The 72,089-nt window shown below is 41.6% G+C and overlaps 1 protein-coding gene across 5 annotated transcripts; it reads left to right on the plus strand.

The window, feature by feature from the left end:
- Nucleotides 1-2,513: 2,513 nt before the first annotated feature.
- FHL5 (four and a half LIM domains 5) lies at nucleotides 2,514-53,868 on the plus strand. Of its 5 annotated transcripts, XM_061623382.1 has the most exons (9): nucleotides 2,515-2,681; nucleotides 3,921-3,955; nucleotides 19,739-19,885; nucleotides 20,600-20,683; nucleotides 21,340-21,509; nucleotides 34,208-34,382; nucleotides 37,040-37,209; nucleotides 39,893-40,079; nucleotides 50,135-53,868. In XM_061623382.1, the coding sequence occupies exons 5-9, from the start codon at nucleotides 21,351-21,353 to the stop codon at nucleotides 50,284-50,286; spliced, it is 843 nt and encodes a 280-aa protein (XP_061479366.1). In that variant the 5' UTR covers nucleotides 2,515-2,681; nucleotides 3,921-3,955; nucleotides 19,739-19,885; nucleotides 20,600-20,683; nucleotides 21,340-21,350; the 3' UTR covers nucleotides 50,287-53,868. The 5 variants fall into 5 exon arrangements, with proteins under 5 accessions (XP_061479365.1, XP_061479366.1, XP_061479364.1 ...); XM_061623380.1 differs by lacking the exon at nucleotides 19,739-19,885; XM_061623381.1 differs by lacking the exons at nucleotides 3,921-3,955; nucleotides 19,739-19,885 and having other exon boundaries at nucleotides 2,514-2,681; nucleotides 20,600-20,710.
- The last annotated feature ends 18,221 nt before the right edge of the window (nucleotides 53,869-72,089 follow it).

Here is a 72,089-nt window from a genome sequence, read left to right on the forward strand (position 1 = left end):
GCAGTGAATATGGGAACAATAAAATTGAAGATGATAAATTGCAATGTTTATTCTCTGCTCATCAAATGAATTTTTAATGCACAGAAAAATGCAAGGATCTAAATAAGAGTGAACAGTTAGTACTCTCCAAAATATCTCCACAACTTGTCTACAACCAAAAGTGACTATACGTCAGCCAAATGTGTACAGGAGCCTGTAGTCCATCTGAAGCTAGTCCTGTGTTACAATGTTGCTGCTACTACATGAACTCACTGAATAACTGTATTCACTCTCATCCTTTTAATTGATACTATAATTATACTACGCTAACCATGATCCATTCTGAAATGCCTTTCTGCTTCAGAAACTGGAGAGCAACAGAGAACTGAAAATCACAATAGTTTAAAAACTAAGCAAGCTGTGAATAAGTCTGAAGTCTTAGGTATGCCCTGTGTTACCACAGCCTTACCAATACTCAACTTGCATAGAATTCTAAACTGTTTGGGCTTGGAGGTGGCAGTGGGTTAACCAACAGCTGCTATAGGCAAACCTTTCCCTACAGTTTTTAAAACTACCACATTCTGAGTCTTTACATTCCTCCCAGGCATCCTTTGGGAGAAATGGTAGGTTAGAAATTTAATAAGTAAAATGTATCAGTCTCTACCTCTCACATCATATTTTGACAGCTAGGAACTTCAGTAATGTACTGAGTTCATTAGGTATGACAAACTGATTTTGCCAGTTCTATGCCTTGTGTCGCAGCCAAACAGCAGTACTATGTGGATGATCAGGAAATGGGTTAAAGAAGCAATTTTTTAAAAAAAATTCTGACTTTTAAAGAACTGCATTCAAAACATTTGGTCTGTTGTTGAATTACATTTATTGTTTTCTTCCATAAGATCACTGATACAGCCATGATACATTTTGTAATTAAGTTACAGTGAAAGTTGAGCAAATAGAACATTTTAATAAAGCCAACTGAGGTTTTCATTGTTGATCATGTGTTAACTTCTTAGAAACAAAAATCTACTTCAAGACATTCAGAATTTTTTTAAGGGGACGGCACAAACATTTAACACTGGTTTCAAATGAATTTAAATCTTGACCATGGGCATTTATTAGATCCCTCTTAGTCCAGGGATAAGAGACCTGTTGCCCCTGGATGCTGCAGAACTACAGCTCGTATCATCCCTGACAATTGGCAATGCTGCCTGAGGCTAATGGGAGTCCAGCAACAACTGAAGGGTCACAGATTCCCCACTACTGTCCCTTATTAAACCTCAATTTCCAGCATTGGTGGAACATATAAAAGCTAGTGATGAAGCTGGGTTTTTGTTAACTTGGACTGGCCACAGCAATAAAAATTTGCATGCCCACAGGAGTGTATAGAGAGAAGAGGGAGTACTTGGCAGGGAGGAAGAGCAGATTATAATCCATGATATATGGTTGCTTTGGAGATTCAAGACCATTAGAAATCCACTGCAGATAGATAAGGTGAAGCAGATGATCAGGAACAGAATGTTGACAATCTTGTGCATATATGTCCATGTTAGTACCTGTTGCAATTCACACAGGCATGACCTAGCTGTGAGCTTGGCTACATCAAAAACGCATGAGGCGGCCATCACTTGGTGAGCTAACATGTCAGGGATAGACAGCTTCAGACCCAGGGCCAAATGCAGCCGTCCAGGCTTCTTTATCTGGTCCTGAAAACTCTCCCAGGCCACAGCAGCCCTATTTTGCACTCTCCTTGAGTGTTTTTGCCTAGCTAAAATTCTATTATCTGATCATGCTTCTTGTTTTCCTGGATGGAGGATAAAGAGGTTGTGTAGAAACAAGCCTACTATACAAAGGTAAAACTAACATTTGCTTCTAGCTCCACCCACAACTGGCCCATGGTTGGTTGCCCAGATGGAAAAGCAGTCCTTGGGCTGAAAAAGGACCAGCTCCTGTGATGTGTGGACCTGCCCATCTAGAGGGACAGAAGCAAATATCTTAACACCAATGCTCTGTAACAGATGGAACCTATCAGATACCAATTTAGAAGGTTAAAACTTGACAGTTCTCACTTCAGAGACAAGTTCAAACCTTGGACCACATTATTGACTTTTACCATGACCTTCCTGGGCTGGTGAAAAATGCTTCACATACCATATGGGCAGAGACTGCAGATGGCCACCTTTCCACATGATTACAGCCATCATCACACAGTAAACTCTTAGTGAGTCAGCCCATTGGTCTGTCTAGCTCAGTATTGTCTACACTGACTGGCAGTGTCACCCCAGTGTTTCAGACAGGGTTCTCATGCAGCCCAACCTGGAAATGCCAGGGAGACCTGATGCTGTTCAACTAAGCTACGGCCCTTCCCAAGTGTTGTGTGCCACTTGCGAGTTCTGTTATTTTCAGTTCTTTGAAACCTCTCTCTTTTGAAATATAAGACCTTTCAAGGCCCTCCTATGAGATTGTGTTTAACTCCCAACACAGACTGGATATGACAAAATAGCAAGAGAGCCAGCTGTCGGAGGTCTAAAGGAAACAAAGTGACCTTGGCTGCCTTCTGCAGAGCCAAGGAATCTCACAGGATACAAAACAGATCTGGCAGGCTATGCTTGTTTCTTTTGGATCCTTGTTTCTGTGAAGATCACCAAACTACATCTTCGTTTTAATGCCCAAGTATCACGAGAAGCAACTGGAAGAAAAATGTGAGTACTTGAGTAACTCTTTAATATATTAAATTGGTATTTAAAATGTTGTGAATCTCCCCACCCACAGCTGCCAATATGATGGAGCATAATGGATAATTTCAAATCTTTCTTCTTCCTGCTGTTCAGTTTGTACTATATGAGAGATTTGCTATATGGCCAAAGAGTGGATATATAAAATGTATATATTAGAGTTCGAAGAACTTACTGATATGAAGATTTACCAAGAAAGATTATGTGGATAGTTAGTAGCTCTAACAAGCTGCTGGTCTATCATTAGATATTAAGTTATATGTCTTCAATGTTGTGAGATTTGGGTTAGTTGCAAATTATGAATCATTTATACCTATTACTATACAACATGTTGCTTATATGTGTGTGCGCGTGTGTGTGTGTGTATATATATATATATATATATATACACACACACATACAAATTTCCATATACAGTTATGTGCTACCAATATGAAGGCACTTGCTTCCATTTTTCTGCAAAATTAAGTAAATTCAGACAAACTCATTTGCTACAATTGTGTACTGTAATGGTCTCCTAATGGTATAATTCTTGGAAACAATTTTTGGTTAAAGTCATTTTATTTACGGCCAACCTGCCATATTTTCCAGCCTATCTTTTCACTCAACATATCTGATGCACAATGAATACGTACCTTATATGTAAGCCCTTCTTTGATTCTCTGGGGCTTAGTGCATAAGTGTGCATAAGGATGTACCTTAAGTAGGTTATTGTCATTGAAAACACATAATAAAATCTAAACAATTTTGGAAGAAACTTCCATTGAAATGGAATAGTGTTTACTTCTATACAAATGTGTTTAAAACTAGGGTGTAAATTAGATTTATAATACAGGGCTAGTTGGGATTATCTTTTTTCTCAACCAACTCTTAATTTTTGATGTCTTGTTTCTTGACAAAGTTGAAAATTCTGCATTTGTTCAACTCTTTTCTGTTGTATGTTTCCTCACTTTGCTGGTCATAGGGGCCTTTAAATCAATACTGGTCACGGTTAATATTTCAATCCTTTTAATCTAGCCTTGAGTAGGAAGCTATCGTAGCTATGGAATGAGTAAACACTGATGAGCCTGCAACACAAAATCAGTGGCCATTCTCCAAAGCCCCATGTTGTATATTTTTTGTCATTTACATAATCAAGCTGCACATTCATTTTACATGGTCATATAATTTTTCATGTGTTGCAATTGAACCCTGTCTTTCCTCAAGGAGAATGGAGCAGCTAAACCACTTGGTGAAGAAAGGTAAGCTGACAGCGAGTGCCCAAGGCCAATCAGGAGAACTGAGCTGACCAAAAGGCAGAGTAAAGTCTTGCCTTCTGCATCATATTTCGGAAAGCCATAGAGTCTGTTTCTTTTCCTGCCACCCCTTTTCTCCTGTTCTCATGCCAGATGAATAATCTAGAACATAATACTTAACCAAGGTAGAGCAGGGTAAGCAAACCCTTAGGCAGGAGCAGGGTTACACAGCTTTTCCCTCTGGGTTCACACAGTGATGAGGCTAGGGGCCCCTCCAGATGACCTGTGTATTAAGCATTCGCCCTGATTTGCATTTGCAAAGCTTTAGCAGAGGTTAGATTGTATCTACTCTTTATTCATTTATTCAAACAAATTCATTCCAATTTGTTTGTGAGACAGTTATATGGCAATGAACATCCATCCCACATTTACCCTGATTTGCTTTGGGGGATATTTATCACGGCTTATCATTAGTCACCCCACACTTTTCAGTGCCGTTCCCTGTCCCTTTCCAAGTTGCAAAAAGTCACAGGCTGCATACACACTATACATTTAATGGGCATTACTTTCTCCAAAGAACCCTGAGAACTGTAGTTTACCCTTACAGAGCCACAATTCCCAATACCCCTCACGAACTACAGTTCCCAGGATTCTATAGGGAAAGTAACATGCTTTAAATGTATAGTGTGTGTGTGTACACAGCCCAAATATTTTCTAAAGTGGATTTGTTGCACTGGGACCAAGTTCTGGTAGGCACTTGAATCCCCCCCCACAAAATAGTGAAAGTCTGGGTGCACTCAAGGGCCTTCCTTCTCTGCTGGCCATTATGCTGGAGAGCTGAACTTGGTGTCTCATATCTGAAACCCCACTGTCAAGAAACTACTGATTGCCAGTAGTGGTATCTTACTGACCAAAGTCCTGGTTCCATGCAGAGAAAAAAGTTCACAGTTTGTGCTTGCATGACTGTGTTTCTGCCCTTGGAGCAGGAAGTCTGCCACAGGAAGCCTCCCCAGTGGCAGGGGCAAGCTGAGCCACCATTGCTTTTCCTAACCACCTTATTCCCCCAACACTCCCCCACCCCAAATCTGTCCCACAGCTATGCCATAGTAAATTCCCTCCCATTAGAGTCAATGGGAGGAGGGGAAAGGTTTTTGGTTTTTTAAAAATACTTTCCAACCTGGTTGCAATGAGCCAGCAAGGTAATGAATGTGGCGCTTTCTTCACCATGTATATACTCAGCCACTGTTTCTCTCTCTCTCTCTCTCTCTCTCTCTCTCTCACGGACACATATATAGAAGCAAGCTGCCTTATCCTGAGTCAGATCATGGGTCTATCTAGCTCAGGAGTGTCCACACTGACTGGCAGCTACTCTCCAGTTTTCCCCCCCAGCCCTACCTGGTGATCCTGAGGATTGAACCTAGGACCTTCTGCATGCAAAGCAGGTTTCTCCTAACTAAGCTACGGCCCTTCCCCAAAGTCCCTATTGCATCTGCAAACTTAGGGAAACTTTCCAGTAACTGAAAGGCTATTTTATATGTTGCATTTCCCATATTTGTTTTGCATGTATAATTGTTTTAGAAAATAGGCTAAAACCATCAGTTACAATGATGTTGCATTGGCACTGATGCCCCTCAATATTTTTTCTTCAGTTTTCCTTTTTTAAAAAAACATATTATCCTCACATACTTTCGCTGAGTGAGGAAACAATTTTCTCACATCTGGTTTGTTCCCATCTGATGTTTGGTCTCATAATTTTTTCTCATTTTGCATGCTTACTTGACATTTCTCAAGATATTTTTGAGAGCTGGCTAGAACAAATTTATCCATAAATCTGTTATGACATTGCTAACAATGTTGTCATTTTGTTTCATTTTGCTGCCGTACAAGTCACTATGATTAAGGCTGCATAATCTATAGAAATCTAAAGAAAACATTGACTTTGTAATATCAATCTAAGGAAAGAGGAATCAATTTGTTTGAAGTTAGCTCTGATGATTGGTGACCTGTGCAATTCTCAAAGCTTCCCAATGGGGGAGGGGGGAAGCAACAAGTTTTTTTAAAAAAGCTTGTTTGCTTTAAGTTTGTTCTCCCCATATTAACCCCAAAAGAATCTGTGCCGGATGGAATCATAGTCTATAAAAGTGAAAATAGTTTTATTCTTCACCCCAAATAATTTTTACTTTGCATTAGTGGAAAGTTAGCAACACTGAATAATTCAGCCAGCTTGATCCCAAGTGCTCTGTGCGTGCACGTGTTGTGATGAGCACAGCGTACTTGTGCATCCAAGCTTTCCCATTCACTGAAGTGGGGAGGAGCAGTTCTATGAATACACCCATTTACCAGCAGGGATCGGCCACCTACACTAAAACTGGAAATGGACTGCCTTCAAGTGGATTCCGACTTACGGCGACCCTATGAATAGGGTTTTCATGGTAAGCAGTATTCAGAGGGGGTTTACCATTGCCTCTGTCTGAGGCTGAGGCAGTGACTGGCCCAAAGTCACCCAGTGAGCTTCATGGCTATGTGGGGATTTGAACCCTGGTCTGCCAGGTTGCAGTCCAACACCTTAACCACTACACCACACTGGCTCTCACCTACACTAAAGTGACTGGGAAAACCCTTGTAGGTAAGGGAGCTCCAGGGGTGTAGTTGTAGTTGTCCAGGGTTTACAGGGGACTTAGACCTATTACTTTTTTGGGGAACCAGGTCCCAGCAGGGTTCATATGTCTCCAGCATCCTACACGCCGATCAGCAGGAAACGGGAGTGTGTTGACCACTGAGAAGAATCTTCTAACATGATTCCTTGTCCATTCCTGCTGATTATAGCCAATCTGAATGAAAGGAGGTGAGTGTCCTGTACAGGAGACAGGAGACTTTCCAGCACTAATACAGTTGAGGACAACACCAAGGCTGTATCCAGGGCCAGTCCAAAGTCAAGAATTCAAACAGAGTCCACAACAACAAAAAGGTTACGCAAGAAGCAAGGTCAGAGTAGTCCAAGGTCAGGAGCCAAGAGGTCTGTGGGCAACGCAGGACAAGAGCAAGGCAAGAGGCAGGTTTGGAGTAGTTGGGTCTGGAGTCATGAGGCAATCACAGATAGGTCACGTACCGAGATACTTTATAGGCATTGTTCCAGCAGCTCTTCCGGCCTAGGTCTGGGGGGTTTATGCTGGAACCACTCCCCAAACCACTCAGCTGACTCCTATTAATCACCTGCAGCCAGTCCTTTACTCCCAAGGAGTCAGGGCTTGCAACTGAGCATCCTCTGAATGGGCCAGGTCTCCAGCTGGTGTTTGATGTGACTCCACTCCTTTGGGCTTGGGACCTGTTCAGCCTTGATGTCAGAGACTGAACTTGCCCTGGGTACAGCTGGCCCTTCCTCAGCCTCATCACAGGACTCTGGCTCCTCACCCTCTGATGCAGCCTCAGCCAGGGCTGGATCCAAGACTGAAGCCTCCTGGTTTTCCTCTGATGAGGACTCCTCTAAGGAGCACTGCCCTGGCTGGGACCTGACAGTGACTCACCTACTGAGAAGATTCCTCTCAGTAGCTAACACACTCCCCTTTCATGCTGGTTGGCTCCTAGAGATGTCTGTTGTGCGAGAAGGCATTAACAAGGATTTCATTCTCAACCCAGCAGCAAAAAAGGGGGAGATGTGTGGTTTTGTTCCAGCCCAAATCCAGGAGTAAGGAAGGAGGAGAAAAATAGAGAAAAGATGCATCTGGAGGGGGAGAAGTGGTGTAGCCAACACCAGAGGTTTGGATCAGGAAATTCCATGTTTAAGTTTCCTCCTAAAACTCATAAGCTCTGCTCAAATGCAGTTACTCTGAGTCTTAGCATAGCAGCCAAGAAGAGTAACTCAGCAAAGGAAGTTCCTTACCTTATAGCATCATGATGATGTGATGATGGAAGAGAAGAAGGGGTGACACAGGGAGATAGCAGAAGAGGGTGGAAAATCTTTTTCTATCTTCTAGAAAGTGGCAAAGTTCAAAAGGTTGCAAATTCCTATGAAAAACGAGTGTCTGGCCTGCTTAGAGAGTGTGAATATCTTCATTTTGGAAAAACAGCCTTTGTCTTAACCCAGCAGCAAAAAAGCCCCAGAGAAAGAGGGAGAAGCCTGTGCACCCAGCAGTTTTTTATGTGTGGGTTTTCTTTATTGCTTTAGGTGTTTCTGAGTCAGTTATCCAGGCTCCAATGAGTGTATATTAGTGCCGCCCTAGGATCCTCCTGGGAGGAAGGACGGGATATAAATCTAATAAATAAATAAATTAGTTCCTACTTAAAAAATCCAAGACAGATTGTGGAGAGTGAGAATTATGTAATTGCAGAAGAAGAGACGGAGAATCCTGATGATAGCATCCCATCTACATCATCAAGCAGTTTGGTAGCAGCAGGAGATAAATGTATAGACACTGAATTGAGTAATTCAAGCAATATCTCTGACAGTGATAAAGAAGCAGAAAGCACTCTTCAACTCTGGCCAGATTATTCTATAATCTTAGAAGATTGTATAATCTTAGAAAGGGGGCATGACTGTGACTATCATGAAGGAACCCTGCACTTCTGAATTTGCCACTACACTATTGAGGAGTTCTATATGCTCCAGATCCCCTTTGGCAAAATTCCAACAATATGCAGACTTTTATTGGGTGATCCTTCAAGATTCTTCTGTTGAAACTAAACTTGCAGGAGGGACAGACAATAAGGTGGAAAGACAAGGACCAGTGTTACATCCTCTCTGTGTCTCTACATTTTTGCTGTACAGTTGTACTAAAATTCCTGAAGGAGTGCACAGATCTCTGACTCTTAAAATTAAAAAGGTGGCAGAGCAGCTTTTAAACTGACTGAGGGGGGAAACCCGACAGGAGCTGAGAAAGGTCCGGTTCGGAATAAACCTCCCCCCTGGAATAAAGACCAAAGAAATGATGAAATTTTAAAAGGGGTAGGCCTAGAAGTAGGCATTGTGAGAGCAGGGGCACAGGATATCAATTCAGAAGGGCAAAATTACCACAGGCCAAACCACAAGTGCCAAAGACACTTGAAGAGAGACACTGCTTACAAGTGCCTGTACGCTAATGCTAGGAGCCTCCGAACCAAGATGGGAGAACTGGAGTGCTTGGTCTTAGAGAAGAGCATTGATATAGTGAGCATAACGGAGACCTGGTGGAATGGAGAAAACCAGTGGGATACGGTTATCCCTGGATATAAACTATATCGGAAGGACAGAGAAGGACGTATTGGTGGCGGAGTCGCTCTATACGTGAAAGAAGGCATTGAATCCAGCAAGCTCAAAACCCCAAAAGAGGAGGACTCCTCCACAGAATCGTTGTGGGTGGTGATACCATGCCCCAGGAGGGATTTAATACTGGGAACGATCTATCGTCCCCCTGATCAAAATGCTCAGGGAGACCTTGAGATGAGATATGAAATTGAGGAAGCATCCAGACTAGGAAATGTGGTAGTAATGGGTGACTTCAACTACCCAGACATAGACTGGCTGCATATGTGTTCCAGTCATGACAAAGAAGCAAAATTTCTAGATATTCTAAATGACTATTCCCTAGACCAGTTGGCCATGGAACCGACCAGAGGGACGGCAACCCTGGACTTAATCCTCAGTGGGGACCGGGACCTGGTGCAAGATGTAAGTGTTGTTGAACCGATTGGGAGCAGTGACCACAGTGCTATTAAATTAAACATACATGTAAATGGCCAATTGCCAAGAAAATCCAACACGGTCACATTTGACTTCAAAAGAGGAAACTTCACAAAAATGAGGGGATTGGTAAAAAGAAAGCTGAAAAACAAAGTCCAGAGGGTCACATCACTTGAAAATGCTTGGAAGTTGTTTAAAAACAATACATTAGAAGCTCAACTGGAGTGTATACCGCAGATCAGAAAAGGTACCGCCAGGGCCAAGAAGATGCCAGCATGGTTAACGAGCAAAGTCAAGGAAGCTCTTAGAGGCAAAAAGTCTTCCTTCAGAAAATGGAAGTCTTGTCCGAATGAAGAAAATAAAAAAGAACACAAACTCTGGCAAAAGAAATGCAAGAAGACAATAAGGGATGCTAAAGAAGAATTTGAGGAGCACATTGCTAAGAACATAAAAACCAACAACAAAAAATTCTATAAATAAATTCAAAGCAGGAGACCATCTAGGGAGGCGATTGGACCCTTGGATGATAAGGGAGTCAAAGGTGTACTAAAGAATGATAAGGAGATTGCAGAGAAGCTAAATGAATTCTTTGCATCTGTCTTCACAGTGGAAGATATAGGGCAGATCCCTGAACCTGAACTAACATTTGCAGGAAGGGATTCTGAGGAACTGAGACAAATAGTGGTAACGAGAGAGGATGTTCTAGGCTTAATGGACAATATAAAAACTGACAAATCACCGGGCCCAGATGGCATCCACCCGAGAGTTCTCAAAGAACTCAAATGTGAAATTGCTGATCTGCTAACTAAAATATGTAACTTGTCCCTCGGGTCCTCCTCTGTGCCTGAGGACTGGAAAGTGGCAAATGTAATTCCAATATTCAAAAAGGGATCCAGAGGGGATCCCGGAAATTACAGGCCAGTTAGCTTAACTTCTGTCCCTGGAAAACTGGTAGAAAGTATTATTAAAGCTAGATTAACTAAGCACATAGAAGAACAAGCCTTGCTGAAGCAGAGCCAGCATGGCTTCTGCAAGGGAAAGTCCTGTCTCAGTAACCTATTAGAATTCTTTGAGAGTGTCAACAAGCATATAGATAGAGGTGATCCAGTGGACATAGTGTACTTAGACTTTCAAAAAGCGTTTGACAAGGTACCTCACCAAAGACTTCTGAGGAAGCTTAGCAGTCATGGAATAAGAGGAGAGGTCCTCTTGTGGATAAGGAATTGGTTAAGAAGCAGAAAGCAGAGAGTAGGAATAATCGGACAGTTCTCCCAACAGAGGGCTGTAGAAAGTGGAGTCCCTCAAGGATCAGTATTGGGACCTGTACTTTTCAACTTGTTCATTAATGACCTAGAATTAGGAGTGAGCAGTGAAGTGGCCAAGTTTGCTGACGACACTAAATTGTTCAGGGTTGTTAAAACAAAAAGGGATTGCGAAGAGCTCCAAAAAGATCTCTCCAAACTGAGTGAATGGGCGGAAAAATGGCAAATGCAATTCAATATAAACAAGTGTAAAATTATGCATATTGGAGCAAAAAATCTTAATTTCACATATACGCTCATGGGGTCTGAACTGGCGGTGACCAACCAGGAGAGAGCCCTCGGAGTTGTAGTGGACAGCATGATGAAAATGTCGACCCAGTGTGCGGCAGCTGTGAAAAAGGCAAATTCCATGCTAGCGATAATTAGGAAAGGTATTGAAAATAAAACAGCCGATATCATAATGCTGTTGTATAAATCTATGGTGCGGCCGCATTTGGAATACTGTGTACAGTTCTGGTCGCCGCATCTCAAAAAGGATATTATAGAGTTGGAAAAGGTTCAGAAGAGGGCAACCAGAATGATCAAGGGGATGGAGCGACTCCCTTACGAGGAAAGGTTGCAGCATTTGGGGCTTTTTAGTTTAGAGAAAAGGCAGGTCAGAGGAGACATGATAGAAGTGTATAAAATTATGCATGGCATTGAGAAAGTGGATAGAGAAAAGTTCTTCTCCCTCTCTCATAATACTAGAACTCGTGGACATTCAAAGAAGCTGAATGTTGGAAGATTCAGGACAGACAAAAGGAAGTACTACTTTACTCAGCGCATAGTTAAACTATGGCATTTGCTCCCACAAGACGCAGTAATGACCAGCAGCTTGGATGGCTTTAAAAGAAGATTAGACAAATTCATGGAGGACAGGGCTATCAATGGCTACTAGCCATGATGGCTGTGCTGTGCCACCCTAGTCAGAGGCAGCATGCTTCTGAAAACCAGCTGCCGGAAGCCTCAGGAGGGGAGAGTGTTCTTGCACTCGGGTCCTGCTTGCGGGCTTCCCCCAGGCACCTGGTTGGCCACTGTGAGAACAGGATGCTGGACTAGATGGGCCACTGGCCTGATCCAGCAGGCTCTTCTTATGTTCTTATGTTCTTAATGCATCTCAGACTTTCAGGTAACTAGATAAGTTTTCTCAGTATGGCTTATCACTAGCTCCCAACTTTAAAAGACAGTGTCAACAATTTTGTATGTCTTGTTGGCAATAGGCATGTAAACAGCCAAGGCAAAGAGTTTCCCAGGATGTCAATCATTACCCGACAAAAGTATACCAGTTATATCTGTGTACAAGATCTAGATTTTTTTTTTTAAAAGGTAGGGAAGCTGGTCTCCTGGAAATAGTCCAGAGTTCTGCTTTTGTTTACAAAACTTGTCAGGTAATCATTGTATGGGAAAGAAAACCACAGTTGAGGTGTTTAGTAGACAATTCTCTATTTTTGTGTATTTTTGTAAGATTTTACTAGGTCACAAAATCAGTAATAATTGGTTTATTTAAAATGTTTTAAAAAATTTAATTAACAGCTTCTTAATAATTGTGAGTTTTGTTGAAACAGGGTTATTAGGCTTTTAAAATCCAAGGCATGAAAGAGGACAGACACTTTGAAAGGGATCAGCATTGGCACAGGGCAGTAAGGAACAAGATTCTCCATGCTGCCGAACATCCCTTGGAACATCTAAACCATGGCAGCAGATACTAGCATGGACTCCACTGCTAGTAGACTATGTTATTAAAATGTCAATATTAAACTTTTAAAAAAATGTTTGAAAGACTAAGAACCATGGATCAGGCTATTGGTCTGACCCAGCATAATATAGCCACTGGTTCCGCACATGTGTAAGCAACAAGCACTCAGTGACTTACTATACGTTCATTGTCTTTGGCAACTGGGCAGAAATGAAAGAACTGGACTTGGCCTTTTTAGTCCCATAATGTGAGTAGTGGCAGGTCTTGGGAGACTTTTTATCTGATTTACTCAAATACAAAATCTAGCTTCCAGCAAAGTTAAAGTCAACATACTTCTCTAGAGATTAGGATCAAAGCACCAGAAAAGATTCCATTTCAACAGCATGATGTTCGCTCCTTTATCTATCAAGTGGGAGCAGAAGGCAACAAGTGCAGGGAGACATCTGTTAATCATTTAAATGTGTCATCTTATGTGTGTCACACCACAGTCTTGAACAGACCTGTAATGATGAGTCATTGACTTCTTGTTTTTCCAGGCCATTCCTGCCTTGTTTTTTTGTTTTTAACTGAGAGCCATATTCAAGTTTCATAAAGGTTAAGCGTAACGAAAAGATACAAAATTGGACCACTATGCAGGAGTGCTATTTCGATTACAATAAGAGGGTGGACAGATTTCAGTGGAAATTTCTGTGGAAATTTCACAGCAGTGGTGGCTTACCTTTTTTGAACCTAGAACTGCATTCACCTTTGGCCAACACTCCAAGGCAGCAGGCACCTTTTTTTAGCTGATTCTTGCAGCTCAGCTGGGGAATAGGGGGTCATCGTCTCCCACCTGCTCATCAAATAGTCAATCTGATGTAGGAATGGGTGAAAATTTCAGTTCAATTCAAGTACGGATTTCAAACCAAATTTTTCAAATTCAGACTTTCTGAAACAATATGAGAACGGAAACATAGCCATCCTTTGAAATTTGCTCTTATGTGAATTTTGCAATGCAGTTCGCCAACCATTTTTTTAAAAAGACATATGTTAGGGGAAAGTGTGCATAAAACTGAATATATGAATGAAAGTAATGCATTATATGACAAGAAATTGCTCGCAAAAATGTGTACATTAGTCAAAACTGCCTACACAAATGTGTTTATTAGGAGAAATTCACATTAAAATGGTGAAGAATTTTCATGAGGATTTTTCTTTTAAAAAATCACAAACAACTACAGAAATGTCAAGAACTGAATTTAAGATTGTAAAAATGAGAAACTGAGAGAACTGAAATTGGTAGGGGTAATAGTTTAGTATCCCAGTTTTGCTTGCTCCCAAAGAGCTACTAACACCACTTTGGTTCCTACACTAACATGACCTTTAGAGTGAACACCATTCTGTGTACCTTTTTGAACATTTGTCTCTACTCTCTTTTGTGTGACTTAAAACAAATCAGCAATAGTATTGCGCATAGGAGGCTCACTCTATTGGGATTGTTTTGACAGATCGCATTGTTGGTCATTTTGGACAGCAGGGAGCTTTGACACAGTTGTAGACACAGCAAATCACTTCAATGCAAAGCTTTTAAATGTGCAGAGACAAGAAATTTTCCATGGCTTGTGCCAAATAAAGTAGTTGCTATTTTTGGTCTGAGATCAGCATTCCATCCTCGTCTTCCTCTTTTACTCCCCCTCTCTGACATTCCACAAAACCTCGGGGAATACAATTTAAAACTCAAGAGCTCTCAGTCATCCACTCATTTTTAGCAGGGGATTCTATATTAGTTATACAGTATGTTCTCATAGTTGTGTATGTGGGTTGATGGCTAGACAATTCATGGTGTTTCATATTAATTATAATAATATCCCACCCTTCCTCCCAGCAGGAGCCCAGGGCAGCAGTCTGCATCTGTATTGGAACAGTTTTTAAAGATGTTGTAAAGATGTTTTTATTGTTTTATCACTTGTTGCCCTGGGATCCTTTCGGGAGCAGAGGCAGAATGTAAATTTAATAAAAATTAACTACATGGAATCCTTTCAAAGTGATTAAATGTTCTGCTAATTAGCCATTGAGGAACAGAGAACTGATTTCAGTCTCTTCTCCTAGCCAAACAGATCAGCAGAATTTTTTTTAAAAAATATTTCTATGCATGCTCCTTTGGAGTTACCATTGCTGTTAGTCCAGGAAACAGGATGGCCAGAGAACATATGTAGGGATGTCAGAGAATTCCAACAAAAATGGAAAATTGTCAGTATATATTTATTCATACCATGTCTGTAATGCAAATCGATCAGCAAATACAGTAGGTGTTTGCTGTTTTCAGTCTGCAAAAAAACATGTAACTGATTTGTACTGCCTTTTGCTTTGCATTGTGTTCCCTTTGCATTGAAATGTTGGAATAGCAAAATGACAACTGATATTTGTGTAACTTATTATGTACATAATTACAAAATTATGTAATTTTGCCATAGTGGACAGTGAGAAGAATACAGTAGTTTTGGGCAGAAGATCAGCTGAAGCAGAATGAAAACAGTGCTACCTGCAGTGAATACAGGGCAGAATGGAAAATGATGCCTTCTTACACCCCTAGCAGTCTGCCTCTGAATAGCAGTTACTGGGAATTGCAAATGGAGAGAGCACTGTTGCACTCAGGCCCTGCTTGCAGGCTTCCCATAATCCTCTCTGTTTGGCCACTGTGAATATGAGATACTGGACAAGATGGGCTTGATCAAGCAGGGCTCTTCTAGTGTTCTCACAATGTTTAAGTGTTGTTTTAATTAAAGGGCCATGTCATTAAAAAAAAAGGAGGGGGACAAAATCTTCAGGTACTTAAGAGTGAAACTGACAATAATGAAAGGCATTACAGAGAGAAATTGGTAGAAATACTTATGTGCACTGCTGAAGGTGAAAATACAGCAAGCAGGTAAAGCAGAAAGGTTGGGTTCTTCACTGTCACCAACCATGCTGAAAATCATGGCATTTTCCTTGTTGAATTGGAACAAAGAATTGAAATTGCAAGCAACAGGAATGCCACTGGAATTTAACACTTAGAGATTCATTCATCCTCTGGAATAAAAGAATGAATTATATTATCAGAATTAAAAGCTAAGGTTGAAATACTCATAGAGGCATTCTGTGCAGTATTTCCAGTCTTTGGGTATGTGTCACCAATATTTTCACATATTTTCACACCCATTAACTGGTAAATGCCCCATTAGGTAAGGACTTGCATGTGTGACAAAAATTAGCCCTCACAGACCGCTGCTTTCTATCACATGGCTTCCCTTGCACACAATGTTGTTGGTTTTGTCAACTGAGACCGTTCACTGGGTCAGCTGAAGGCCACAAAGTCTTGCATAAGCAAGTAACTAGATGTCAAATACTGTGCACGCATGAGTGAAACAGCCCTGAACTAATGTCCTTTATATTTTTGTGCACAGTGGTACATATACTCTCATGTTCTTTATAAACAAGACTAAAATGGCTGGGTGCTATTTAAAGGCTGGGGCCCAATACAGACAACTAACTCAATGTGTGGTAAGGTTTTCCACCATGGATTTGCTTGTGTTGAGGAAAACATGGTGAAATACTATTTCTTGTCACAAATTTTAGTTGACAAAGCCTTGGGTCTCTCAAGTAAGGCTTCCCAACATTAACCACTTAGTGGGTTGGTTGTATGAATTCATCCAAACTCACCCTCATGTTCTGATCATGCCGCCTCCTGTCATTCTTGGAACCAGCCCATTATTGCAACCAAATAAACAGTAGCAGATGTCATAGTAGTACTCAAGGCTGGATTATTTTTCTCCTACACAAGCGCTAGTCACTTGACTTTACTCATGCCATATTAGCTCATCACTTTAGCCAGAATGACATCTAAAAACAAAGCTGGGCCTTAGATTGCTTTGGTTAACAGAATTCCAATTATTTTAATCCCTGCCCCTCCAAACACAGGGGTCAGTTATATTACTTGTTATTGTTATTAGAATGTATTATCCACCCTTCACTCAGAGGTCCCAGGGTGGGTTACAACAGTTTAAAAGCACATAGTTAAAAACAACCTAAACAACATGGACTAGTGGCTTGATCACTGATAATTTTCCACCATTTGGTTGCCTTCTTTAGATGAACATCAGCACACTTGCAGTCTGTGTGACAAAAGAATACTTGTGATTGGTAACTTCTCCCCTTTGTGATGCATAGCCTAAATGATCAAAGCACCTCCACATATTAACATTGCAAGCTGCCACATACTGAAAATCACATTGTTTGACATTATATTTTCATCCCATTTCTTTGAGATAAAGAAATAGCTGGGATAAACTTCCAATAGCTCAGGTGACTCTTCCATCTAAAAAATGGATGTGTGGTTCTACTACAGTAATGCAGATATTTTCATATTCATTTTTTAAAAAATTATCATCCAGTGAATTTGTTTCTAAACTATGAAGATCTGCATGCAAATAAAACCCAGGGGTTAGGCTCATTTAAAGTGGGCATGTTTCTGACTTAGGTCAAGAAAGAAGCTGATTGAACTCCTGGAGACGTCCATGTCCCCCAGGGGAAAGAGTGACCATCCCTTTAGGAAAGGCCCCATGGAATAGCACATGACCCGCATTCCCATGAGTTCAGTCCCTAGTATCTCCACTTAAAGGATCTCAGATAGGCAGCGTTTTTTCCTAAGCTGGGAACTTGAACACAGTCAGTGCTGAGAAAGTGAACTAGATGGACCCAGCATTTGACTCACTTTGAAGCAGCTATGTATGTTCAAACAATATAAAACACCACAGTATGTGCTGTGACTCAGGGAGTCAGGGAGCTGAATACAGAAACAGAGAGCTGTGGATAGCACATTTTAACCAATAATTTTAATGTCCTCTGTTATCTTTTGCATTTAGTTCCAACATGCTGAGAATGTGTTACTATGGAATCAGTGACATCTATTTTTTAAAAAATTACTTGGAGGATTTTTCCCTTGCATAGTTCTTCTTTAAGTCCATAATAAACCATGTGTTATTGGCATTAACTACACAATGACAGTAATGGAGAGACAATGCAATGAATCCAGCAGATGTTTAATGGTCGACTTCACTGGGAACTCATTGGATTCTGTTTTCCCTGATTCTCGGGAACCATGTCCTAATTTTAGTAAAGTCCTTCCGCTCCAATGGGCAAATAACAAGACCAAAATAGCTTGCCTATAAACCTCCGAAGATTTATCTGTCGTATCCTAAACTTTGGATGTTTATCTACATGTGTTTTCCCAGTTTCTGCTGGCCAGAAAATAGGATTTCCAACTATCTAGAGCAGGGGTGGACTGATTTTTTTTAGGTTTCTGGGATTTATTTTGTTTTTACTAGAACCCCAAGATTCACCATCCAGAGCCAGGTACGAAAGACATACACTTAGAATTTAAGACTTCTGACCCCAGGAATTTGTTCCAAGTACAGGAACTGAACTGAGATCACAGGCCTTCCACACACACACACAAAATTATGGTGTCTTCTTACCACCACCAGCAGCAACTTTCTTCACTTCAGCAGTATAATTTGTGTGTTGGGGGGAGAAGAGTAATTTTGCCATTGTTAAATAATTGGAGGTCAGAAGCCCTAGCTGATCTATTTCACATCATCCAGTGATTTACTAGCTGATCTATTTTCTGCCCATCCCTGATCTAGAGAGCTCTGATCAGCAAAAAGCACTATACTTGTGAGGGCCTCCTGCAGATACCGTCTTATCAGGAGGTTGATTCCGCACAACATAGGAAGTGGATCGTTAGTGTAGTGGCACCTACTTTTTGGAATTTCCTCCTCTTAAATATTGGACAGGCGCCATCTCTGTTATCTTTTTGGCACCTATTGAAGACCTTCCGCTTTCTTTCTTTTTTTTACAATAATTTTTATTCAAATTTTCATAAAACATACAAAACAAAATCATAAAACATTCAAAGACAAAAAACAAAACAAAACAAAAATGATTAAACAAAATAAAAATAAAAATAAAATATTGACTTCCCATTTGTCACAGATCAAATCAGTTATAGGTCTACAATATATAACAATCCTGTCTCTTAAATTATATTATAAAATCACTTTCCTCCAGTAGTTATCTTAATTAATCATCAAATCTCATAAACATTACTTTATTCTTTCCACAAAAAGTCAAAGAGAGGTTTCAATTCTTTAAGAAATATATCTATCAATTTTTCTCCAAATAAACATTTCGATTAATCCATCTCATCAAAATCTGTTAGGTCCAATAATTTCAATAGCCATTATTCCATTATCCCTATTAATTTCATCTTCCATCTTCAATAGTCCTGTTAAGTCCAGTAATTTCAGTGTCCAATCTTCCATTATCAGTATTCCATAATAATCTTGCTGTCATAGCCATAGTCATATAATAAGAGTCTGATGGGAATTTCCTCTATCCCAAATATTTTCTTGCCATCCATTCTGAATAAGTTGCTGAAGTACTGTTGTAAAGTCATATCTCTGTTCTTCTTTTTTACAAAATGCACTGGCTCATCTCTTGAGAGTTTTTCCATTGTCACATGGCTGCAGTTAATTCCATAGATTTTCACTATATCAAACTCCATCACGTCATTCCAGTCCAGAAGATTATCCAAGCCATTGATAACTTTATCTCTAATATCTTCATTAATTTCTTCAGAGATAACGTCTCTGATCTCATTCTCCTCTCTCACAGGATCCCCTATTTCTTTAAGCTCCTGCGTCATTTTGCTCAGTTCAATTTTCAGCTCCTTACTGCCCTGTCGCAGGGTTTGTTTCGTTATCTCAATCTCATCCATTATTTTCTGAAACATAATTACTTCCAGATTCTCAGCCACTTTCTTGATTGCCATTTTTAAAACCACGAAAACAAAGCAAAACAAAAGTAAAGAAGAACCACTTCTTATTTCAGCAGCAATTGGGTTAATATTCCAGGCTTGATGACATCACAATATAAACAGAGCAGCCTGCCTTATCTCTCTATGTTCAAGAATACAAAACAAATTTGGTTCCCAGCATCAAAACAGTTAGTGGCGTCGTGAAGAAGCAGATTCGTCGAAATAAAATAGACCAAAAAGAGAATAGTCCCAGACAATATAACATTCCTCGGAATAGAAATCCCTCTTCTGTTTATATCTTTAGAATGCACTTCCAGGACAGCTTTTTGCAACAGAAACAGAGATAAGCTGTTAATTTCGTGAATAACAGAGAAGAGTTATAGCTCACCCAGAAGTACTTCAAAGCCGATCAATCTGACAAATCTCCTTTTGCTGCAACAATTTAAACCAAGTAAGAAAAATAATAGAAAGAAGGGTGCTTGCCTGTTAGTCGGTTTTATCTTTGAAGAAAAGATAAACGTATCGCATTAAACAGATAGAGCAAAAGTTGGAAGTCCGTCTGGCATTGTTGGCTGGACCTTTTCTCATAAATTAATGAAATCCAGTCCTCCCAACAAAAACAGGCTTTTGAGGTTGATCTCTACGTTTCTCCCTGCCCGGGAGAAATTTCATCAGTCAAAAAAAAAATGTTCTGACTGATTTATATCTGAATAAGCTTCTTTTGAGGCGGGAGCCCGTCTCAAAAGCAGGCACAAGTGAAGTCACCCTTCCCGGAGAAGACCTTCCGCTTTCAACGAGCCTTTTAAGTAGAGACCTTATCCCAGTCTGCATTTGTGTTAGAATTGCTTTTTAATGTTTTTAAAGCTTTTTTAAAAAAGATGTTTTTAAAGATGTTCTGTTTTACCATGTCTTTAAAGATGTTTTAATATATTTTAAGGTCTGTTTTTATTATGTTTTATGTGTTTTTAGCATGTTTGTTTGCCGCCCTGGGTTCCTACTGGGAGGCAGGGTGGGTTATAAATTTAAGAAATAAAATAAATAAAATAATAGTCTTCATGGATAGGAATTCCAGAAGAGTTGGTGGGTCAGTGCCCACCAGTTTCTAATAGTGATTTCCCAGCAATGTCATCTGCCATTGTCTCCATGTCTCTTTTTATCTCTCTAGGTTGGTAGCAGCAGGGTAGGCAGTTGGCACCTATCAAAAAGGCCAGACAAGAAGCCCAGAAGCCTCCAGCTACTGATACCAAATGTACAGTACAATGATTTACTCTGAAAAGTAATATATCTTAAAATATTTGCCAATCAACTATATGCTTTGGAAAGTTGCTTCTCTGTTCGCTATGCATTTGGACACCTCTTAAGATATCATAACCAATTTTTGCATGAAAGTTCCTGATATCAATGAGCAGGTTTTCATCAGTGTTTGAATAGAATTGGATGCCATTTTGAATCAAGATGGTGGGCTGAACCTTTCAAAATTGCACTTATTTTTTTATTGAAAGTTAATTATTTCTGAAAAACAAATCATGTGAAAGACAGGGATAGTCATTGCTGAAATCATCAACAAGGATCGTGGGCTTTAAATTTGTTCCATTTGTTTTCCATTTTTATTATACCACAATTGCAGTTATGTATTTCACAATACATCCCCCATTGGTGTAGATTTTAATAGTATAAAACAACATTCTCTACATATCACTTATCACAAAACGTTCCAGGTGCTGTTTCTTCTGCTCTTAGCCCATAAGCTATTATTCACAAAGACCTCTTTAATACAAGAACGTGGGGATTCTGAGGTCTTAGTGTGTGCTACAGTTCCAGAATTAGAAATCTTGTCCATTGCATACAGGCTCTATTATTTCATTTTTAACAAATATTTTAACAAATATATCTGTTTTCCCATAGAAGCATTAAAAATGGCAAGTGATCAGTCTGCTTGCCATCACTGCATGGATTCCCTTTGTGGAAAGCAATATGCCATGAAAGAAGAAAGTGCCTACTGTGTGAAGTGCTACAACAGCCTGTTTGCTAACTTCTGTGAAGAATGCAAGAAGCCTATTGAGTGCAATTCCAAAGTAAGCACTAATTAGTTTCAGAAGCCTTTTCTTATGTCATTCTAAACTTTGTGGAAATAACAAGCACAGGGAGCATGGGGGCATGTGTGTTGCTCCTCCCTTGAATGTTCTATCCTCTTCATCTCCATTATGGGAAAGCCTGAAAGGGGATTCTAAGAGCATTCAACTGAATGTTCTTAGAAACCTTCCTGCAGTTGGGAAGCCTGTAATCTTGACGTTCCAGACTGCAAGGAGGATTGTGAGCAAGTTCACTCCAACAAGCAAAGAATCCCTGTTCAGATCTTCCCACTCAATGTGAGAACAGGCAGGACAACACCTGCAGGGAGTGGCATATACACCTGGGCACCTTCTGTTTACACAATTTGGTCCTTCATGCATGGGTCCTCCAGCATTCCGAATGCCTGAATAGGACTACTGGTTGTGTACCCCACACACCATACTTTTAAAGCACATGGCTTTCCCAGAGAATCCTGGGAACTGCAGTTTATCTCCCACGGAGTTACAATTCCCAGCACCTTTAAACTACAGTTCCCAGGATTCTTTGGGGGAAGTCATATGCTTTAAATGTATGCTGTGTATGCAGCCACTGTTTACAGATCCATCAGAAAGAGAGTTCCAGGGTTTTTACAGAATGGGCAAAGTCATTAAATGCTGATAAGGGGTACAGGGTTGCCAACAGGATTTCTTGGGCCCGGTATGCTGTATGTAGATTGAGCTCCCTGCATTCCCACTGATACAGACAAGGCCAGCCCTCTTTCTTGGGAATACAAAGGGTTGAGGGTTCTTGCTTTCTCCAGTTATCTGTGTCTATTCAGTGTCCTTACCTATTGAACATTAGTTCACCTAAGCTCAGGTATCCAACAGCAGTCATCAAACAGTAGGTGGATTTTAGATAGCGAACCCACGCAAGATTTCTTGGGTCTAGGGAGGTACCAGAAATTTTCTAATTGGGAGTCAGACTTCAGACAGCAGAATAGTCTTATAATATATGCTATTTATTATATTTTGCACACTACAACAATTAAAATGCATTCTAAGTGGCTTTGGCCATCATAGCAAAAACAGAAAATGAGAATACAAATCATTCATTCATTTAACATCAAAGTATAAGGCCTTGAAGGCACAACTTACTTAGTCAGGTTACAATAGAGGAAAGGACTGAGTTAAATTCAAAGTCTTGTTATAGAGCCAAAGGTACAAAATATGTGGAAATACATCTTACCCATCAGATGACATGGATAGCATAATATTCCTGCAGCCTTAAGCCTACTCCAGCTGGAGATTGGCCCTGATTGCTAAATGATTTGGCTTTTTATACACTTTCTTATCAAAGGAGAGGATGTGTTCTCATGGTCTTATCAGCTGTGCTACCTGGCATGCCATCTCTCTGTGTCATCTGCCAGAGACAGCAAGTGTGACTAGCTGTCAACAACTAGTTAACTTAACCAGGTGTGCCTCTCTGGTGCTTCTGATAGCTTCATTTCTCTCTGACTCACCCAAATAATGGAACACCATAAATAGCATACCGGCAGCTGCTATTTACAAAGATAACAAAGCATTGGCTGCCTTCCCAGACACCTTATCTTTCTGTACTTCACTACAGACCTTCTGTAAAGAATTTACTGATTTACGGGGGGGAGGGGGCAGAGAAACCCTTTCTGAGAACTTTTTTGCTCTTTTGCAATATACATACTATGAAAAAAGCAGGCTATATAAGCTATTGCAGCATTATAAACATATTTTAAGCCTATACAGGGCCCATTACACCACCCACCCAAACCTCCTGGCAATCTATTGGCAAGAACTGCTGCTTAAGTATATATATTGCCAATATGTACAGTTATTTTGAATTTACAGTCTTGATTTAAGACACATTTAACAGATTTTTATCCTGCCCTCACAAGGCATTTTACAACAGTTACAAATAGTTCAAAAACCATAATCATATAATCATTTAAAAACTTTTAAACATTAAAATAATATTAAAAAGACAGGAGCAGCTAAAAAAGTTGTGCAGCTTGACTGAACAGATTCTCAGCCTTAGAAACTTACTTTTTCAAAAAAAAATGAAAGCCAAGAGTCTGGGCTCCCTGCTGCTCCTGGGCCTGGTAGAAAAGGACCTTTTCTACATATCTGTTGTGGCCTTGCAGGGGTAGAATGATTAATTTGGGGAAACAAGATTTTTTAAAAAACAAAATTGCTACTGTTCGTCATGCAGTTTCAAGGAGGGGGTTAGGGCTAGGAGCCTGGCCTCAGGCCTGCTTCCTTGATAACCGCAGCTGCAGCATTGGCAGCCTGGACCAGCTCCACCCTGCCAGCACCCCCAATGACTAAACACATGGGGAGGACACCTCGCTTCCTTCGCCCCTGCGTGAGAAGATGGGCGCACCCTGCCCTAGCCCGCAGACTCTCCGTCCTTTGCTCTGTGCTTCTGGTGTCAAAGAACCTGGACGGGGCCTATTTCTCCTGAAGATGTCATGCCCGGGGAAACCTGTACCTGTCTCAGTCCCAAAGCAGGGCAACAGTGGATGTATGTAATTTATTCTGAGTTATTTTCCTGGCCATTTTTTTTCTTTATAATGTTATTAGTTATTTAGTTAAATTTTTGTAAATTGTATTGCTTTCATTGATGTATTTTTATACTTGTGTTTATTTTTCTTTGTAAGCTGCCTTGAGGGCCTTTGGCCAAAAGGCAGGGTATAAATAAATTTATAATAATAATAATAACTTCTCGCTCCTTCTTAGCAAGGTCCATTGGATCATGCTTGCTGTGTTGAAAGTTAGGAGAAGAAGGGGCCATCATTTATGTAAAATCATCCACAGGCTTTTAAAATATATAATTCAACTCACACATGAATCTACTATGATAAACAATTAATTATTGTCTCTTTTCCAGAATACACGTGAAGTAGCGAATGAAGTAGATTTTGTTTGGAGGGCTGCCTGCAGTAATTCCTGCAGCTGGTGACTCAGCGTCACCACTGCCCAAGATACAGCACTAGAATTCATTCTCACTAGGACAGAGAAGGGGTGAATGATGAGATGACTGAGGAATATCTTTATCAACAAAATAGGGGCTGAATTACTGATATATATTCACCAGATTTTTTGTTGTATAGTCTTTGTTAACAACTCCCACTCCCCAAGTTAAAATCTGTAGGTAGTAGATACAGAAATTGGAGGGCACAAAAAAAAGCAAGCGTATAACCTGTGACATTAAGCTTCTGCAGAGATATGGAGGCTTTTAATAGTTTGCAGACTCCTCACAGACCCAGTGGGATGGGTTCCATCCATCATCTGAATTCAGCAACCATATATATATATATAAAAAACTGTTGCATTAACCTCACTATATCTTTGCTTCTTTAATATCTGATAATGAAAAAGCAGTAAGTTGTATTGTTTTAACAGTTCATTCCAAAGAGATTACACTGCTGGTTTTCTTTTCTAGCCTGGGTTTAATTCAACTGATAAGATCAAGGGAAACCTTAAAATATATTCCACTGACAAATAACCAGTGAAAAATGACTTCCCCTTGGTCTGTACTACAGACAGTCTCCACTGTAACTGCTGAGATTCAAAAGGAGTTTCACCAGAAAGTAAATTACATTTATCATTTTCATGTAATAACACTGTTTCCACAAGCAAGATATTTCAAAAAAAAGAGATGTGTTTGGATTAAAATATTTTATTCGCCGACAACTTAATTTTGTTGCTTATCTCCTAATGCCTCCTCACTCATCACAGAAACGACATCTTAGTTGGAAAGGACGGGTGTAATCAAAAGTATACAAAACTTCACTTCTTTGGGTTTCATCTTTTTTCCTCAAAACTCAGGCAGAATTTTCATTAAAACTAAGCAGTCGGGCATGTAAACAGAGGTGGCTGCCTGTTTGCTCCTTCAATTCCAGCTTTGCATTTCCTGTGGCTGAACTTTGTGCTTTTTCATTGCACTGAATTTTAAAGTCATCCAATGGTCACTTCTGACTAAGATTGTACACTGAGAGGAAACAGTTTTGCATACTCTGGCTAGGATCGTGCCCTAAGAGGGAGCCATTTCATGTCCAGAGTTGAAACCTCACACTTGAAACATGTCTTTCATGTTTTGGTTCTACTTTTTACTCTCTCTCTCTCTCTCTCCCCCTCCCCTTAAATTGTTGTTTGGTCCACTGCAACGACTGGGTTCAGCATGAGATGTGGAGATTTCTCTCCCCTCTTCCACTGCTTGACTTGTAGCATTGCTGCACAAGACCGGTAAGGAGGCAGGATCATCACACAACACATGAACCACCCTGGTGGCAGGGTCTATGCTCTCAATATGCACTCCAGAGGCGATTATGGAGCTCCTTCAAAAGATTTTGACAAGTGTGGCTGAAATTAAAGCATCTGTGTCACATTTCTAGATCTCACAGATTAGATCCTGCAGTGAATTGGGGCAGTAGACACCCAAAATAACCTAATATAGAAGACTGCAAAGATTACTGAAAGATCTGCAATCAGACAACCCTATCCTTAAGGCTGGTCATGCAAATATAACCTGTGCATTGTTTGGGATGCATGAGGGAGGAGAACAGGAAAACTCAACAGCATTTATAATGGTTATATTGTAAGAACTGTTAGAACTCGCTGCACACTATGTGTTGGATATAGAATAAGCCCACCACACCCCCATACTGCCATTCAGAGTTACAAACTGTCAGGCCCAGGGCCAATGGGAAGCCTGGTCAGGCACTGGCCAAGGACCCCTGCAGTTAGCCAGAGGCCCTTGCAGCTGGAGCTGGGAGGATGGAGCTCCCACTCAATAATCCCCACCAGTATTGGGTCTAGGGTTTCCAGATGTCTGTTTTTTGCCCAGAGACTCCTGATTTTTGGGATCCTCTCCAGCTCTCCAGGTAAGTCACTTTAATCTCCGGACTCTCAGCTTTCTTTTAAAAAATAATAATTTTCTAGGTGATCTGGTTCTCAAGATATACACCAAAATGTCACCCCCCCATGTCTGTTAAATAAACTCATAGCTGGCTGTTCTAACCCCGTCCTTTCAGGTTTGTAGCCAATAAGTGTTCACCTCAAGGCAATACCAAGACCACATTGCAAGGCCTGACAACTGTTGTTTCATAAATTGAGTAAGTATATAGCTTTTTGTCTTTTTCTCTCTTGTGTGCAGAAGTCAAAAAAGTTTAAGTTTTCCTGGGCTGTTGAAGAGGGCAGGGTTTTGAAAACCTTTCTAATATGAAGCTTTAATCCAATACTCGCTTTTCTGGGAATAAAGCTGCAATGCTAATCCCACATACCCAGAGTAAACCCCACTGAATTCAATAGGACTTGCTTTTGAGTAGACATGGTTAGAACTGTGCTGTAGATTAATGGGACTTTTAAAAGAACATAGCAAAGAATTGCCTTTGTATTGTAAATCTTTCCCCCTCCAATCCTATTTTTTAAAGCAGTTAGGCAGGGCTTACATAGGTATCACTGCTGTTATTATGTAGGAAACTAATACTGATTTAATTTTTTTAAAATGTTCTGCAATGACCAACTGGTTTTGACAATAAACTATTATATGGGGTGTATGTATTTTTACATCTCCAGTGTGTGTGTGTGATATGGAGTCTTCCCAAAAACCCAGTGAGATAGGGTTGGTGAGTGGAAACCAAGGCAGCTCACAATAAGATATAAATTCCTTTAAAATCTAATAACCATAAAAACAAGTATAAACAGTTGCAAAACAGCTTAGAGTGGCATGATTCTGAATTTTGGGATGGGTGAGTGAAGTTTCTTATCACTTGAGATTGCAGTTCTGTGCACACTTCCCTGTTTGAGTAAGCCCCATTGAATGCTTTGGGACTTGCTTCTGAGTAAACAAACAGGATTGCACTACAAATATCTTTACAGGTTGTGTAAATAATAAACATCTTTGACAGTCATGCTTATATAAATATTTCTTTATTTAAAGCACATGGCTTCCCCTAAAGAATCCTGAGAAGTGTAGTTTCCCTCTCACATTTATAGTTCCCACCACCCTTAACAAACTACAATTCCCATGATTCTGTGGTGTGTTTCATGTGCTTCAAATGAGTGTTGAATGTGCTTTAAATGAATGGTGTGGATCTGCACTAGGTATGATGTGCATTCATTAGCGAATTGAAAATAACAGTTTTAAAAGATACCTTTTTAAACAGGGGAAGGGTTGTAGCTCAGTGGCAGGGCATATGCTTTGCATGCAAAGGTCAAAAATTCAATTTCTGGAAAAGACTATTGCCTGGAATCCTGGAGAGCCAATGCTAGTCCATGTGATTAGTACTGAACTAGACGGTACGAAATGGCCTTAGTCAGTATAAGGCAGATTCCTTTGTTCCTAAAAGTGGAAAGAGACCCAAGATAAAAAATCTCAAAGCAGTTTATAGAAGGAACTAAAACAATAAAATTATTGGCAAAAACAGTTAAAGACAGGTATTTAAAAACATTCAAAATAATAAAATCAACAATGAGTTAAAAAATAAAAAACACAATAGCTTCTACATGCCTAAACAAAAATGTTTTTAGCAGGTGCTGAAAAGAGTACAATGAAGGTGCCTGCCTAATGTAAATAGTCAGGGAGTTCCAAAGCATAGGTACTGCCACACTAAAGGATCAATTTCTTACAAGAGCAGAACAAGTACTATGTGGCGCCTGTAACATGGAAAACACATCTTGAACTTGGCCTGATAGCAAATCAGATTTCAGAGCAGAGGTGTTATGTGCTGATAGGATTTCACTCATGTCAGCAATCGTGCCACAGCATTCTGCACTAACTGCAGCCCCTGGGTCAGATTGTGCTGTGTGGGGATTTCTGTGACCTTGGCTGACTGGCTGCCAGGTTTTTTTTAGTTTTAGTTAGGAACGCTGACTGGTTGTGGGATGCTGAGTTTTCTTTCTTACTTATATGAATCTTGTGTTTGCTATGGTATTGCATTTAGGAAATCTGTCACTTTTGTTTTTCTTTTTCTATTTGCATTTCATTTACCTCTGACCTTACTCCCTTACATCCATAGAAGCAACAACAGTGGTTTCATGTGGTCAGCTCAACCCCCTTAAAGCCACTAAGATGCACCTTGTTATTTGTGTGATGGTTTGTTCTTGACCAATAGTGGTAAAAGAACTCACATGCTGGGAAGTATGGCTTCAATTGCTGCTGTTCCAAATCTAGTGCTGTGAAGGTAGACCTAACCATGTGTGTAGTCTTTCTGTCACTTATTACTCACTGGAATTGGGTTGGCTGTCAAAGTGAGTTTATAGCAGCTCACAGAGTAGGCAGGGAAGAGTAAAGAATCTTCTTAACTCTTATTCATTTCTCAAACCACTCTCTGCAGTGGAGGGTCAAGTCTGTAAAGAAGTTTTGGCAGTCATGTTAAAAGGCAGGCAGGGGATTACAGGCAGGGGGTTGTCAACCCTGCTTTGATATGGATATCATTACAGAGGATCCCTAGTCAAGCCTTACCAATATTTATTCAGAAACAAGCCCTGTTGAGTTCTGGGTCTTAGTCCCTAAATAAGTGTGTTTAGAATTGCAGCCTTCAGGGGCATCCATCTTTACTCCTGAGTGCTTCCATCTAACATCTCCACAACATTAGGCTCCTTCTTCTCACAATGGCTTTCTGGTGGCTGGCCTGGCCTGAGGGCACTTAAACACTTCTTGCCAGAAGCAAGTAGGCTAGATTAAGTGTTCCTTATCCAAGCTGTCTAAGTGGGTGGGAAGGAATGATCCTGTCACTTCAGCTAGACCTAGAAACACCCTCATTTAGCTAAGATTTCTATCTTAATTTCCAATCAGAGACATTTTTTTGTTTGAGTTTGTTTGTTTGCTTCAAGCAGCTGTGGTTGATGCTTAATGTATCATGCTTAATAATATCACTAGGGCATGGTCCTATGACATAACTAGGGCCCACCTCCATGACATCACTAGGGCCTGCCCCTGAAATCTTAGGGCAACATATGACGCTATTATACAGGGCAGCATTTAAAGCAAGGAGAATATTTCCTTGCAAGCTGGAAACAGCCTGCCAGACTATATGTCATACAAATGCATTTCCTGAGTTAGTCCAAGAATGTGTTACGTCCCAAGCTATCTTTCAATATCAGTCCATGGCAGCCATCAGTCAAACGGTCAAATGAATGTGGCCAGGTATGCTTTGCTTCCAGCAGAACGTCATACTTTCATGGGATGTTTGGAGGGTGGTGGAGTCTAGAACTAGTAAGATGTCTTGGGCTGCCGTTGAGGGATTGTAGTAGCCTATTATGGTGGATGGTGGACCTGGCAACCCTAGCCCTGGGGCATCAGACTGAAGCAGGGCCCTGCCCCATCTGTATGCATGCTAAATACACCCAGTTGTGCCACCTCTTCCATCACTGCACAGCATGTTGATGCCCCTGCCGCCATCTTGAGTGATAGTAGGCATGTGCACACAGCATGCTGATGTGGTGATGCTAGAGGTGGCACCTGGATGTATTTAAGCATGCACCAGTTGCATGTGCATGTCAGAGTGGTGTTTTTGTTTTTTGTTTAGGCAAGTCTACCCAGGCATGTAGAAGTTGTTGTGTTTTTTATCTGTTTTTAAATGGCTTTATTTGTTTTTGTGAGCTGCCTTGGTTTCCAACTCTACCTCACAGGGTTGTCGGAAATATTGCATATACATACACCCCATATAATAGTCTACCAGTTGGTCATTGGAGAACATTTTTTTAAAAAAATAAGTATTAGTTTCCTGCCAAATAAAAGCAGTGACACCTAAGTAAGCCCTGCTTTAAAAAAAAAAGATTGGAGGGGAAGAGAAAGATTTACAACACAATCCTTTTCTATGTTCACTCAAAAGTCCCATTGAGTTTCAGCACAAACCTAACCATGTCTACTCTAAAGTAAGTCCTACTGAATTCAATGGGGTTAATGCCCAGGTATGTGGAATTAGCATTGCAGCTTTACTCCCAGAAAAAAAAATATTGGGAAGGTTTTCAAAACAGGATGATAATAAGACAAATAAACTGGGCTCTTCAATAGTCCAGTAAAATTTAAACTTGTTTGAGTTTTTAATTAGAAAAGTATAACACTGCAGCAGGTACACTTTTTAACACTTCTGTTCAAAAATTATTTGAAAGATAAAAAGTATGATATGCCATTTTTGCAAGTAATTAAAAAACCCTGCATGTATACTTTTATGCCTACCAAGATCCTGCTGTGATCTTCTGTTGTACTGCAATCCTATGCATGTTTACTTAGAAGCAAGTCCCAATCCTGTACAGAGAAAGTACTATTTATGCTGCTGAAAGCTATATACAGTAGGGCCCCACTCATATGGCAGGTTACGTTCCAGGCCCCCGCCAAAAAGCGAAAACCACCGGAAAGTGGGGCCCTACTGTATTACAGCCGCCGCACTCCAGCTGACAGCGATCAGCTGATCACGCATTCCAGCTGATCATCTGTAGTGCGGGGAGCTCCAGCCACCGCGCTACCGCTGACAGTGATCAGCTGTAGCGTGCCCCTGCACTACAGCTGATCGCTATCAGGTGGAGGACGGTGGCTGGAGCTCCCTGCGCTACAGATGATTGCCCCGCTGGTGCCACTGTATTAGCGGAACGCCGAAAAGCGGGGCGCCAAAAAGCAGGACCCTACTGTATTTACTGAATTCCTGATGTGAGACAAGCAGGAAAAGGAAACAGTTCTCAGAACTTGAAATGGGGTTTAGGTATTGCTATTGTAAATCACAACTCTGACTTCACTTATTGGCTAAAAAACTGAAAGGGCAGGGATTAGAGCAGCCGGTACTAATGGAAGTTGTGGCAGGGGGTCTGACATTTTGGTTTATATCTTTTGAACCAGACCACCTAGAAACTTAATTTAAAAAAAAATGAAAGCGAAGAGTCTGGAGATTAAAGTGACTCACCCAGAGACCTGGAGAGGACCCCCTAAAACTGGAGTCTCCAGGTGAAAACCCTATTGTCCACCCCTTTGTTTGTGATGCCTAGTTTTCTTCCCTTTCCACCCACTCTTCATTTCATTTTTTAAATGCCTCTTGGATTAGAGACATCTATAGATTTTATTGTTTGCCCAGAGATAGAGATGCTGATCTCCCTGTGTGAACAGAGGCGCATAGAGGAAGCTGCCTTATACTCAGACCATTGGACCATCTAACTCGGTACTATGTCCACCAAGGATAGGGATCCTCAAGTCTGGGGGCCAAATATGGCCCTCCAGGCTTATCTGGCCCCTTGGGATTCTTCCTGGGGTGGGGCCCCATTTTTTCAGCTTGAGGGGCCTGCTCCCTTCTGGGCAACCTTCTGAAGGCCACATAGCCGTGGTGAGTGAGACAAGATGCAAAAGCGGGGGAGCAATGAATGCAAATGTTGTACAGTAGGCTAATTTCTACAGAAACTTAACACACCCTCTCTGTCATCCATCCTAACAAGTCAGAGATGCTAGGCAAAAGCACTTGTGGTAAGGGCCAGTGAGGGGTGTGGCCTGGGGAGATTTCTGAAGGCCAAACAGAGAGGCCTGGAGTCCTACATTTGGCTTCCCCACCCTTGCCCTAGGCCCACACCCCCTTCCCAGTCACACCCTTGAGTGTTTTTGCCTGGCTGGAATTATCTTTCAGCTCTGGTCATGCCACTTGCTTGCTGCAGGATGGAAAACAGAGAGGGGTGCAGGTAAAATTTACATTGATTGCTCCAACCACTTTTGCCTCTGCCCCGTCCCATTAGCACATGGCCCCTAGAGGGTTGCCCAGAAGAGGAGGCCCTGGAAGTGCTTCCCCATGGGCTCTACACTTGCCAGCAGCCGCACTCCAAGGTTTCCAATGGGGGGAATTCCCACCCTTACCTGGAAGTGCTGAGAATTGAACCCGGGACCTTCTGTATGTAAAGCAGTTGCTGTCCCCTCATAGTGGAGAAGAACTTAAGTTCAAACAGTGCCCAATAGGACTCGCTTTTCTTTATTTCTCTTCCTTACCACAGTTTCTGGGGGGTATAGCCTATCTCAGTGGTTCCCAACCTTTATGAGCACAGGACCCCCTTTATAAGCTGAACATTTTTTGTGATCCCCTCCCCCCAGGGAGGCAGGCTGGCTGCCAGGAAGGAAGGAAGGGGGAAAGCAGCCTTTCTTTGCAGCCTTGCTTCTTTTTGCTTCACAAAAAGCCCTCTCCTCTCATTCTAAGTAAGGGTGTTGCCAGTAGCGGCAGTGCAAGGAGACGGGAATCAATGATAGTAATCCCCTCTTCCTGGTAGCTCCACCCTCAGCCTCCTTTGGCATCTGCCATGTATTTTATAGGCAGATGCCTGCCCTTAGTGCGCCTGAAAGACGCTCTGGAGCTTCAGCAAAAGGCCTCCCCTCTCGTTTGGAGCAAGGGAGAGGTGTCATCTGCAGCGCCAGTGGAAGCATACAGTGTAGGAGTGAAGACTTTTTTAAAAATAATAATAAATAATTCATTTCTTTACTGTTCACGGCCCCCTCTGGATTACTTCGTGGCCCCCCTGGGGGTCCCGGCCCCCAGGTTGGGAACCACTGGCCTATGTCATGGGTTTCTTTTTCTTTTTGAGCTTTTTGCTTGCATGTTTGCATTTTATTCTTTCTGATATGTGTTATCTTCACCGATGGTTTCTAAGTATGTGAGGTAACATAGAGTGCTATACTAGTACTACAGGTTCAATAGCTATTTCAGACCATGCTATGGTTTCGCTTGAAAGTCTTATAATTAGACCAATGTTACAAGCCTGGCACCTGAACATCTTTTGATTGAATGATAAACATTTTGTAACCCAAACAGCAGAGGACTTTCAGGAGTATTTTTGGCTTTATGATGAGGTCTCCATCATCTTGTGCTCTGGAGTGGGATGCTAGCAATATTTTTGTGGGGGGGCAGGTTATTGCATATGCCAGTTATTTGAAGGAAAGGTCTGAAGGAAAAAGAGTGAGATCAGCAGGTTAAGGGCCTTTGCTTCTGCAGTTTCTAACTACTCAGATCTTTACACAGCCTTAACTCGGGCCAAACATAAATTGAGTATACTTTGCTATCTGGTAAGGCAGGTTTTATCCTAATCTTGTCAAACAAAGGTATCTATCACCAGTTATTATTATTTATTTCTTTATTTGTTGCCTTGTACCACAAAGATCTATAAAAAAGTAAAATACAAAAATTGCAAGTACCAGTCTGTGATGAAAAGTTATCATACACTAAGTCCCAACAATTCTCACACACACACACAATTTCCCAAGTACATCAGTATGATCACTATTAAAGCAACAAACATCAAGCGGCAGGAGAGAAAATTAACAACCAAATGTCTGGGAGTAGAGGAAAGTCCTGGCCTAGTGTAAAAAAAAAAGTAATGTCTGCGCTAGGCAGGCCTGTCTAGGGAAGGTATTCCATTCAGGGATTCATTAGAAATTAGTTCTAGAGTAGGAAAAAGAACCAAGAATACAGAACTTGTATCCTTTTGTGGGTTCCTGTAAATGTACAGTCTTCTCCAGTACAACATAAGGAAGAAAAAGCAAAACAAAAAACAAACAAAAAATCCAGTCTCTGACATGGCCAAACTACAGAATGATGCGGGAGGTTTTTTTGACAATTATTCTGAACTCAATGGCTCATAGTGCCTTCCAATTTGATTTTATCCAACTGGATTTTTTTAAAGGAAGTGAATGCTTTTTATTAACATGTATTTATTATCTCTCAAAGGATCTTGCTTATAAAGACTGCCACTGGCATGAAGCGTGCTTCAAGTGTGCCAAGTGCAATCACTCTTTGGTTGAAAAGCCTTTTGCTGCCAAAGATGAGCTCCTGCTGTGTACAGAGTGTTATTCTAATGAGTATTCTTCAAAGTGCTTCCACTGCAAGAGAACTATTATGCCTGGTAAGATAACAAGGAGTTTTTGCTAACTAAATAAATAGGGTTGCATGGTGCTTTTAATTAACTTTGAACAATTGACTAGTGGAGCTCAACAGGCAAAAGTATGATTACGGTGAATCTCTCTTCTTTTAACCCAGCAATTTTTTCATATGAATGGTTCATTGCACAGATGTTGCACATTCCTTACACAGTTGTGGGGAATTTCCAATTTACTGTCCAACCAACTCCACCTATTGCCATTTCACCTTTTGGCATTTTATGTCATTGTTTTTAACAGCTATTAGGAATGCAATTAGGTAAGTATTGTTGCGCACCTCCCCAATCTCTGAGCGGTGAGATTTCAGGGGTCCCTGCGCTCATCCAGGGTTTGTTTTCTTTGGGAAGAAATTCAGTGGAGACTGTGGTGTCTTTATGAAATATGGTTTATTTATTTACACGCATACCAACCTGAGCTTAGGATGGAAGGGTTCAAGGCATCAGCAGTCCAATAGCCAGCTTTCTCATCGGCAACAGGAGGCATCCTAAAACCATGGTGCAGAGAGAGAGCCTCTCTGCCTGCCTCCAGTTGCCAGCCTTTCTCTAGACCAGCCTTTCCCAACTAGTGGGCCACCAGATGTTGTTGGACCACAACTCCCATCAGCCTCAGTCAGCATTGCCAATGGTCAGGAAAGATGGGAATTGTGGTCCAACAACATCTGGTGGCCCACTAGTTTGGAAAGCCTGCTCTAGACACTCTCTACACACTCAAAGCACAAACCTCTGCTAGCCGCCAGGAAGGGGGGAGGCTCTCCTGAAGAGTTTCAATGACAAAAGAATCTTCCGGGCCCGTTCACCAGTTGCTGGGCACCTAATAGACCCGTTAACAACCTGGCCACGCTATTAGCTTAACAAAGAAACTCCAGCAGAGCCAGCCCCTCACCCCAAGGCACAGGATTCCAAATCAGAGGCTGGGAGGGGACCCACCGGAATCATCCATTCCAACCCCCAAACTCACAACAGTATTATGAAGATCTACTAGCTAGTCCCTGTGTATAGCTGGTCACCACTGACAGCCTCCACAATGCAGATCCCCATCGTTTTGAACAATTTTTTTCTTAATTTATTTTTTCAAAATGGAAAATGTTTTTCAGTACGTTGACCACTTTCTGTTGTACTACTCCAGTGGGATCTTCAATAAAGAAAAAGGAAGGCTAACTATTTTTCCATAGTAGTGCCCTATGTGATTGCTTCTGAATAAATTGGAAGACTGATGTGGCAATCAGTTGATTTAACAGTGGCATTTGACAGCTGAATTGCATTAACTGTGGTTTAAAATATGGAGCACCAATATTGATAAGTATCTCTTTTCTTTTAATTGAGACTGTCTACTCAGATGCAATTAACAGGGCCACATTGTTCTTTCCCAAAACGATTAGATTAGGGCAATAGTGTAGATAGCAAGGTCTAACACATCCATCTACCCTGTTCTGCATCTCCAGTAAATTCCAGAGGCCCCACAGCAGCATTAAAAATGTAGGGAGATCTTGTTTCCTGAATCATTTCTAGTTTGGCCTTGATACAGAGATTTGGAAACAAACTCTGGCTGCTTATTTCACAGCAGAGGTTTATTTCAGAACATAGCATATCTATGGCAATTTTCTTCTATTTATAATCATTAAATAAAATGGAGGATAATAGGCTTGGTAAAAACTGTTTACTGGTGTGCAGGTATAGTACGGTAATGAAATAATTTGTGGACCTGCCGTGAAGCTAAAATGCAATCAGGCAGTATTGACTCTTCCCAGTTTAAGATGCAAGAGTCTTGAAAAGGTGCTTAATTCACTCAAGAACAGACTATATGAGTATTATGCCTCCAGGACTTAGAGCCGATTAGGATCTCATTGTTTTCATTATGCTTTCCCTATATTCAATTATCACATATACAAAAGAGAATTTACATGAACTGCCCTCCTCCTCTCTGCGTAAGGCTTCCCAGTGCTGTAATTTCAAACAATGTCCTTTCAATTCCTCGAACAGGTGATACTGGAAAGTTCCAATTTATTAATGTCCTTGCATTTGTGGAGCTCAAACCATTAAAAATATATGCCATTAAGTATTATATTACTTTATTTATGCTGGATTTAGAAAACTGCTCATGATAGTTGCAAAATGTTGCTGATTTTACCTATCTTCCATCTAACCAGAAACAGTGAACAATGCCTAGAGTTGCAAGAGGGGCCATAGCTCCATGGTAGAGCATCTGCTTTGCATGCAGGTGGTGCCAAGTTCAATCTCCAGATAAGGCTGGGAAAGATTCTTTGTGTGAAATCCCAGAGAGCCACTGCCAGTCAGTGTAGACAATACTGAGCTGGGCAGACCAATCGTCAGATGCAGTATAAGACAGCTTCCTATGTTCCTATGCAGAAACTGCCCAGAGACTATGAAGGACATTGATACAAATGTGGCAAACTATATCCCATTTATATGTCCTTTGATTAGTTTTGGGATGACCTTTTGGATCTTACCAGTGAATTTCTGTGCTTGGTTGAACCAGGGCTGTTGTGCTATACAGTGCTTGATAATGAAGAAAGCATATCCTAACAATACTATTTTAGTACATTTTTTTAAAAAAAATCCCCAGTTGGCTGATAATCTGTCTGGTTTCATGATTGGTTTTGCAGGTTCTCGTAAAATGGAGTTTAAAGGAAGTTGTTGGCACGAGGCTTGCTTTGTTTGCCAACATTGTCAGCAGCCTCTAGGAACAAAGCCTTTGATTACCAAGGATGAAGACAATTATTGTGTGCCTTGTTTTGAGAAGCAATTTGCTCAGTGTTGTTACTCCTGCAAAAAGGTAACAAGACAAATAAAAATACTGGGGGGGGGGAGATGGGACATTGCAATGGATTTTATTTGTCTGTTTCACAGCTGGCGGATTATCATTTCTTGACAAAGCAGTAACAGGCCTTCTTGATGGTGCACTTACCTTCTGGAATGCTGTCCCTTGGGTAATTCATGAGGTGGAGACAGTAATTACTTTTAAACACCTCTTTATATTAAGCAGTGTGTGTGTTTACAAATAAATAAATAAATATTACTTATTACAATGACTCTGCTCCAAAGATCCTCAGGTTCCAAGAAACGGGAGGGAAAAGAGATACTCTGAATCTGTTTCTACTCCAAAAACACACATGCTAAATAGGTGTTCAGAAAGTCAATACTAATAGCACTGACCATACATTCAGCAGTGCATTTCACATTTCAGGAACACTTCGTGTGCACTCTGGGGTACTAGGTGGGAGCTCTCCCCCTGATCCCACCTCAAGGATCATTTAGTGTACACAAACATGTCTTTACTGGGAATATGAGTCCCATTTAACTCAATGAGACGTTTGCGTTAAACATGTATGGGATTGCACTGTCAGAAGAGTAATCACATTAAGGCTTCAATCATATATACACGATGATGATGTACTGCCTTCAAATCGATCCCGACTTATGACGACCCTACGAATAGGGTTTTCATGGTATTCAGAGGGGGTTTACCATTGCCTTCCTCTGAGGCTGAGAAGCAGTGACTGGCCCAGGGTCACCCAGTGAGCTTCATGGCTGTGTGGGGATTCGAACCCTGGTCTCCCAGGTCGCAGTCCAACACCTTAACCACTACACCACAATGGCTCTCTGTATATACACTACTCGGGAGTAAAGTTCCATTTGACATAGCGGGACTTCCAACTAGTCATGCATCGGATTGTGCTAACAGTATGCTTCAGCTGCTCATTCACCCATGCCATTCCACAATATTATTATTGTTTTGATATTATTACAATAATTAATAATAATTATTTATTAATAATAAAATTAATTAATATTATTATACTAATAGTAGTAGTAATTTCTTATTGTTATTATTATTATACGCAAGCATCTCAAGGTGGTACAATAAATGCTAAAAAACAGTTTAAATAACACAAAAATAGCAATTATATTTTAAACAACAAACAAAAGCAATACAAAATAGAGGGCTATTCACCCATCGGGGAAAGCCCATGTGAACAAAACTCAGTTTTTGGGGGAAATTGCAGAAAGTGGGTGCCTGCTATATCTCAACAGGAATACAATTCCACAGAACGGGCAGCCAAAGTGAAAGCCCTGCTCCAGGTTACTGTGAAGTATCCTTCTGATATCTTGCATGAGAATCTCCCAGAGACCACAATGACCTACTGGGTATATACAGTGGTATAGTCAGCTGGGGTCTCAGGGGGTCTTAGACCCCTTACTTTTTTGGGAGCAGGGTCCCTATGTCTCCAGCATCCTATGAGCTAATCAGCATGAAAGGGGAGTGTCTCAGCCATTGAGAAGAGTATTCTAACGTGCTTCCTCGTCCTTTCCTGTTGATTGGAGCCACTCAGAGTGAAAGGAAGTGAGTCAGCCACTGAGAAGATTCTCTTCAGTAGCTAACACTCTCCCCTTTCATGCTGATTAGCTCCTAGGGGCATCTGTTGTGGGAGAAGGCATTAAGAAGATCTCATTCTCAACCCACAACAAAAAAAGGGGGGCATGGCTGTGACTATCATGAAGGGACCCTGCACTTCTGAATTTGCCACTACACTACTGGGTATATAAGAGATAAACAGTTAGTTTCATCTGTTTCTGAGCTGTATAGGGCCTTATATGTGAGTATCAACACCTTGAACTTGGCTTGGTAGCAGATTGGCAGCCAGTGCAATACTCAGTGACTTTTGAATAAAAACAGATGTCCATTTACCAAACATTAACATACTACAGTTGGCATGTAAATACCAATCCTGAATTTACACACACAATGGATAGGAGCATTAATGTGCAGCTCACCTTTTCCTTTTCTCTTTTTTCCTCCCAATACCCATATTGGCTTTCCATGTTGCCTCAATTTGGATTATGGGTCATCCTTATGCTTTTCACTTTTGTGCCAGATATTTTGATGCTACTTCTTAAATAACTTGGTTACATGCAGAAGTAGCAGGGGATGTGGTGTGAGACTTAGCTGTAGAACACTGGTCTTCAGCTGATGGGTTGCATCCCACTAGAGCATCGCAACCTGACTTAAGTTGGGTCACAACCACAACACTACCACTGTACAAATATATGGCAAAATAATTAAGATGTGGGTTCACAAATGCATGCTTGGGTTCCAGGTCTGCAAAGTTGAAGGCTGCTGCTCTGAGTGTTTCTAGTGCCAAAGATCAACTTCAGAACACAGGACATTCCATCTGATAAAATTACCGACCTCTCAATGGGAACAAAACATAGAACATTAATAATCAAAAATGAAAAACAGAATGCTTCTGAACATTCGTAGAGTGCTTCCCCCCTTCATTACAGAAACTATGAGAGAAGTTTTCCTTGACAGAGATGTGACTCCAAAGTACATGTGATACTCAGTATCTCTCTGTTTATAAATTAACCAAGGAATGCTTATTGACCATCAATTTTGCACTATATGTCCATAACCATGTTCAGCTTCTGGCTACAAATGTTCTTCTATCATCTGTTAGATTATAACCACTGGTGGTGTGACCTATCATGACCAGCCATGGCACAAAGAATGCTTTCTATGTACCGGATGTGAGAAGCAGCTGGCAGGGCAACGGTTCATTTCCAAAGATGAACATCCTTACTGCCTTGAGTGCTTCAGCCGGCGCTATGCAAAGAAGTGTGTGGCCTGCACCAGGCCTATTACAGGTGACTATTAACTCACCAGTTACTGACATACAGCATTCTTTTTGATAGTTGTGGTAGAAACAAGCCTACCGTAATCATTTCTGGCATGTGTGCTCCTTACATCAGCATTGCTGATGTTTGTGAACTGGGTCCTAAAATTATTTAGAATGAATTGGAGAGCAGCACTATTAATGTAGGGTATTTATGTTTTCATTTATTTATTAAATTTATTTCTCACAATTCCTCCCAAAGAAGCCCAGGGTGGCAAATACACACACACTCACAAGAAAGTGGATTACCAAGATGTAATGAGATTGAGGCTGGAACTAAAGGTTAGTCACCCCAAATGACCACCACATAACTAGTTCCAGCTTTCCACTTTCATCTCCATAACATCTCATATAAATTGATCTGACATCAAAACATTGTGTGTTTAGTTGCCCCACTGCTGGGGGCATAAGAACATAAGAACATAAGAACATAAGAAGAGCCTGCTGGATCAGGCCAGTGGCCCATCTAGTCCAGCATCCTGTTCTCACAGTGGCCAACCAGGTGCCTGGAGGAAGCCCGCAAGCAGGACCCAAGTGCAAGAACACTCTCCCCTCCTGAGGCTTCCGGCAACTGGTTTTCAGAAGCATGCTGCCTCTGACTAGGGTGGCACAGCACAGCCATCATGGCTAGTAGCCATTGATAGCCCTGTCCTCCATGAATTTGTCTAATCTTCTTTTAAAGCCGTCCAAGCTGGTGGCCATTACTGCATCCTGTGGGAGCAAATTCCACAGTTTAACTATGCGCTGAGTAAAGAAGTACTTCCTTTTGTCTGTCCTGAATCTTCCAACATTCAGCTTCTTTGAATGTCCACGAGTTCTAGTATTATGAGAGAGGGAGAAGAACTTTTCTCTATCCACTTTCTCAATGCCATGCATAATTTTATACACTTCTATCATGTCTCCTCTGACCCGCCTTTTCTCTAAACTAAAAAGCCCCAAATGCTGCAACCTTTCCTCGTAAGGGAGTCGCTCCATCCCCTTGATCATTCTGGTTGCTCTCTTCTGAACCTTTTCCAACTCTATAATATCCTTTTTGAGATGCGGCGACCAGAACTGTACACAGTATTCCAAATGCGGCCGCACCATAGATTTATACAACAGCATTATGATATCGGCTGTTTCATTTTCAATACCTTTCCTAATTATCGCTAGCATGGAATTTGCCTTTTTCACAGCTGCTGCACACTGGGTCAACATTTTCATCGTGCTGTCCACTACAACCCCGAGGTCTCTCTCCTGGTCGGTCACCGCCAGTTCAGACCCCATGAGCGTATATGTGAAATTAAGATTTTTTGCTCCAATATGCATAATTTTACACTTGTTTATATTGAATTGCATTTGCCATTTTTCCGCCCATTCACTCAGTTTGGAGAGATCTCTTTGGAGCTCTTCACAATCCCTTTTTGTTTTAACAACCCTGAACAATTTAGTGTCGTCAGCAAACTTGGCCACTTCACTGCTCCTAATTCTAGGTCATTAATGAACAAGTTGAAAAGTACAGGTCCCAATACCGATCCTTGAGGGACTCCACTTTCTACAGCCCTCCATTGGGAGAACTGTCCATTTATTCCTACTCTCTGCTTTCTGCTTCTTAACCAATTCCTTATCCACAAGAGGACCTCTCCTCTTATTCCATGACTGCTAAGCTTCCTCAGAAGTCTTTGGTGAGGTACCTTGTCAAACACTTTTTGAAAGTCTAAGTACACTATGTCCACTGGATCACCTCTATCTATATGCTTGTTGAGACTCTCAAAGAATTCTAATAGGTTACTGAGACAGGACTTTCCCTTGCAGAAGCCATGCTGGCTCTGCTTCAGCAAGGCTTGTTCTTCTATGTGCTTAGTTAATCTAGCTTTAATAATACTTTCTACCAGTTTTCCAGGGACAGAAGTTAAGCTAACTGGCCTGTAATTTCCGGGATCCCCTCTGGATCCCTTTTTGAAGATTGGCGTTACATTTGCCACTTTCCAGTCCTCAGGCATGGAAGAGGACCCGAGGGACAAGTTACATATTTTAGTTAGCAGATCAGCAATTTCACATTTCAGTTCTTTGAGAACTCTCGGGTGGATGCCATCCGGGCCTGGTGATTTGTCAGTTTTTATATTGTCCATTAAGCCTAGAACTTCCTCTCTCGTTACCACTATTTGTCTCAGTTCCTCAGAATCCCTTCCTGCAAATGTTAGTTCAGGTTCAGGGATCTGCCCTATATCTTCCACTGTGAAGACAGATGCAAAGAATTCATTTAGCTTCTCTGCAATCTCCTTATCGTTCTTTAGTACACCTTTGACTCCCTTATCATCCAAGGGTCCAATCGCCTCCCTAGATGGTCTCCTGCTTTGAATGTATTTATAGAATTTTTTGTTGTTGGTTTTTATGTTCTTAGCAATGTGCTCCTCAAATTCTTTTTTAGCATCCCTTATTGTCTTCTTGCATTTCTTTTGCCAGAGTTTGTGTTCCTTTTTATTTTCTTCATTCGGACAAGACTTCCATTTTCTGAAGGAAGACTTTTTGCCTCTAAGAGCTTCCTTGACTTTGCTCGTTAACCATGCTGGCATCTTCTTGGCCCTGGCGGTACCTTTTCTGATCTGCGGTATACACTCCAGTTGAGCTTCAAATATAGTGTTTTTAACAACTTCCAAGCATTTTTGAGTGATGTGACCCTCTGGACTTTGTTTTTCAGCTTTCTTTTTACCAATCCCCTCATTTTTGTGAAGTTTCCTCTTTTGAAGTCAAATGTGACTGTGTTGGATTTTCTTGGCAATTGGCCATTTACATGTATGTTTAATTTAATAGCACTGTAGTCACTGCTCCCAATCGGTTCAACAACACTTACATCTTGCACCAGGTCCCGGTCCCCACTGAGGATTAAGTCCAGGGTTGCCGTCCCTCTGGTCAGTTCCATGACCAACTGGTCTAGGGAATAGTCATTTAGAATATCTAGAAACTTTGCTTCTTTGTCATGACTGGAACACATATGTGGCCAGTCTATGTCCGGGTAGTTGAAGTCACCCATTACTACCACATTTCCTAGTTTGGATGCTTCCTCAATTTCATATCTCATCTCAAGGTGTCCCTGAGCATTTTGATCAGGGGGACGATAGATCGTTCCCAGTATTAAATCCCTCCTGGGGCATGGTATCACCACCCACAACGATTCTGTGGAGGAGTCTGCCTCTTTGGGGGTTTTGAGCTTGCTGGATTCAATGCCTTCTTTCACATATAGAGCGACTCCGCCACCAATACGTCCTTCCCTGTCCTTCCGATATAGTTTATATCCAGGGATAACCGTATCCCACTGGTTTTCTCCATTCCACCAGGTCTCCGTTATGCTCACTATATCAATGCTCTCCTCTAAGACCAAGCACTCCAGTTCTCCCATCTTGGTTCGGAGGCTCTTAGCATTAGCGTACAGGCACTTGTAAGCAGTGTCTCTCTTCAAGTGTCTTTGGCACTTGTGGTTTGGCCTGTGGTAATTTTGCTCTTCTGAATTTATATCCTGTGCCCCTGCTCTCACAATGCCTACTTCTAGGCCTACCCCTTTTAAAATTTCATCATTTCTTTGGTTTTTATCCCAGGGGGGAGGTTTATTCCGAACCGGACCTTTCTCAGCTCCTGTCGGGTTTCCCCCCTCAGTCAGTTTAAAAGCTGCTCTGCTACCTTTTTAATTTTAAGTGCCAGCAGTCTGGTTCCATTCTGGTTCAAGTGGAGCCCGTCCCTTTTGTACAGGCCCGGCAGTGCCTAACAAAATGTTCCCCAGTGCCTAACAAAGCTAAACCCTTCCACCCGACACCATTGTCTCATCCACGCATTGAGACTGCAAAGCTGGTCCTGTCTGGCTGGTCCTGCACGTGGAACCGGTAGCATTTCAGAGAAAGCCACCTTGGAGGTCCTGGCTTTCAGCATCCTACCTAGCAACCTAGATTTTGCTTCCAGTCAAAGGCTGGGAGCTGGAATGGGGAAACACAGGCTGTCATGACATGGGTAAGCTGGACTACATGTTATGGAGGGTGAAGGAGGGAGGTGATATACCATTATCATCAATGGATGTATGCATGTTGTACTGTCTAGTTCTCATCTCATCCACAATTTCTAAGCACTGGGCAGGCAGAATCATACATGTGCCTGGGTAACCCCCAGACCCCTGATGCCTTTCTCGTAGTGCTGTGCCAAAATCTCTCCTCCAATTTCTCCAAAGTTTTCTTCCTCTGCAAAAAAGGTTTCCATTTTTCTGCTTCATTCTCAGGGCACTTTAGAATTTCAGTGGGTGCTGAGTCGAGTTTACCTTATTGTTGTGAGGTGGTCGAGATGTGTTTGTGTGGTTTTTCCCCCCTTTCCATAAACACTTCCCCAGCAATCTGCAGCCTCCATGGCTGCCTGCACTTTCTGATCAGAAAAAGTCCAGTAGGAGGAGTTACCATATGATGTCTTCCTTTGGGATTTAATTTAAATGGCACCCAGGAAGTCTGCAGAGTGCAGACCATCAGTGAGATTATTTATAGAATGAAAGAAAGGACAGTCACAAGCATTCCTCAGTCACCACAAAAGTAAGCATGACAAAAACCCTGCACACCACCCATGAAAATTTCACCAAAGTTTTCTGTCCCCTTTGATAATTTTCAAGTGCAATTTCTTTACTCATCAATTGACTGAGAATGGTAAAACAAACAAAAATGTAGGGAAAAAACAGTTCACTACTTTCAGTTTCACTACTTTCTAGCATCAGCGCAATAACTCCAGCAATACTTTTGGTATAGCTCTGAGAAGAAAATCATTTTCTGCTCTTATATATTGGGTCCATTCATGATAGAATCGCCCAGCAAAGCAAGATGATATCCACACACCCAGCAAAGAGACTTACATATTCAAGCAAGTTCTTATTTTAGCATTTTAAATAGTTGAGACTTATTTATTCACCTGGGAACTGAGTGGCCAGGTCCCAACAATTGTAAATGTTAGTCTGCAGTTTTAGTAGTTTGTGTTTTTAGATTTTTAATGGTCCTCTGAGGCATTTTGTGACTATAATTTCAGTTGTATCCCTCCTACACTGCTCTGAGCTCCCACTTGGAAGGAGGAGCAGTATAAAAATCAAATGAACAAACTAAAAATAAACTCACAAAATGGTTTTGAGGATTAAACAAGGGGAATACTATATATTCCACCCTTAGCTTGTAGAAGAAAATGTGGGATCCAAGGAGAATTCCTTAGGGGAAGTGCCATAGTTCAGTGGTAGAACTTCTGCCTTGCATGCAGAAGGTCCCAGGCATCTCCAGGGAGGGCTGGGAGAGAGCCCTGCTTGAAACCCTGAAGAGCTGCTGCCAGTCAGTGTAGACAGTACTGAACTAGGTAGACCAAAGGTCTGAGTCCATATAAGGCAGCTTCCTTGTTCCCATGTTCATATGAGAATACTAACACCAACATAGTTGCCATGGTAAGTGATCACTTGGAAAATGGCTTTTTGTCCACACTTTGGGTCAAAGGGTATGAGTGCAAAATGAAAAGCTTCTATTATCAGCCTCCAAAAAATCAGAATAACCTACAAAATGCAGAACTGCCTAAAGCAAACCAATCTGTAAATCAGTTGTCCCCCTTTCCCATTTCTGTGTTACACACAGCACACTAAACAGCACATGGTGTTTTTTCTAAGAGAGCCACAGTAAGACTTCACACACTTCCCAAACATGTTATCTGGGGAACCCTAGCACTGCAGAGCATCCTGTGACACTCTGACTTGTGGGGCAAATGCGTACTACCCTGTCTGTAGTGAAAGATATATGTAGAAGGCATTTTCTGTGTGTCATGGCTGAATAATTCAGACTCACTCTGCACCTTAATATTCCCAAAGTTGAAGAACTGATTTTGCCAACAGTTAAAAAACTGATTTGAAGATTTGTGTTCAAATGGGTTGTAATTAAATGTTTGGCAAACACACAGAGGCCTTTAAAAGTACTCTAAGACCATTAGCTGTATCCTTTTAAAAACAAATTGAATGACCTCTTGCCCCAGTTCTGAGGAATAACACTGCCAATGAATTACTGTTCACATCTTTCAGTGAAAGACTAAAACTAGTGGGAAATTCAGTCAGGCATAACCTTTCTCTCTATCACATATGTGCATGAACACACACACACAGAGCAGACCCTGGAATTTCATCTACAGGCATAATTCATAGCAAGCAAGCAAGCACCTCAGTTCCACAGCTCCATAAAAAAAAGCTGCTTTTCAGGCTAATCTACATTTATAGCCTAGATTTCGAATTCACATTATCTAACAAATTCATGATAGGTAACTCTAACTCTGTGGTGGAACATGATTTGTTTAATTACTAACTTGTTTAATATGTTTGATTTCTAACTGAAACTTCTTCAGTTCAGAAGGGACCCTCGTGACAGTTTACATAAAAAAAAAAATACTATTGAATTGTCCAAATTTTAAAAGTCTACATACATGGTTAAATTATCCATGCCATCTGCCAAGATTATAGAGTAGGGATAGCTAATCTGTGGCCCTCTAGGTGCTGTTGGACTCAGTCCTAGGCACCATAGCCAATGGTCAGGGATGATGGCAGTTCAAGTCCAACAACATCTGGAGGGGCAAATGTTAGCCACTCCTGGTATAGATGACAGAACATCAGGCTTGAACTAGGAGACCTGGGTTCAAATCTCATCTCAGTCACGAAGCTTATAGCAATAAGAGGAACAGCAGAGAGTTGAGAAGAGATGTTGGCATTGCATCACCACCCGCTCACCTCCGTCCCCTCACACTCAGTCTTAGCCGTCCCACCACCAAAAGACCAGGGAAGATGCCTCATCCCTCCCAGCCCAAGTCTGCAGGAAGGGGACTATTTCATCAGAATTTGCTGTGCATACAGTGTAAGGACAGTAGCAACAGCAGCAGTACAGGCAAAGACACTATAGGAATAGATTTGGATAGCATGTCCCATGCACCATACGTACACCCTTAATCTCCTGCCTCTGAGAAATTATTACATGTTTTATTCTTGCTTTGCTTTAACCTAAGCTGCCTTGGAGATAATTTGACTGGAAGGTAGGGTGTTAAGTCTGAATAATAAGGCCCTACCCTTCTAATACCTTGAAACAGACCATCATCACTGTTTGTTTGTTCTCCACCCCTCCAGTGCACCAGTTGCCTTTGGGAAGAGCTTCTCTCCCCCTCACTTTTTAATGTATGCATACAAACAATTCCCTTGGGCCACTCTTCCACATATGAACATAGGACATCACTATCGGAGCAACCCAACCCTATAACGTATTTGGCAAATACTTTCTTGACTCCCCTAACACACACTGCTCCTTTGAAGTCTCCCATATTATCTTCTTTTTCAACCCTGATTTCACTCCCTTTGGGAAAAAATGCCTTCATGTATGGCTCCCTCCCCCCCTTTATTTATTATTTATTTAATTAATTTATATCCCACCTTTTCTCCAAAGAACTCCAGGTGGCATACATGGTTGTTCCGTTCCTCATTTAATCCTCACCACGATCCTGTGAGGTAGATCAAGCTGAGAGGCAGTGACTGGCCCAAGGTCATCTAGTGAGCTTCATGGTCTCCCAGGTCCTAATCCAACACTCTAACCACAACATCCTTTCCCAAATTTTACATGCACACCTTTTGGAATGCATGATGGGAGTTCACCTCTTTAAGCCAACACCAATTCATGTGGGAAAACGTATCCCTAACTCTGTAGTTTGAATTCTCTCTAGAATGTGGTGGCTGCTCCCATCCCTTCAGACACATGGGTTGGTGACTGTTATTTTAGGATGAGCTATCATTCTTAATCAAATAGAATATGGGAAAATAAAGGAGCAAAAGACAGGGGGGAAGATTTGTGGCAGCTAAGTGGCATGGAAACATTTCAGCTGCAGACATCTGCATCTGTTATAAGATTTACTGGCTGTGAGTGTGTGCTAATGAATGTCTAGGAGAATGTATTTAAGTGTACACAGTCTGGAAAATCATCTCCTGATTCTGTTACCTCTATTACATGGGTTCTCAACAAGGGGGGAATTCCCCCCCGGGGGGGATTTTAGGGTTCCAGGGGGGGAATTGGGACCACTATTCAGCAAAGTGTGATGTCCTGTAGATTATGTACAATCTGTAAAATTGTAGTTTGTTTTTAATTTAATCTGCGACATTCAATAAAGTTTATTGAATGTCACAGATTAAAATCGATTCTTGAACATGCAGCATTATTTTCATTTGCAAAATTAAATTATTATTTAAAGACCAGAAAGTGCTACAAGAAATTCTGTTATAATATAAACTAAGAAATTTTTCTCTCACGAGAAACACCACCGTCACTCGCAAAACGTCAACATGCTATGAGAGACTATCTTGGGAAGGGGGGAATTATATTCTGAACAATGGTGAAAGGGAGGAATGGAGCAAAAAAGTTTGAGAACCACTGCTCTATTACATGTGGTCCGGGTACAGTTTATACAGGAAATGTGATGAATGGGGATGATCCATGCATTCAGGGTGGCAAAACCTATGCAAAATATGAGTAAGGGTGCATATGATAAATTTGCATAAAGTTACACATGGTATGGAAAAAGTGGATAGTCAACATTTTTTCCTCTTCTCTCAGTCTCATTGTGCTAGAACCCAGGGTCATCCAACAAAGTTGATAGGAGAAAGACTCAGGAGGAACAAAAAGGAAGTACTCCTTCACACAACATAGTTAAACAAGGGCATTTGCTTCCACAAGATGGATAACAACTTAGACAGCTTTAAAAAGGAATTAGGCAGATTCCTATGGCTACTAGTCATGACGGCTGTACCAGACCTCAAGGTTCAGAACACCATGCCCGTATATACTAGTCACTGTGGAACAACAGTGGGAGAGGTTTATGTCCTGCTTCAGGTTTGCCATAGACATCTGATTGGCCGCTGTGGGAAATGGGATGCTGGACCAGATAAGCTTTTGGTCTGGTCCAGCAGGACTCTTCCTAACTTCTTATGTACCCAACACAATGTGCACACATGGGCTTGCATCTTGTATTACAATGAATGAGGCAGATCTTACCCAAAGGGAAGTCAGCCCATTTGTGTGCATTGTTGGTACCACAGTACCCATTGCTGGATCTAAGGATATAGCTGTATCAGCATCTATTGTTGGAGTACATGTCAAAGAGATTAGATTTTCAATGGACTCTTAAATTAATCAAGGGTGGTGCTAGACACTTTGCTGCTTGAGGTGGAATTACAATTGAAGGTGTACAATTGAACATGGTACTCAGGGCCAGTCAAATCATTTTGGCACTTTGAGGCCATAAATTCTACAAGGGCCTGTCTCATGCCTGGTACTAAAAATACAGTAATATTAAGTATCTAACATTTTGCTGCCCTTTCACCACAAGTAAAAACAGCTGCCTGAGGTAACAACCTCACTCTACTTAATGGTAGGGCTCGCCATGAATGAGTCACACACATTAATAAAAAGATCATTTTTCAAGTTTCCCCTTCTGAATAAAAAATATTAATATATGAGGATAACTGGAAAGTTTTGCTTCATTAGGAAGCCCTTGATGATCATGGTACAGTGGGATTTATAAATATGACTAGAGTGAGAATGTACTGTTTAGATTTTAGACTGAAGTCTAGTCAGAGCTTGGAAAAGTTACTTTTTTGAACTACAACTCCCATCAGCCCCAGCCAGCATGGCCACTGGATTGGGCTGATAGGAGTTGTAGTTCAAAAAGGTAACTTTTCCAAGCTCTGAGTCTAGTATTAATTCCACCTTACCTCCTAAGATAAAAATGTTGAAAAATCCATGTCCGTGAGACCCATCACTCAGTTCACATGCTTTGCAGTCAGAGAACAGAATACCAACTAGATAGACCTGTGATTTGTCTCAGTATATGATGACTTCACATCTTCATTTATCTCATCTCAAGTTTTAACATTTGTTAAAGGAGGAAAGAGGGAACTTTGCTTATTAGAGCATAAGCTACTGTCTTTGTGATCTGCATAGTCCCACTTTTCATCTCCTTGTTTTCTCTTTATAGCTCTCGGTGGAGCCAAATTTATCTCCTTTGAGGATCTCCAGTGGCACAGTGACTGCTTTAAGTGTGGGAAATGTTCCACCTCCCTGGTGGGAAAGGGATTCCTAACCCAGCAAGATGAGATCCTCTGCTGCAAGTGTGGTAGCGCTGCATAGCTCACAAGATCTGAAAGTAAACCCATTATTTTACATGCATTTTAAATATCACACACATAATTGCTCAGTGGTTCAAACCTGTCTCACAACAGTTGCTCAGTCGTGCAAACCACTTTTTGACAGCATTTTTATCACAGCAGGTATACATCCCTTGCATCCTGTGTAACCACTTTATATGTGACAGGGTTCCTGCTAGAAAACAGTTAGAAAGATATATTAACCTGAAAGAGTATGTTTGTTTCCTTGTAGTAGACTGCACCCTACTGTTGGGAGTAGAAGAATGAGCAAGACAGACCAATACTGTGTCCATATGCTAATAAACAGAGCTTACATGACAGCTCTTTTGAAGAAGCACCAAAATGAGACAGTATTTATCACGGTATCAGTCCCTTTTCATACCTATAGTGGTCATCAACGGAGGGTGATGTCAAACAGCAGCACAGCTGTGTTCTATGGCTTTGGAAGAAAACAATGAGGATATTCTGTTATATTCTGCTTCCCCTAGAGGTGCCTTTCTGAATTACAACCCATAATCAACTCACAAAAATAAGTGCCAAACTTAACATGTCTGGTGTCTTTGTATTTATTTGTTTTCCAAAGTGTCATGGTGGCTGTCCTGGTTTGGATCAGAAATACAGGAAGATTTAACCATTTCCCTATGCTGGTGTCCCAGTACAAATCAAACAGGTACTGGCCCAGGAACCTTTGCTATCTGAGGCGAAGAACAAAATGGTACACCTTCTTCATTCCATGTACAGAAGCCAACTGGGTTGGCAGATAAATCTTATAGCAACACTTGTGAAGGTATAAGGTCCTTCAGCAGTATAAGGGGGGGCAGGACAACAAGCTTATAGATAGAGGTCAACAAGCATATAGATAGAGGTGGTCCAGTGGACATAGTGTACTTAGACTTTCAAAAAGTGTTTGACAAGGTACCTCACCAAAGACTTCTGAGGAAGCTTAGCAGTCATGGAATAAGAGGAGATGTCCTCTTGTGGAATTGGTTGTGGATAAGGAATTGGTTAAGAAGCAGAAAGCAGAGAGTAGGAATAAACAGACAGTTCTCCCAATGGAGGGCTGTAGAAAGTGGAATCCCTCAAAGATCGGTATTGGGACCTGTACTTTTCAACTTGTTCATTAATGACCTAGAATTAGGAGTGAGCAGTGAAGTGGCCAAGTTTGCTGATGACACTAAATTGTTCAGGGTTGTTAAAACAAAAAGGGATTGCGAAGAGCTCCAAAAAGACACCTCCAAACTGAGTGAATGGGCAGAAAAATGGCAAATGCAATTCAATATAAACAAGTGTAAAATTATGCATATTGGAGCAAAAAATCTTAATTTCACATATACGCTCATGGGGTCTGAACTGGCGGTGACCGACCAGGAGAGAGACCTCGGGGTTGTAGTGGACAGCACAATGAAAATGTCGACCCAGTGTGCGGCAGCTGTGAAAAAGGCAAATTCCATGCTAGGGATAATTAGGACAGGAACTGAAAATAAAACAGCCACTATCATAATGCCGTTGTATAAATCTATGGTGCGGCCGCATTTGGAATACTGTGTACAATTCTGGTCGCCTCATCTCAAAAAGGATATTATAGAGTTGGAAAAGGTTCAGAAGAGGGCAACCAGAATGATCAAGAGGATGGAGCAACTCCCTTATGAGGAAAGGTTGCAGCATTTGGGGCTTTTTAGTTTAGAGAAAAGGCGGGTCAGAGGAGACATGATAGAAGTGTATAAAATTATGCATGGCATTGAGAAAGTGGATAGAGAAAAGTTCTTCTCCCTCTCTCATAATACTAGAACTGGTGGACGTTCAAAGAAGCTGAATGTTGGAAGATTCAGGACAGACAAAAGGAAGTACTACTTTACTCAGCGCATAGTTAAACTATGGAATTTGCTCCCACAAGACGCAGTAATGACCACCAGCTTGGATGGCTTTAAAAGAAGATTAGACAAATTCATGGAGAACAGGGCTATCAATGGCTACTAGCCATGATGGCTGTGCTGTGCTACCCTAGTCAGAGGCAGCATGCTTCTGAAAACCAGTTGCTGGAAGCCTCAGGAGGAGAGAGTGTTCTTGCACTCGGATCCTGCTTACGGGCTTCCCCCAGGCACCTGGATGGCCACTGTGAGAACAGGATGCTGGACTAGATGGGCCACTGGCCTGATCCAGCAGGCTCTTCTTATGTTCTTATGTTCTTACAGGTGTGTAGCATCACAGCTCTCTCCTCCAATAGAGAAAAACAGCAGGCAGGCCTAGGAGGAACAGCCAAGCAGAAGTCACTGCTGCTTCATTGCAACTGCTGCTTCATGCAGTCGCCTCACTTTGCCCAAGAGTAGGGCTGGCCCTGGTAGCTGGAGTAGAAGCAGGCCACTGCATGTTTGTAGATGTGAAGGACGTAAAGATATCTTATCACCATATATAGAAATACATTTGGCATGTGAGGGAGGGGGAGAAAGGTGCTGGAGAAAAGATTATAGCATCTTCTTATGCAGAGCCCCATTTATACTTGCTTTCAGCATGCTGAATGGCTGGATTGCATTTCTTCTGTCCTATAGGGGTGCTTCTACACAGCAGTTTATTGTGGACTTGGTGCTGGTCTTGCATTCAAGTTTTTTATGCAGCAACCACATGAAGATGTCCTCATCAAAATGCCATCCCATTTTCCTCACCCCCATTTAAGCAGGATTTACTGTTTCCTTTTTCTTACCAGATTTTCCATGGAAATCCAGATTGAATGGGAAAACAAAATGGGTTGCGTTTTCATGGGGACAACATTATCTGAATCCTGTGCAAAACTTGCAGGCACGAGTATCAAGTCCACAATAAATTGCCATGTGGAAGCACCCTGGGTCTTTTGTCACAGTTATAAGTATGAGGATTCAACCAAAGCAGATTGATCTGACAACAATTTACTGTTGTTTTCTAGAGAGGAACGTATTTTAATAATTTCATCTGTAAATGCCTAATTTATTTGTTTCTGTTCTTTTGCTGAAAGGATGACAAGGATAGGAAAGTGCCATTGATCAGTGGCAGAGCATCTCTTTTGCATGCAAAAGGTCCCAAGTACAATCCCCCACATCTCCAGGTAGGGCTGGGAGAGAACCCTGCCTGAAACCCTGGCTGAAAAGTCGCTGCCAATCAGTGTTGACAACACTGCTCGAGATGGACCAGTAGTATGGCAGCTTCTTTTGCTCCTAACTATTAGCATGGGCTGCCATCAAAATGTTAGGGCTGCTCAGTCCACGCATACGTTTATTAGCAGTATTATTTTCTCAGATGTATGAACTATATATGTATGTAGCACAATCCCTCCTCCATCCCAATAGCTGTGACCCTGCCCATTTGACACCTGCTGTGAGCCACCCATCTTTGCATTGTCCCTGCCTGTCTTCTCCAGCTGCCTGCTTTTCTTTTCTCATACATTTCCCCCCTCCTTACAAGGCTTCAGTTATCAAAAATAGAACTGGGTTGCAAGGCCTAAAAATAAAAATCACGAATGGAGGCACATGTGTGCAATGATTTATCAGAACTGAAAGGATGGGTAAATGCCAGATGGTTTGCATGATCTTAAAATAAAAAATGGAGCTAACCTGAAGTGCTTGTTTCAAATCACTTCTTACCTAAGCTTTGAGGGTGAAAAATAGCTTTGTAGAACATCTATGAAAGGGAACAAATTTTTAAGGAGGCTCAGTTAAGGATCAAAACCAAGTGTCTCTGTCCTAGATGACATGATATAGAGAGGGTGGGTGCATAACTCCTAAAGTACTTCTGCATTCTGGATCAGAAAATTCAGTTTTTACAGATGTTAGTGGTTATATTTATTCATAATTGAACAGTGCATCAGTAATCTTGTCCATAGGCAAGTTTGGAAACAAAGGCAACCCTGTGCTTCCTTTTTCTTTTCTTTTAGTATGGATGTGAGAAACATGTCCCTTTGTTTCCATGGAATTCTCTCCTCGCCAATATCCACAGCAACTCTATAGGTAGTCTCAGATATCATTGCTTGTAGGCATAAATCCAGGTGTGCATCCAAATGCATATATTCTATTCCTTTCAGTAGGATGTGCATTTGGAGAGTCTCCTTGTATTTAATGACATACATCTCTCCATGCACCAAGAGTATGTGCATTCAATCCCCAATCTTTCTTTTTCTTTTCCCCTGATGGAAAAACAAAGAGGATAGAATCAGACAGAAGGTAGCTTTGGGAGTCATCATCTTTACCAGTGGAATTAAAAGATCCACAAAGACAAGTGAACCTGCCAAATTACCACAGTATCTCTAATTTTTTAGCAACAGAGTTATTTTTCACTAAGAGCAATATTGAAATCTCCCTTCTGGAAAGTAAATATTCTCCATAAATCTGTTCTGTAGTGGCTGAGGATGTGAACAAAAGACCTGTCCTGGCCTAGCCTGCTTCTGTGTCTTTAACAACAGCTGTATTTGCAGAACTCAGCAGGTGAGGAAGCCTTTTATAACATGGAGATAAGCATGATCACCAGCTAATCACTGTATATCCATCTGCTATTAAACTGGAACAGTGGCCAATGTATTTTTTATTTTTTTTAAAAAAACACCCTTAACTACCTGTATTTAGAAGTACTAACTAATTAGGAATGCCATCATTTTTTATGGGTCAGATAGACCCAAATGTTATTTTTAGTGCTTTAAAAAGAATTCCTTTACTTCCTGTTCTTACAACGTATTCCTAGAGCATCCTTGTAGTGGATGTCCCTCTTATCCATGTACTTTGTGGTCCTGTGACCTGTCAAGTCCTTTCCATCCAGTGGTGCCATTCTGCCAGGATTTTGGGGCAGACATCCAGGGCCCTAATCAACAGAATGAGCAGGACAACCCCCAAATGCATCAGGCCTCCCGTTTTGAAGTAAGCCAAGTAATACACATTTCCATCTAAAGAGGTGGATCCCCAGAAGACCGTTAAGTCCAGGTTATAAAATTACCTAACTAAATCACTGTTTCCATCCCACAACCACATCAACCACTTACTCCCCTACTACTGTTCCCTGGCTGGCTCACTCATTTCTTCTCTACTTCTCCTGTGGCCCTGTAGCTCTCCATAGGTTAATTCACCAATACCTCACTTCTAGGCCTAAGCTGTTTCCTTGCCTTTCTTTACACTGTTGCTATTGAGGCTTTCCTGAGCATCAGCCTTACAGTCAAAACAAAAATGTGCACATATAACCCAGATTATATGCACACACATCCTCCTAGAGGAGGATTCAGAAGACAGGAAGCCACTAGAGAAAATGTGACTGGGTAGGTGGGAGAATGCTGAAAAGAAAATGGAATAGCCAATGCAGGAAATTTACTTTCCTCCCCACCAGAGGTCAATGCTTACATATGAACATGAGCTGTGGGGTGGACCAGAGCTGATAAGATGATTTCCTGCACTGACCTTTCCAGCCTTCTCCTGCAACCCACAGCCATCTCTTTGCTCCCAGTTTCCTGATCTGCTTACATGTAGGCTCCACGGCTTCTACTTCTGCACAGGAAAAGGAGATTATATCATGCTTCTTCCTTTTTGAAAAGATCTGCTAACTTGTTTATTTTATATTGGTCACTCAATTTCACCTATTAAGTTCCAAAACATTTTAAATAATGATGCCCCTCTATCTTTTTTTCTGTTTTTGGAGACAGAAATCTAGCTTTTTATTTATTTATTTATTTATTTATTCATTCATTCATTCATTCATTCATTCAGTTTATACGCCGCCCTACACAGTAGTGTTAGCAGGGCAGGATTTGGGGACAGACATCCAAGGCCTCACTTAGCAGAATGAGCAGATGGGCCCCCATATGCAGTAGGACAGGGTTACCAAATTTTGAAGTAAGTGAAGCTGTATACATTACCATATAAAGGGGGGGCATAAGACCATTAAGTCCAGAGTCTACAATGATGTAACTGCACTACTGACCCCACAATAGTTGTCTGGCCAGCATATAGGATAAAGCACTGGCAAGGATCAGTACTCTGGCTGAGCATCTGCCTTGGGTGCAGAAAGTCCAAGGTTCAATTCCTGACATCTCCAGGTAGGTTTTGGAGAGACTTATCTGAAACCCTGGAGAGCCTCTAACAGTCAGTTTAGACAATCCTGAGCTTGATGGACCAAGAGTCTGTTCCAGTATAAGGCAGCTATCTATGTTCCTGTGACAACATTTTTAAAAATGCATGTCTTTCATGTTCAGTTAGCCCTGGAGGAGAGGCATGGCTGGGGAAGGGAACAGGTTGCTTTGGGCAGTGATTCTCCCTTTTCTTTACTTCTCACTTCTAGTGTCACTTGACTCCCCAGGGCTCATACTGGTGTGTTTCATCGTTGGCCACATCTGCACCATACATTGTGGCTTCCCCCCCAAAGAATCCTGGGAACTTGTTACGAGACCCCCTGTTCCCCTCACAGTGCTACAGTTCCCAGAAGTCCCTGAGAAGAGAGATTGACTGATAATCAACTCTGGGAACTGTAGCTCTGTGAAGGGAGTAGGGATCTCCTAACAACCCTCAGCACCCTTTACCGATTACAGTGCCCAGGATTCTTTGGGGGAAACCATGTCTATTAAAGTGGCATCATCGTCCTATAAATGTGTGGTGCAGGTGTGGCCTCTTCTGACTTAAGAGCTTGGCTTCCAACTGGAGTAGGGATAACACAAGACCTGTAAGAGCCAAGGGACAAATGGAAGAGGGCAGGGAGAACAGTAATAAATACATCCATTCCTTTCCCCCCAGCCTACTCTCTCCTCTCTTGAGTCCTGAGCAGAAAGCTGAACTGTATAAGCATGAATCTTAGACTAAAGAAGTTGGAGAAGGGGCTTGTAGGCCATCAAGCCCAACTTCCTGCTCAATGCAGGAAATCCAAAGCAAGAGTATAACAGATGCCTGTCCAGCCTCTGCTTGAAGACCTCTAGTGCTGGAGACCTCACCACCTCTGTAGGTAATTGGCTCCACTGTCAAACTGCTCTTACCATCAACAAGTTCCTCGCCTCCAAATGTTCCATTGCAATATAGCCTTCTGTAACTTTAGCCCATTAGATCTAGCTCTGCCTTCTGCAGGCAAAGAACAAGTCCTTTTTCTCCTGTTGGGAATGAGGCAAATGACAACACTGGAGGGCTGGGGAGAAAGGGCAAGTCACTGATGTAACATATCTGCTTCATTCCCAAACCATTCCTTCTCTTCAGTGTTCCAGATCTGAACAAAAGTCTTCAATTCCTGTATTTGCCCAGATAAAAAATGGACATGTGGCGACAATTCTGATATGGTCTAGGAGCTCCTTTTCATCTGTGACAACATGGAGACAGGATTGTATCTAGCATATAGCAACATATATATGAGAGAGATAGCATACTTGTTTGAATAAGAGGCAAAAGAAAGACAGATCAGTTTCAGGATATAGAGCCATACGCTTCTGTTAGCCCTGAAGCTGGTCACTTACAAAGCCAAGAGAAAGCATTTGAAGTGGTGTGCAACAAAACCAGAAGCAGAATGGATCCATCTGACCCTGGGGCCTTGTAGTATATTAATATTACTAAATGGCACCACTTCAGTTCTCAAATGAAAATGGTACCTCTTACAGAAAAAAATAGGTTCTCATATCAGTCCCCAGACATAGCAGGAGAAATGCAAAGTTCATTTTTTAAATATTATATCACTACTGGCAGGAGTAAGGGCAGCTTCTCTCCCCCCCCCCCAGACATACACTATAAATGTTTAAGGAGTTATATTTGCTAGCTGTTTTTCTAAGATGGTATCAAATTAAGAATAATAAAGGTACCACTGTATGATAATGTTATGGATACAATCCTGCACCAGTATCATTACATCAAATGGCCCACTGTATTCATAACTGGCCACTCCTATGTCTAGCAATAGCAGATTCTGTCTTTCACCCACTAGGTGGCACAACATTGCTGCTATCAAGGCAGGAAGAGTCCTTGATATCTGATTTCATCAGTGTTGTATCAGAAGAAAGCTGATAGGAAACACAAAAAGAAAATTAACTTTGTAGAGAAATATATAGGTGCAGTGTTGACTAATATTGATTTATGCCAGCTATACATCTGGCCTGATGATATTAAAAATTTCCAGCTGGCATGTTTCAATATTATGCGATTCATCACATGGATTGAAGAACATCCCTCATGTTCTGTTAATACTGCTTAGTTGGCTACTATGGAAACTGGTACACAAAACTCTTGAAAGTGTATCTGTGTTCATCAGTGTTCAATGGATATACTGCCCAAATCTTTTTTCCATACCTATGATGGGAGGCATTGAGGTAGAAAGTATATGATTTGGGGAACCCTATTTAGGTGATAAACAAGGAGCACTCAATAAATAGAGGAGGGATAGACATCTCAGCAGCAGACCTACCCATCCACCATCAATCTCCATGCATTCAGTGAAAAATCTGTACAGAACTGATAGACATACAACTGAAACATATGTAGGCTTTGTATGTGTGATCAGGAACCATGAAAAAGGCAGGGCCCTCAGCCCTGTAGAAAGAGCCTACTATGCATGGTCAAGCTGGCAACACATTATGATAAAGAGAGAGTATGATAACTTTCTGTGTTCTACAGCGGGCTGCCACCTCTGCTTGATTCGCTTGTCAACCCTGCCTACCATCATCAAAGCTCCCCCTGCAGGTTGCCAAAGCTCCTCCCTCCCCCGTGGGTCACCAAAGCTCCCCCTGCCCCCCACAGGTTCCCAAAGCCCTTCCCCTTTCCCTCAGGGGTTGCCAGAGCTCCCTTTTCCACCCATGGATCACCAGAGCTCCTCCATTCCCCTCATGGATTATCAGAGCTCCCCATACCCCCACAAGGGTCACTAGAGCTCCCCGTGCCCACCCCACGTGGGTCATCAGAGTTCCCCCTTACCTCCACAGGTTGCCTGAGGTTCCCTGCTCCCATCCATGGGTCACACTTACAATAAGAAGAAATATGAATTTTACTGTCTTAACATTTTTATTTATTTAAAAATATTTAGATACTAGCTGTTCTGTGAACATCTCCAGGAAGTGCACAATAATAATAATAAAATTCAAAATGATGCTGAAATAAAATATAATTAAAAATCAAATAAATACCAGTACTCAGATAGACTTCAAACACCTTGAAACAGCCATTATGGTTTTAAAGCTATTTAAATCAGTTTTTGAAGTAGCAGAGATGACTATTACCCATCTAGATAGAGTAGGGATGGGGAACCTGGCTGGCTGGAACTGATGAGAGATAAAGTCAAACAACATCTGGAGGGCCACAGGCTTCCCATCATTGTGATAGATGGAGAAGTTACAGTTGCAACATTTGTACCAGCAACTTGTCTGGTGAGAGAAGTCATGACTGTCCAAAGTGAAATAAAGGCCTGGTGTGGATGTGGCCAGGAACAGCTTTGGTTTAAATTTGGGTGGGAGGCTACATGTGTCTGCTGTAGAATAAAAAGGTGGGGAAAACACTGAAAAGCAATGATACTGTTCACAATGCTTTCCTTTTGGAAAGGAAAGGGGCTTCTCCTCTGCCCAGTGCCCACCCACCCAATCTCCTCCCCCTCCCCTCCCTGCCCCCTCCGGGTCAGTGTCGGACTACGACCTGGGAGACCAGAGTTTGAATCCCCACACAGCCATGAAGCTCACTTGGGCCAGTCACTGCCTCTCAACCTCAGAGGAAGGCAATGGTAAAACCACCTCTGAATACCATTTACCATGAAAACCCTATTCATAGGGTCACCATAAGTCAGGATCAACTTGAAGGCAGTCCATTTCTATTTTCAAACATGATTGCACAGAAATAAATCCCATTGAACTCAAAAAGTATACAAATGATCAAATCTACCCTCCCTTCGCCTCCCTCCTATTCCCTCCCTCTTGCTGCTTCCCTCCCCCTTCCTTTGCCCCTCACTCCCCATCCCCTTCCTCCTCCACATGGTCAGTTTTACCTATGTTAAGCATGATTGCATGGGAGTAAATACCATTGAACTCTATAAGCATGCAAATGATCAAACCTGCCCTGCCCTCCCCCTTCCTTTGCCCCCTCTAATCCTCCCCTCCCCCTCTCCCATGGTCAGTTTTACCTATACTAACCATGATTGCATAGGAGTAAATCCCACTGAACTCAATAAGCATGCAAACGATCAGACCTGCCTTTTCTCTCCTTCCTCTCTCCTCTCCCTTCCTCCTCCCTCCTCCCCTGCCCACTCCAGCCTCCCTCCTGGTCAGTTTTACCTATCCTAAGCATGAATGCATGGGAGTAAATCCCACTGAACTCAATAAACATGCAAATGATCAAACCTGTCCTTCTCCTCCCTTCCCCCTCCAGCCTGCTCCCATCCCCCTTCTCCCCTCTGCCCTTCCTCCCCCTCCTCCTCCTCCTCCCCTCCCAACTAGGGTTGCCAGGTTGATGGCCTGTAACTGATCCTGTATCTTTAGGAGAAGAGAGAGTCAGCCAAGTGCAGGTGTTCTTGCAACCTTGTAATGGGAAAAACCACAAGGTGGAATCCTCCCTTCCCCCTGCACAACTTTTAAAGATACAGAAGACCTCTTGGTTGCGGCCGCCAAGAGGTCTTCTGTATCTTTAAAAGTTGTGCAGGGGGAAGGGAGAATTCCACCTTGTGGTTTTTCCCATTACAGAGTTGCAAGAACACCTGCAGTTGGCTGACTTTCTCTTCTAAAGATACAGGATCAGTCTCAGGCCATCAACCTGGCAACCCTACTCCCAACGCTTGTGGTCAGTTTCACCTATCCTAAGCATTATTGCAGGGGAGTAAATCCTATTGAACTCAATAAGTATGAATATGATCAATCCATTCTCAGCAAACTTGCACAGGATCCCATTTCTTACCTCCTGTATTAGAAAGCAGAGAAATTCACTAATAGGCAAAAAAACCCCTTGTAGTTTAAGGACATACCTATAGCCAACAGATATTTCTATCAAACTTTAAAAAGCAGGGAAATCGGGCAGCTCTATCGTGAATGCACCAGTGGAGCAGGAGACCTGACCTCCTCTCTGAGATGTTGTACTGCCCTACAAATGTTACAAAATTATTCCAAGCTACACAGCAAGTGGATTGGACTGTGAAAGACCAACCCAAATTGTGTTTGCATATTGACAAATTTGTAGAGCAGTACAATATCTCAGAGAGGAGGTCAGGTCTCCTGCTGCCCTGGTGCATTCACTATAGCTGCCCAATTTTCCTGCTTTTTAAAGTTTGATAGAAATATCTGTTGGGTATAGGTGCGTTCTTAACCCGCAAGGTTTTTTGCCTATTAGTGAATATGGCTGTATATATGGTCAGTGAGTAAAATGGAAGAAAAGGAAACCTGATGCATTTGAAATGTAGCACTGAAGAAGAAGAGGATGATGATGTAAACTGAGGTGAACAGAAAATAAAAGGAATAAAATAATTTTGTATAGAATTCAAAACTGGAAAGAGGTGGGGCCTGATTAAAGGTGTGATGAAGATGAGGAAATCAAGCAATGCAGCACACACTTTAATAGTCAAAACAGACCTGGTGAAGGAGACTTGTGATTGGCTCTCCTGACTACCACCCACACCACACCACACCCCAAATGTAAAGCAGCCATGGGGGAGACTCCAATTTTGATCAGAGCAACATTGCTGAAGGGATAGGGTGTTTATAATAATAATAAAATTTAATTTTTGTGTCGCCTATCTGGCCGAAGCCACTCTAGGCGACGTACACATTGAAATTGATAAAATACAATATAAATACAGAATAAAATACAATGCAGTCAACCATAACCATTTTAAATAGCAGCAGTATAGAACAATGTAGGGCAATCAATAAACAATTTAAAACAATCATAGAAAAATTAGCCCACCCCGGGGATCCCGAAGGCCTGTCCAAAGAGCCAGGTTTTTAAGGCTCGGCGAAATGTATCCAGGGAAGGGGCATGGCGGAGATCGAACGGGAGGGAGTTCCAGAGAGTGGAGGCCGCCACTGAGAATGCCCTCTCTCTAGTCCCCACCAACCTAGCTGTTTTCGTTGGTGGGACTGAGAGAAGGCCCTGTGTGGCTGATCTAGTCAGGCGGCTAAATTGGTGGTACTGGAGGTGCTCCTTCAGGTAAACTGGGCCGAGACCGTATAGGGATTTAAAGGTTAACACCAACACCTTGAATTGGGCCCGGAAAACAACTGGAAGCCAATGTAGATGAAATAACACTGGCGTGATGTGCTCACGGCGGCGGCTGTTTGTAAGCAAACGAGCTGCCGCATTCTGCACCAGTTGTAGTTTCCGGACTGTTTTCAAGGGTAACCCCACGTAGAGCGCATTGCAGTAGTCTAATCGAGAGGTGACCAGGGCATGTACTACCAGTGGGAGCTGATGAATTGGGAGGTAGGGTTGCAGCCTCCGTATGAGGTGTAGTTGATACCAAGCTGCCCGGCTCACTGCCGAAATCTGAGCCTCCATGGACAGCTTGGAATCAAGAACAACCCCGAGGCTGCGGACCTGATCTTTCAGGGGAAGTCTCACCCCATTAAGCTTCAGGTCAACAACACCCAACCTTCCCCTGTCACCCACAAGTAGAACCTCGGTTTTATCAGGATTGAGCTTCAGCCTGTTCCTTCCCATCCACCCACTCACGGATTCCAGGCACTTGGACAAGGTCTCCACAGCCAACTCCGGTGAGGATTTAAAAGAGAGATAGAGCTGCGTGTCATCAGCATATTGGTGACACTGCAGCCCAAATCTCCTGATGATGGCTCCGAGCAGTTTTACATAGATGTTAAATAGCATGGGAGAGAGGATAGAACCCTGTGGCACTCCACAAGTGAGGGGCCAAGGGTCTGAAACCTCATCCCCCAATGCTACCTGTTGGTGCCTGTCAGAGAGAAAGGAACGGAACCACTGTAAAACAGTGCCTCCTATTCCCAATCCCTCCAGGCGATCCAACAGGATACCGTGGTAGACGGTATCAAAAGCCGCTGAGAGATCCAGGAGGACAAGAAAGGTGAATTCTCCCCTGTCTAATGCCCTCCTCATATCATCCACCAGAGCGACCAAGGCTGTTTCAGTACCATGTCCAGTCCTGAAACCCGATTGGTATGGATCCAAATAATCCGTTTCATCCAAGTGTGCTGACAACTGGCTAGCCACCACTCGCTCAATGATCTTGCCCAAAAATGGAAAGTTCGAAATGGGGCGAAAGTTGTTCAAGACTTGGGGATCCAAGGAGGACTTTTTTAAGATGGGTTTTATAATTGCCTCCTTGAGGGCCGGTGGCATTACACCCTCCTTCAAGGATGCATTTACCACCGCCCTGATGCCTTCGCCCAAATTCTCCTTGCAGTTCATAAGGAACCATGATGGGCAAGGATCAATCATCATTTCATTGACACTTCCCATTTTAAGCCCAGAGAGCTTTGGCTATGGGGCGGTATTTATTTATTTATTTATTTATTTATTTATTGCATTTATATACCACCCCACAGCTGAAGCTCTCTGGGCAGTTTACAACAATTAAAAACATTTTTAAAAACACATTTTTAAAAAGCCATTTAAAAACACATACTAAAATGCTTGGGAGAAGAGGATATATAGCAGACATACTGAAACATTGTTGCCATTTTTTCTAATGGACATTTGGATACTATTATATATAAATATAAATGTAATGAATAAATATATAAATGTAATAAATTAATAAATCAACCACTTCCTCATAGCTGTATTTTGTCCCACTAGATAAAATACAAAGGTGATACCTGTTGTTTAAGGTGATTATTTTGTGGTTATTGGCTTGTTTGTTTTTAAAGAAAATCCATGAAATATGAGCATGGATCCTAATAGTTGGAGAAGTATTCCAAAATAGAACTGAAGAGAAGCTGGAAGGAAGAAGAGCCAGAGCAAGTCCTAGATACAATTATACAATACAAAATAAAGGAAAGACCCAGAGCTGGAAAAGGTTCTAGTGCACAAGACAGACAGGACTGAAGGGCCTCTCTATGTATAGGTCCTTAGATAGGAAACAAAAGCTTTATTTTCAGGATAAAATTTGTCCCTCATTTTATTTGTGGAACTGACAGCAAGTCAAGATACTGAAACTTGGACTTTGTTATTGTTATGCTTATGAGCCATAGGGATGTCAGCATTTCAGTATTGCTTGGCTCTAAGTAGTGATAAAAAATGTCATATTATTATTATTATTAAATTTTATTTATACCCAGCCTTTTGGCCAAAGGCCCTCAAGGTGGCTTACAAAGAAAAATAAACACAGGTATAAGAATACGATAAAAATACAACAAAAACAATACAATTTACAAAAATTAAATTAAATAACAAATAACATCATTATAATTATTGGCACTGCCAAAAAAGAGGAGGTGGTGTTAGTGGGGGCGGCAGCTTCCGAGAGGCAGAAGGGTGACAGGCGTTTGTTACAGTGAAGCTGTTTGCTGTTACCAATATTGTCCTCCTCTCCATGTCGTTGGGCTCGCTCAGCTGCTGCTCCCCGGGCTTCTGCTGGTAGTGGTGGTGATGGTTTCCCAGGGGCAGTTGCGGGAGCTCGGGCTCAGGGACCTGGGCCTTGCCTGGAGCAAGAGGAGGAGAAGGACAGGGCGGCAGCTGTTGTTGAGCAGGAGGCCCCGCGCTGGGAGGCCCCATGCAAGAGGCCCCATGTCAGGCTGTTGTTGGGCAGGAGGCCCTGAGCTGAGAAGCGGCAGTGAGGACCTGGGCCTTTCCTGGAGCAGGAGGAGGAGAAGGACACGGCGGCAGTGGCTGTTGTTGAGTAGGAGGCCCCGCGCCAGAAAATGGCGGCAAGGAGTGCTCTTTCTCTCCCCTACATGCCAGTGCGACAGTGGCAGCTGAAAGGCCGGGCCGAGCAAGCGCTTCAGTCCCCGGTCGGCGCAATCCATGGTGCAAGTGGCGGCAAAAGGCTATATAAAATGTAAACAGATTTATTGTATATTTTATTTGCATAATAAAAGGAATAAAACTATCAGCTTTTAACATCTTGGAAAATACGTACATTGTTCTACAAATAAGATATTACAGATTTTGTCAGAAAGAACTCATCTTTTAAAAAATGATTAAACATTGCATTAAAATACTTCAATTCAGTATCAGTGATCATGTCCCCACCCCCCACTGTCCCCATCAAATATTTGGTTTTGTCTATTCTACTGTCAACAAGTATTCCCTCCTTGGCAGACATCCTTTTTCCTTTTCTTTTTTTCTATTTCCAATTTTGTGGAGTGTTTTTCTTTTTCTCATAAAGTGCATCATGTGTATGTATGTTTGTATTTATCTTATTTAAAAGATTGACATATTGGCCCTTCAACAAAGCTGCATGCCACTGTTTTCTAATTTTGGGATTCTGCTATAATTGGGCAGGATTTGGGTTTGGGACACATTAGTTGGGTAAAAGGATTTCAGTTGTGGAGTTGTTCCTAGGGATAGTTCACGCTTCCTGAAACAATATGCAAACCAAAAGACATACTTTGAAATGTGTCGCACTCTTGTGGGGCTCTCCAGAGCACCTGTCCCTTCCCCATGTCTCACTTTGTGGAAGTGAGTCTTTTTTCAGAGACGTGCTGGGCAAAATGGCCTGGGAGAGTTCCTGTGCTGCCACTTCTTTTAACTAATTTTCAAAGAGAATTTCTAGCTGCTATGGAAAAGCGGCAGTAGGGATATGCTCAAATTTTGCAAAATTCAGATTTGATACCAGATGTCCTATTTATTCACGCTTTTTTGTCCTCACAGATTGGGCTTTTTTCTATCAGTTTTCTGCAGCTGAAGCGGATTTTTTTTTTAAAAAAAACCACCTCAAAATATTGATATTAATCTTTTCCTCGATGTATAGATATTCATATTGATGTTTCCATCAAAATATTGATATTAATATGACATTTCATTTAAAATATTGATATTTTTTAAAAAATATGAAAAAAATGTATTTTAAAAAATATCAATATCAATATTTTAGCAGGGGAAAAACAAGTTGGTATTTGTAGAAAATCGTGAACATTGATCCCTAACAAGGTGGTACCAGAAGAAAGTTTGACAGAGCGAAAATCAAACTGGCACTAAAATGCAGATCCCATCCCTAAGCAGTAGCATTTCAGGCACCCAAGGCATCTCACCCTGAATGGCTTGCTCTGAGATAACAGAAATTCCAGATTAACTGTTGTTGATTATGTCATATTGTAGATGCTGCAAAACAAACACACACATACACACACACACACATCTAGAAGCACTGGAGAGCTGGGAAAGGTTCTGAAAAGGATAATCAAAATGATGAAGGGGGTGGAGCAATTCCCCTGTAAGGAAAGGATGTAACATGTGAAGCTTTTTTGTTTAGAGAAAAGGCAAATAAGAGGAGACATGAAAAGGGTATGTAAAACTGTGCATGATATGGAGAAAGTGGATATAGATACAGCTTTTCTTAATCTCATAAGTATTTTTCTTTTCCCTGTTGGAACTTGGGGACATTCAATGAAGGTGAATGTTGGAAAATTCAGGACAAACAAAAGGATGTACTTCTTCACACAGCACATAAGCTAGACATTTGTTCCCACAAGGGCTGCATTCAGGTAGCAGTTTATTCTGTTTTCCCAGTGTTTCCTTACTTGATAATTTCCGTATTTTATTTGACCTTTCACATGACATAGAAGTCACATCTGGATATCTAGTTGAATATAGTGGAAGTTAGCGTTCATTTCCATGTCAATTGCTTCCAGAAAAAAATCTGCTTGCAACCCCATTAATCCAGAAAATTGTGGGAGTAAAGTAATGAAATTTAGGGGCAGTATATTGGCATTATGATTGGCGCTTCAATAGTGCCTGGGTGTGCCCAGGCACTACCTACTAAGAGGCTAGCTGGTCTTGCACCACCACCAAGGCTCCAGGGCCACCAAGCAATGGATATTGGGGGCACAGATGTATCCAACAGGGGCCCCAATCTGTCAGCTTTCATTTTTAAAAGTAAGTCTCTTACATTCTTAGAGAATTATGAAATAACATGACAGTTCGTCCCACACTTGTGATTTCTGTGAGATGCGCCAGCCTGACTGCTCCCGCCTTTCTGTGTTTTTAGCCAATGAGTGAAGTCACAGCTGTGACTGACGAGTGAGTTCAGTTATTCACATACCAGAAATCCCTGAGTTCCTAAAGAGCTACTGTTTCCCCTTCCCCTGAGCTTCTTTCTAGATTGTGGCTTCTTTCTCATTGTAATAAATAAATAACCACAACATTAATAAATACAGTTTAATAATATCAAACATTAATAAATACAGTATTAATAAATAACCACAACAAATAAATACAGTTTTTTTCTTTTTAACTATTTAAATCTTGGATTTATCCCAGCATGAACATCTGAACAGAACTGCTGTAAATCTTAAATCATGTTTGCCAGGCTATTATACGTCTATTTAATTAATATTAATAATAAACAAAAACAGCCAGCTTTGTATCCAGCTACGTTCTGCTCAGTGTAGACCTATTAAAATGAATAAACCTAAGTTAGCCATGCCCATTTATTTCAATGGGTCTACCTTGAGTAGGACTAGGATTGGATACACACACACCCAGTTTTATTTACGTGTTGTGTCCCATGCTAGTCTTACTCAGAGTAAACCCACTGAAATGAATGGGCATGGCTAGCTTAAGTCCATTCATTTCGTTGGGTCTACTGGGTAGAACCAAGTTGGATATACCCCTATTATAATTTAATTTTATTTTTATTTATAATTTAATGTAGGGTATCTTTTATGTTTTGCCATTTCTCCAGTGACCTCCCTCCACAATTTTCTTCACAACAACCCTCATTTACTTTATCACTTACATACTGCTTTTCCTTCCTAAGGGAAGGCCAAAGCAGCTAGCAGCAAACAATCCAATATTGAATGGAAAATATTAGAATAATAGATATAACAAAACATGGCCTATATCAAAACGTAAAACAAGTTGAAGCCCTGTTCATGTCAAAACAATAATACAACAAGGCTGCAATCTTGTGGACACAGACCTGAGAGTAAGCCCTATTGAGCAGTTCTGCACACAAATTTGTCAGCATGTGTGGTTGTCCCTACCAGTAAAGTGAATGGAGTTTCCTGCATGGACAGAAATTCTGAGTACTCATAGACCCATAGATGGGGCTTTCTCTTGTGGTGATTCTGTCATATTTAGACTGTTCTAGAGTTCTGATAACGGCAAGTTAAATCCTATATATGGAGTTTCTCCCTCACAGTACAGCAAAATCAACAAGTCTTGTGGCACCTAAGCATTAAATCTAATTAAATCTAATTTTGACTGCAGGTGTTTGAGGATGGGAGCTTGTTGCAGTAATTGTTGCTGTGCAACCAACATTAACATAGTTTATTGTGCCATGCAAAAATATATGTGCATCCAGTAAAATATAAATATTAGTTCACATTTAAATGCAGTTTTTCTAATGATTTATTCCTGGAGGAAATAAATAATGCCCCACTGGCTATGTTCAGATCTAACCATAGCCATGGTTTAGCGCTATGTGAAAGAGCCGTGGACTTTTGTGCTGTTCCCTTCTTCTCCTCTGTTATAGCCATGAGGCCATCAGAAGCATTTACTTTCATTTTCAAGTAATGGAATATATTATGAGAGTGAGGGTACATGTGATCAGGCTTTCAAAGAGCCTTGGCCACCGATAGTGATGGAACATCATCTGGAATTGTACAGTAAATTTCCACTCCTGTACATCAGAATCAGGGAGACTAGATAGAATTAAATAATGTACCCATTTGTTATGGATTTTCTATTTATTTGTCATGCCTTTTCTTATGTTATATTATACTATGATCCTTCCTCCATTTATATTCTGTTCCACAATACCATCTAAAGGTCTCAGAATATTTTGTTTTCAAAGTAGTTTGCCATTCTTGTATTCCTTGTAGGCAGCAGTAAATGTAACCATCTGACTAAACCATCTGTAAAATGATTTAATGGCACTGGATAGCTGAATGAAATAATAAAGCTCAGTTGTTTAAAAGAAAAGAAAGCAAAGCTTAACTGTGGGGTATGTGAAGTGTCTTTTGGAAATATTTTTATCTTCTACAAAAACAACTATGGGACCTCATTCAGTAGACCAGGGTCCAAAAGTGGCATATCTACACACTTAAAGTGCTTCCTTGCTCACAGGGAGCTATGCATTAGTTTTGCATTTTGGATGCATCTCCTTGCATAGTATTTATTGTTGCTCTAGAGGGGTCTCCAGTAACAGCCTGTTGTGGTATATGAAAGGCTGTGGCGAAAAGGAGGGGCTCTAAAGCATACACAGCCATAATATTTAATGAGTGCAGGCATTTTTACTATGTTCCATTAACACATTGAAGGTGTGCCTCAGATAATATTTTAATACATTGAATATAAGAGGTTAGTACAGTATGTTTCATATATTGTAGCACTGAAATGGAAGGAAACTGTAATTTATTTACATCTTTACATTGCATTTAAGTATCTGTGCCTGACCATAATAAAAGTGCACTTTTGTCATTTTAAGAATATAACAATCTAAGAAGAGCCCTGCTAGATCAGACCAAAAACCTCTTTGGTCCAACATTCTGTTCCTCACTGTGGTGCCCAGATGTCTTGCTTCAGAGGATGCACATGAATAAACCAAGTTTATTGATGAAATAAGAAACATACAGAAGTCATTTGCTTAGATTAAAGTTAGGAGGATATTGGCCTTTATTCCTGAAAATGAGCTAAGATTAGGGTTGCCAGGTTCTTGGCCTGAGACTGATCCTGCATCTTTTGGAGAAGAGAAGGTCAGCCAAGTGCAGGTGTTCTTGCAACTCTGTAATGGGAAAAACCACAAGGTGGAGTTCTCCCTGTCCCCCCCCCAACTTTTAAAGATACAGAAGACCTCTTGGTTGTCAGGCCAGGCCTGGCAACGAGAGCATCAAGAAGACCAGCAACAACTTGAAGAGAGAAAAGGGAAGCCCCATGTGAGGAGGTGAGAGCCCTGCCTGACCAGCTGCTACCAGGGATTAAGAGTGACCTGAGAGCCTAGCAGCAGAGCACCCAGATGAGAATAGCTACAGAGATCCAGGAAGTGAATAGGCAGCTGAAAAGCTTGCACTGTGTTGAGTTGCAGTCAGTGGTGGTGGACAAAGAGGCTTTGACTGTCCAGGAGCCTGTCAGAGGGGAAGATGCCAGAAAACTGGAAGTAAAGCCCCAAGAATTGGAGGAGGCGGGCTGGAAAATGAAGAGGAAGATGCCTTGGAAGAAAGTGGAGTAGATGCTGAAGAAGAGATGCTGCTCATAGATTTCTCCACTCTATGTGTGCCTGCTGTTGAAGAAGTAGTGAGGAGGAAGAAAAGACTTTGGAGAAAGGTGAACTACAGGCTGGAGAAGAGCAGCTGCTGATAGATTTTTTCACCCCGTGTGTGCCAGCTGTGGAAGAGAACATGGAGGAGGAGCCAACTGTGTGAGAGAAGCTGCCATCACCTGGAGAAACAGCAGTGCAAGAAAAAAGTGCCAGAGGAAAAGTTGGAAACATGCATGCAAGTCCAAGAGGAGCTCCCAGCACCTGGAGAGATGAGTAAGACAAAATCCCCAAGTGACTTTGCCCCTGGGTGCCCCATAATGGCCTTAAAGGGTGGGATACAGCTCCTGTGTTGGATGCAGCCCTTAAACTAGCTCCAGCAACAAGAGTCATCCAGGGTCCTGTGAGTTTGGAGGGCAAGAGACACTGGGAAGGTTACCTGGCTCTGTCTGGGCCCACAATTTACTCTGGAGTTGGCAAGGGTGAACAGAGAGGAAGATGTCTTTCTGCCATCCTGGGTGGGCTAGGCCATTTAGACCTGTAGAAAGCGCCCCCAGATAAAGACTTGTGGCGGGACTTTAATTTGGTGTTTGAGGCAGCAGATGAGGTGGACTGGCTTAAAGACCTTTTCCAAGGCAGAGAATGGGAGAAAAATGGCCACAGTCTGCTGATGAGAAAACAGATGCACTCCTGGAGAGGTGTCCCAAGATTCTTCATGTAGCAACAGGGATCAGCTTGGACTATGAACTTCACGAAGCCCCAAGACAAAGGGCCATGCAGCCAACTGCATGGTTTGGGGGTGGGGGTTGTGCTTATGGGACTGTGTACTGATTTGCTGTAGGAATTCTTCCTGACGGTTTTGGTATTGCCTTTTGAAATGCTTTTTAGGTGCTTTTTGCATGTTTATGAGTAGGGACACTGTTTAGTAACTTTTTAGGAATTATTCTGCTAGCTTTATGCAATAAGATTTTAATATAGCATGCCTGTTAGATTGTGTGTGTGCATGCAACTGTTTGGGAGAGCAAAGGAAAAATGTGGGTGTTTTTGAGGGCTGCTGTGCTGCAGTGGCACAAAGCAGGACAAAGGTACTGAGGCTGTAATCTGGGTTAAACATGTCAGGAACTCACTATCTTGGGCGCTGCCAAGTATGGACTGGGTAAGCAGTTGTGATGCAGAACTGTGACTGGGAGCTTCAAGAAAAAAGAGAAAAGAGAGAAAAAAGAAAGAGAAAAAAGAGTGTGATTAACTGAAAACTTGCTGTAAAGGAATGGACTGTTTTTGTACTTGTGTTGTGTGGAAATGTGACTGTGCTATGACTATGCTTCTGATGATGTATGTTTCAATGCCTTTATTGACCTGTAACTGTCATTTCTTTACAGGAAAAGCTGTTATTTCTGTTCTTTGTTTGCAGGTTTGGGACAGACCTTTTTCAGGGAAGGGGGTAGTGTTATGGGAGAAATCATTTCTTTGGGTCCCCTTCAAGCCTGTGATCTTGCATCTGAAGTTAGCATATGCAAG

This window comes from Rhineura floridana, chromosome 4, assembly GCF_030035675.1.
Source record: "Rhineura floridana isolate rRhiFlo1 chromosome 4, rRhiFlo1.hap2, whole genome shotgun sequence".
In the NCBI taxonomy this organism is placed as follows: Eukaryota; Metazoa; Chordata; class Lepidosauria; order Squamata; family Rhineuridae; genus Rhineura; species Rhineura floridana.

Excerpts from the sequence above, each read along its gene's own strand:
- FHL5 (XM_061623381.1), top strand. The coding sequence starts at position 21,351 with ATGGCAAGTGATCAGTCTGCTTGCCATCACTGCATGGATTCCCTTTGT. Across the intron at positions 21,510-34,207 it reads CTATTGAGTGCAATTCCAAA|GATCTTGCTTATAAAGACTG; the intron begins GTAAGCACTAAT and ends TATCTCTCAAAG. Across the intron at positions 40,080-50,134 it reads CTGCACCAGGCCTATTACAG|CTCTCGGTGGAGCCAAATTT; the intron begins GTGACTATTAAC and ends TTCTCTTTATAG.